At 38.4% G+C, this 71,900-nt stretch overlaps 4 protein-coding genes and 1 long non-coding RNA gene across 7 annotated transcripts; all 5 read left to right on the top strand.

Annotated features, from left to right (window-relative positions):
- The first annotated feature begins 1,407 nt into the window (after nucleotides 1-1,407).
- Nucleotides 1,408-3,680, top strand: LOC126585634 (dimethylnonatriene synthase-like). The gene is made up of 2 exons (XM_050250101.1): nucleotides 1,408-2,507; nucleotides 2,933-3,680. Exons 1-2 carry the CDS (start codon nucleotides 1,518-1,520, stop codon nucleotides 3,563-3,565), a joined length of 1,623 nt encoding a protein of 540 aa, XP_050106058.1. The 5' UTR covers nucleotides 1,408-1,517; the 3' UTR covers nucleotides 3,566-3,680.
- Nucleotides 3,681-24,961: 21,281 nt separating this feature from the next.
- LOC126585654 (uncharacterized) lies at nucleotides 24,962-35,587 on the top strand. The gene is made up of 2 exons (XR_007610615.1): nucleotides 24,962-24,999; nucleotides 35,436-35,587. It is a non-coding gene; the product is annotated as an uncharacterized LOC126585654 (long non-coding RNA).
- On the top strand, nucleotides 31,984-35,587 carry LOC126585648 (probable glucan endo-1,3-beta-glucosidase A6). Its single transcript, XM_050250118.1, has 3 exons — nucleotides 31,984-32,373; nucleotides 32,460-32,769; nucleotides 34,882-35,587. Exons 1-3 carry the CDS (start codon nucleotides 32,319-32,321, stop codon nucleotides 34,919-34,921), a joined length of 405 nt encoding a protein of 134 aa, XP_050106075.1. The 5' UTR covers nucleotides 31,984-32,318; the 3' UTR covers nucleotides 34,922-35,587.
- Nucleotides 35,588-39,032: 3,445 nt separating this feature from the next.
- On the top strand, nucleotides 39,033-59,979 carry LOC126585643 (cyclin-C1-2-like). Of its 3 annotated transcripts, XM_050250112.1 has the most exons (10): nucleotides 48,058-48,225; nucleotides 48,330-48,436; nucleotides 49,094-49,135; nucleotides 49,249-49,288; nucleotides 49,377-49,421; nucleotides 50,029-50,147; nucleotides 50,422-50,536; nucleotides 50,701-50,751; nucleotides 59,057-59,204; nucleotides 59,674-59,979. In XM_050250112.1, the coding sequence occupies exons 1-10, from the start codon at nucleotides 48,194-48,196 to the stop codon at nucleotides 59,776-59,778; spliced, it is 804 nt and encodes a 267-aa protein (XP_050106069.1). In that variant the 5' UTR covers nucleotides 48,058-48,193; the 3' UTR covers nucleotides 59,779-59,979. The 3 variants fall into 3 exon arrangements, with proteins under 3 accessions (XP_050106071.1, XP_050106069.1, XP_050106070.1); XM_050250114.1 differs by lacking the exons at nucleotides 48,058-48,225; nucleotides 49,094-49,135 and adding an exon at nucleotides 39,033-39,105; XM_050250113.1 differs by lacking the exon at nucleotides 49,094-49,135 and having other exon boundaries at nucleotides 48,059-48,225.
- LOC126585632 (dimethylnonatriene synthase-like) lies at nucleotides 40,076-42,436 on the top strand. Its single transcript, XM_050250099.1, has 2 exons — nucleotides 40,076-41,183; nucleotides 41,597-42,436. Exons 1-2 carry the CDS (start codon nucleotides 40,194-40,196, stop codon nucleotides 42,227-42,229), a joined length of 1,623 nt encoding a protein of 540 aa, XP_050106056.1. The 5' UTR covers nucleotides 40,076-40,193; the 3' UTR covers nucleotides 42,230-42,436.
- Nucleotides 59,980-71,900: the final 11,921 nt, after the last annotated feature.

Raw genomic sequence — 71,900 nt, 5'->3', positions numbered from 1 at the left:
TTCTAAAGATCCTAATGGTAGCTAAGCATTAAGACAATTAGATAGTTTAAACCGGTGATTAATAATTCAAATCTGCATGCATAATATCACAAGTAAATTGAAAAGAAACTACATATTCTTGCTAAGGTTTATGGCCTCACCCTGCAAAAGAGATTAGTTACTAACAATCATAAACAAAATATTATTAAAAACAAGGATAAAAAACAGTTTGTAAATAAACTTGAATTGTCAAAAGCTCCAAAGTAGTGTATTCTACTCCTCTTTTTCCCCTCTCTTTCTAATGGCTAAATAACCTTATTTAGACTACTACAAAATAAAACCTTACCTAGAAAAGGTCTTAGAATAAAACTAGGAAACATAATAACTTAAGAGAAACTAGGAAACATAATCCTAATCAAATATGGAAATCTGCCCAACCACAAATCAACCACTTTTTGGACTTCTAGGGCTCCAAAGTAGGCCCAAATGACTAGAATTAAAGGAAAACTAACGAAAAGTAAAAATAAAAAATAAAAAAAAAACTTTAGTTTTAATGAAAAAGAACAAATAAAGGTGTAGTGAATAGTACCATGAAAAAGTAAATATGTGGTTTTTCGTTAAAAGTGAATACTACCCGGAGTGTTTCGTTAAAACTCTCTAGAATTAAAGCTTGAGATGTCCCAAACATAATTGCAGATTGCCTCGAACCCAAAAGACATCATCTTAGACACCAACAAGCCCAAATAAGCCCAAAATGTCAATGTGACAACACTGCACGCTGACCTTTTATTCCATCGCCATAAATAAACTGTTCGGTAGAAAATTATGAAACTTTCACACAAACAACTTCAAAGACACATGAATGTCCTCCAATTTGAATCACTCTAAAATTCGTCCGTTTCATCATATTTTGCTCCAGAAGAAGTTGAATGTCCTACATTAAGAATATAAATCAAAGTATCAAAAATCTCGCAAAAAAACCCACTAAATTATAACTAAAAATAAGATAAAATATATAGTATAATATCCACTCATCATTAGGCATGCAAAACATGGTACCGAAAGAAAGAGTAACAAAAAAATGTGGCTTTTGAGGAGAAAAGGCCGCTACTTGTGAGCCATGGCCATCAAGTTTCTGTCTCTTGCCTCTTTTCCACATGTAGTGTGACACTTCAAAAAATGCATGTGTTTTCCACATGTAGTGTGACACTTCAAACGTATGGACGGCAATAGAGTCCCTAAAAAATGGGTCCACCCTGTACTTTTTTCTTTCGAATTTTACTAAAAACACATGTATAATGAATATTTTATGCGCATATAAACTAGACCCGCCTGGTTTTAAAGGCTCAACAAGAGTACAATGAATATTCGTCCTTCATGGAACACGTGCGTGGATTTTAAATGCTATTTAAGTGAAACTCAGTTCCTTTGTGGAACTGCACACGCCTCTTTTCCTACAACACATCCCAATATCTACTAGTCTATACATCCTCCACACAATCTTACTATCACTTAACTCTCTCTCACCAGTCACCACCATGGATTCAACAATTTCTCCATTCCAAATCTTTCATGCAATTTTAGCTTCTCTAATTCTCTATGGTGCCTTGAGAGTCATAATAGCAAACACTAAGAAGAACACAACCCACAAAAAGACCATGATGCCCAAAGTCCCTCAACCCTCCGGAGCGTGGCCCTTCGTAGGTCACCTCCCTCTGCTACGTGCCGAAAACCCAATTGCACTTATCCTCGGAGCCATGGCTGATCAAGTCGGACCCATGTACTCCCTCAAGCTTGGCCAGCACGAACTGCTTGTTCTCAGCGCTTGGGAACAAGTCCAGGAATTGTTCACAAAAAATGACAGAGTTTTCGCCACCCGGCCGAATACAGCCGGCGGCAGATACTTGGGCTATGACAACGCCATCTTCGCCCTTGCTCCGTACGGAGACTACTGGCGGAACGTTCGTAAAATGGCCACCATGGAGCTTCTCTCGAGCCGAAGAGTTAAAACCTTGAGCCACGTCAGAGCCTCAGAAGTTGACTCCTTCATCAAAACTTTGCACTCACTAGTTTGCAAAAAAGATAATGTGGATCCAAGTTCCGCGTCATCGTCGTCATCAGTGCATATGAGTGAGTTATTAGAGCACTTGACGTTTAATATAAACATGAAGTTGATCGCTGGGAAGAGATTGACGGCTGGCCAGTATAATGAGAAACACGGGGACGTTTGGCGTTTTGAAAAGGCAATAAAAGAAACTTTGTATCTCTTTGGTGTTTTTGTCTGGTCAGATGCTATGCCATGTTTTGAGTGGTTGGACGGTTTGTTTGGTCATGTGAGTTCCATGAAGAAATGTTTTAAGGAACTAGACTACGTACTTGGGAAATGGCTCGAAGAACATCGACGAAGGAGATTGGAAAGCAAGAATAATAGGGTTGAGAGTGACTTGATGGATGTTATGATATCCAACTTTGAGGAGGATGAAATTTATGGCCATAGCCGTGATAATGTCATCAAAGCAACAGCACTGGTAAGTTTGTTTGGTGTAATATATAATTATGTATATGGCACAAACCATATGTTTTACGTAGCATTATTGAGTCCACTAGAATATAACACATGTTCATATTTTAATACCTAACTGTATATACAAAATGGTGCACCCAAGACAATATAAACTTTGTTATTACTACGGTTGTATGAACTTGTAGAATTATACTTAATTAGTATGCACTCTGAGGTTACACTTGACAGTGATCATAAACAATGTAATACTAAGTGACATGTGCTAAGTATAGTACTACATAAACGAATTGTTATGTAATTTGTTTTACCAATTGACGTGACACATAACATGCCAATTTTTGTTACAAATAAATAAGCATCAGTTATATCATATAAGTTGGGATTGGAAAACTTGGATTAATTTGTTTTCTATTTTCCTTCCTTTCTCAGATGCTAATGATAACTGGCACGGAAAGCACATCTGTGACACTAACATGGGCAATCTCCTTACTCCTCAACAACCAAAAAGTCCTCAAATCTGCCCAGGAAGAGTTGGACATCCACGTAGGAAGAGACCGATGGGTTCAAGAATCAGACCTCACAAACCTCAAATACCTCCAAGCCATTCTTAAAGAGACCATACGCCTATACCCACCTGGCCCAATCACAGGCCTCCGTGAGGCCACGGAGGACTGTCATCTCGGTGGCTACTTCGTCCCCAAAGGAACTCGTTTATTAGTCAACATTTGGAAGTTGCAGCGGGACCCACGCATGTGGGCCAACCCTTGTGAGTTTCAACCTGAGAGGTTCATGACCACTCATGCTGACGTGGATTTCAAAGGTCAAAGTAATTTCGAGTATATTCCATTTAGTGCAGGTAGAAGGTCGTGCCCTGGTATGACACTAGGGTTGCATGTTGTGCAATTGGTTCTGGCTCGTTTGATTCAGGGATTTAATATGAGCAGAGTTGGTGATGGGGCGGTGGATATGAAGGAAGCATTGGGGCTTGCGCTGCCTAAAGCAAATCCACTGGAGGTTTTGCTTGCTCCACGCCTTCCTCTTCAGCTTTACCAATGCCTTTGACTTTGAAGTACTTCGGTTTGATGTCATGATGTGCATGGGATGTATTAATTATTAAGCTGTAGAAATAATGTGATTTGATGATTTGCAGTAGCAAGATTGAAGTTTATATTGTGAAGGATTGATGGATGTATGAATCCCTTTTTTTTTTTTTTTTTTTTTTGTATTTCCAGGTTTTTTTTCAACTCTTGCTGATAGGTAATTTAAATATTATTCAAAGTAAAATGTTTTGTATTGCCCTTATGATCTACTTAATATCATGATAATGTGAAGAAATATCTCACACATCAGACGAATTATCAAACTTATTCAAAGATATTTTAAGTTACTTTGAAGGAAATGGAACCCTTACCATAAATCATTTCTTCACTAACCGTTGGCTAACCCAAAGATAAGGAGAATAACATAAATATTAAATGAATTTACTGTCACATAATATCTCATTTTAATAATTTATTATCACTATGTTTATCTATCACATGTCAATACATATGTAATACTATCATAATGATAAACTTGTTTTATATAAATTGTTTCAAAGACTTGAAAGTAATTATGGAAAGTGTGGAAATAAAAAGAAAGACTGATGCTATATGTTGTAAATTACCGACTGCATTTTATGCATGATTCGTCGTAAGATGGAGACATTTCTCATGCTAATGCACGCAAATAATTTATCTTTAAGAAACGCAAAAATAAAAGCTGACAATGACAACACTCATATGAAGGTTGTTGATGCAACATACTTACCGCATAATTTAAGGAAGACTTGTCAACTTTGTCAACGTCACCAATGAAAGAAAACTTTTTGACCATGAATTTGATCACCGTTCGATGGAGGACCGAGGATTCGTTGATTGACTGCTCTATCACTGTTGGATGAAGAGTTCATTGATCAAGATATTGTATAATCGTTTGGTGGCTTAGAGGAAGCCACCTCACCATGACAACCTTCTGGTGGAAGGTTTGGAAAAGGAACTAATCACCAAAGTTACAAAAAAAAAAAAAAAAAAAAAAAAAAAAAAAAAAAAAAAGATGATGATGGCCACATGTTGAACTTCTGTAATCAAGATATTATATAATTGTTTGGTGGCTCACAGGAAGCCACCTCACAATGAAAACCTTCTAGTGGTAGGTTTGGAAAGGGGTAAGAGATCCCCTTTGGATATCTTCTACCAAAACTCACCAATTAATTAATTTGGGCTCTTGAAATTTGATCCAACGGCCATAAATAAAGGACTTCTTAAAAAGTTATAATAATTTTTACTGTTGGATCAAATTCCAAGGGTCCAGATTAATTGACTGATGGGAGAGATCCGGAGGGAATCTCTTCCCTTGGAAAGGGAACCAATCCTTAGAGCAAGTTCACTTCACTAAGGTAAATGGATGCGTTTGTTGCGTCTGACTATTTTAGATTGAACTAATTTAGAAATTAAGCCAAATTAATTTAATGAAGCATTTGATACAATGACGGACTAAGAAGCATGATAATTATAAAAAGGAAAAAAAAAACCCTATGATAGGTAACAAATTTTTTTGCAGAATCTAACTACATCTAGAAACCAAAGTAAAATTAAAAATAAAAAAATAAAAATTGAAAATAAAAATAAAAAAATAAAAATTGAATGATCAACCGCCCCTCATTGCTTAATGATCAAAACCCAGATGCAAATTTCACCAAATTAAAAATCTCAAACAAGAAAATTAGTTCTTGCACACAAAAACAAAATTTGCGAGCTCTAACGAAAAGGGCAAAAGCTTTTACCTTGGAAACTGGAAAAAAAGAAAATCAAATCCTTCGAACTCATAAAAAATCGATTCAAAATTTTTTAATAATTCCTTCAAATCCTTTAATTAAGCTTAGAACTCTCAACCCAAAAGTGAAATTTTCCAATAAATCATTAGAACCCAAAAACCCAGCTGAAAATCGCATTGATTTTTCAATTGGGGACTCAAAGGGGGGCATTCGCCATGCTGCCGCCTTTTAAGCTCTCTGTCTTTGTCTGCCAGCGAGGGTCTAAGAGAGATCGAAGGTGAATCAGACGATTGCCTAGTGTAGATTTAGATTTTGGCTCAACTCCAAAGACTTTCCCAGATATGAAGAAGATGCACATTGCTTGGGCATCCCCGCTGAGCATCATGAATGGTGTTGGTTGCTTAACCCTCTTCGTTGGGAGAAAGGTGGGCTGCCTTCGAAAGAAGAGATTAACAGATCAAGGAAGAGGCGATTGCTCTTTTAATCAACGTGGTAAAGCCTACTGCCAGTGGAGGTGGAAATAAGAAATCTTTGTCAACTGCTTGATAATCATCAGTTAAGAAAAAGCCAAAGACTTCTTCTGCTGCTCTTAGGGGATGGCCTACTGCCAAGAGGCTTGTCATTGATTTGACTTCTTCCAAAGGAAAAAATGAGACTGCTGACTTTGAGCCTAGCCTGCTGTTCCAAAAGTGGCTAGAATCATTGCTGAGAGGATTGCCCAGTGCTAGATCAAATTCCCCATAACTCCGTGAGTGGTGGTCGAGTGTAAATTCGAGCAACCTGCAAAATAGTGAAACAACCTTAAGCAAGCCTAAGACTAGGGGAGGGGGTTTACCAGCCAAAGGCTTTCCGAAGATCAAGTTGTGAATGATTTTAGACTCAAACAATGGACAAGAAAACTCAAATGTTTAGATTGTGTTACCATAGATGAACCCTAGATGAGTGTATTTATATCGTGGGAGAGATAACTTTTTAGGATAAAATCCTAGTTGTAAGTTGGGAGAATCCTAGAAGATATCTAGAAGTAGATATTGCATCCTCGTATGAGTTATGATTACTTGCGGCGCACACAAATTCCTAGATTGTAAGAACTTCAAGACTTATAGGATATGATGGTGTCCATATCTGGATTAGATCTCATGTCTTGTGGAACAAACATGGTTATCCAATAGAGTAGCTAGGATTCCACGTAGTGAACCAAAGCAGAGTGATGGTGGCACCGTTATTCAGTCTGATACAGCTCCGCTCAGAATTGGTGAGTCTATGACTAGACCTCTGAGGTAACAATATTCAGATCAGATTTACTTCAGCTTTAGAAAATCATGGTCAACTTTAAAGAATGGCGTTTTGGGGAGTCGGGCAATCCATTACGTGGAAAGTGACCAAGTGATTATAGGGTTTTGTTTGGACCGTTAACTTCACCGTTCCCAAGTATTGGACCGGTTCCTCGTTAAAGGTGTGAAAAGTTATTTTCGTTTTGTTGATGTTGTCGAGAATTCCCATCTTTTTTAACGGCGTCCTTGAATGAAATGCTGACTCATAAGCTGTTGTCAACTAGAACGCGGCTTACTAAAGCATTGGAAATTTGGACTTTGACGACGAGGGCGTCTTCATGAAGTGAACATACGTCTTTCAAATCACTAGCTGAAAACATCAGGATTTTGGAATCGATTACCAGTGGTTTATTGATGTAGGCCACCATTCTTGGTTTCTTGCAAGCTGCCTTTCTTTCTTTCCGGGTGCTTTCTCGATATTTTTACTCCCTGTATATATAGTTTACCTTAGAGGATGTTTCATTGCTTCTTCCCCTGAGCACTGGATAGGGTGGAGACCTCAAAGCCTTTGGGATTTTCTAGGACGCCCTTTTAGGAGATGGCATTGAGATGATTATTCTAACGTTAAATCAATTACCTTCATCTTCTGGGTGACCAATTCTTCAAAGCGAGTAACAGCTTCCTTGAGGTTTTTTATGTGTGCCTTTATATCGGCGAGTCGAGCAAGTTCTCTAGCCAAAGAGCTTCGTCAAATGCCTTTTAGAGACAAACAAATTTCCATGACTTTTTCCCACGTCTCGTCAATGGCAGCGACATTGTCATACCCCTGATGGATACTACTCTGAAAGGTGGCGAAGTTGATGTGACTAATTGAGTTTTCTGACATGTTAACTGGTATAGTGATCTGGCCGAGAGAAATATGAGTTCACTCTCGACGAAAACACCAATTGTTGGAACCAAATTCGCGCACCTCCATCAATGGTAGTCGAGCACAAATCTAAGCAACCTGCAAAACAGTGAAACACTCTAAGCAAGCCTAAAACCAAGGGGGAGGTGTGCTAGCCAAAGGTTCTCTGATAATTAAGTTTGTGAATGATTTTATACTTAAGCAGTGGGCAAGAGAATTCAAGTTTTTAGATTACGTTACCTTAGATGAACCCTAGATGGGTGTATTTATAACAGGGGAAAGAGATACCTATTTAGGATAGAATCCTCGTTCTAAGTTGGAAGAATCCTAGAGGATATCTAGAAATCAATATTGCATCATTTTAGGAGTTGTGATTACTTATGATGCACGTAAATTCCTAGATTGTAAGAACTCTAAGACTTATACGATCTGATTGTGTTTATATCTAGATCAGATCACGTGTCTTGTGGAACAAATATGGTCATCCAGCAGAGATGCTATGACTCCGCCAAGTGCCCTAAAGTAAAGTGATAGTGGCACCGCTACTCCGTCTAATACAGCTCGGCTAGGATCTAGTGAGTCTATGACCAGACTTCTAAGGTAATTGTATCCAGATCAGACTTACTCCGGCCCTAGAAAATCATGGTCCCACACCTAATATATGAGTTATGTTGTGCCTCATGTGCTTGAGTCTACATTGAGATATTGGTCTGGAGCTTTGTTTGGTTTAACTTCTGAAAGGCTTGCCACTATGAAGAGTATGAAGGTGGATTATGTTGCCAATGTGGCGCTTAGGCCTACTTTTCCTCCACTGCCACGACTGATTCACCTGCTGAGAAGAATGAGGCTGTATTCGTAAGCAGTTATATGAAATCCACTGAGTTTACTTCTGGAGAGTTCTATGAGATTTCTGCGCTGCTGAAAGTTGACTTGCTCGATGACCTTGATGTTTGCGCCAAGTTTGTTGAAAATGTTGAGAAAGTGATTCGTTCGGGTTCCTTTGCAAAGCATTCTGCCAACTTAAGAATGACTTTTTCATTTGTTATGATGCATAAGACTTTGATGTTGGCTGCCGAGTCTATGTGTGTCAATTAGGATGCCATTAAGGGTGCTAAAGGGGTCGAGGCAGAGATAACAACTTAAGCTCGTTTGGCTGCTACAAAGATTGGAATATTAGAATCTAAACTCTTCAATTTAAAGGTGTTTAATGTCTCTGCCTCTATTTTTGTGCAGCTAGAAGTCGTTCGCCAAATTGTTGATAGCTTGATGGCTAGGCTTTGTGTAACTCATGGGATGTTAAAAGCTACAGAAAATGAAGTCGACCATTATGCATCGAAGATTTAAGACTTTGAGCACGTCAATTTGAAACTTTGGTCTACCTGCTATGCGATGGATGAGGAGCTTATCTCCACCTATAATGAACTGATTTGTCTCTAAAAGGTTGCTAGTAAACTTGAATCCAAGGAAGTGAAGCTGCAAGTTGTGTTATCTGCTAGCGAGAACCTGAAAAATGAGTTGGATGGACTGTAGAGTGCTCATACTAGTCTGGTTCAAGGAAATGAATAGTTGAGAAGTGAGAAAATTGGCCTCAAAGTCATGTTGGCTCAGGGTCAAGCCAATGTATACATGTTATATTATGTAGATCATCTCTAAGATAGGTCGTCTGATTATGAGTTTTATGAAAATGACTTCAAAACGTTATCCATTTCTCCAGATGACCAGCTGTTATTGGTGGAGCAATTGATGATGGTGCCACTCAGGTTGCTGAAGATGAAGTAATGGAATGTGTCGCTATTGAAAATAGTGTGGTTACTGAAGGCCTAGTGACTGAGTAGCCAAAAGATGTACAAGCTGCTGATGAATATTCTTCTTAGGTAGACTTTAGGAATTTTCTTATCTTTTTTTTTCTTTGCTTTACTTGAACTTGTTGGCCTTCAAGCCAGTTTATCAATTTGATAGAAATTTAATAAACTATTTTTTTTTCACTTTACTTCATCTTAGTTTATTTGCCTTGTTTTTTTAAGCACCAACTTTGGTTGGTGTTCTGGGAACTTTCCTTGCTTAAGGCGTTTTTCAAAACTTTTAACTTATAAAGCCAACGGTCGAAAACGTTGCTTTTATAAGAGAAGAATAGCAACGTACCAAGTTTTGACCACAGGACCAACAGCTAGGCACATTGTTTTTTGATAAGTTGATGGTCCTGCATGGTCTATGTGGCCGCAGTTTTGGTGTATAACCTTTGCAAAGATGTTAGCCACAGGTTCGATAACTGGATATCTTGCTTATAAAAGCAGAGGAGTTCGAGTGACCACTTGAATGTGAGCTTTGGCTTTTTGGGGCAATGAACTGCTGAACTTCGTCGAGCATTGTTACTCCTTAACCATGTGCTGGTTATCCAATCGTCAATTCTTCAATCTTTTAAGCTGTGCGGCCTAGATCACAACATACTAAAAATTTTTGGGATATGAATTTAGCTAACTTATCACATCAAAAGTGTGGAGTTGTATGAAATTTTGTGGGTAGTGGTTCGAAAGAACACTTTGCACTTTATGTAATCGATTTCGTAGGTTGCATAGCAAGTAGTACAACACTTTAGGAATTAGTGTGAACACAAACGTTGCTAACTTGTCCCAGCAGAAGTGTGTAGTTGTTTGGATATTCATGTCCTTTAACCTAAATGGCTATTTTTTGCTTGGAAGTGCGTAAAACCGTAAGTTGCGTAGCATGTCGGCAACGGATAGAGTTTTGTATGGACACACGAACTACTTAACCTTTCACAAAAATGTGCGGCTATATGAGTATTCATGGCTAACTAATCTAAAGGCAAGCCCTAAGCAGTTGTCTGGAATCCATAGGCTATTCAACGAGCCAGCAGTGGCTTTAGGGTTCCATGATACCATAAAGATTGCTAGTTGGTCACACATAAAACGCTCAGCCGCGAATGCTAGTTGGTTGTGTAAAAGATGCTCAATTGCATTGAACCCCCATGTGTAGTGGAGTTAAAATTTCATATCCACATAAAGATCACATGTTGGTCACATCAAAAATGCTCAGCTACGAATGCTTGCTGGTCACACTAAAGATGCTCAACTGGGATGTTCTTTCTTAGGTAAAGAGAATAATATTCCATAACACGAAGATTGATAATTAGTCACACCCAGGACGCTTAACAATGATGCTAGTTGATCACATCAAGGATACTTAACTGCATTGAACCTTCACAAGCAGCCGTTTAGTGGACAAGTTGTGTTCTTTGCCTACTCAGTTTCTAAGGCCCAAATCCTCATAAATTAAGCTGAATGACAAAATTCCTTCAGTTAGATAAGTCTTGAAAAAACCTATTGTGGCTAATTCAAGGGATTGTCGGTGCAGGTCATCGTGCACCCAGTTATACCAAAGCAGGCTGACCCATCCACATCTGGATATTCAGAGTGCTAATATGTCCCAAACGGTCGCAATTCATGTGATATGTCCTAAGAGGGCGTAATTTTTTATAGAGAGCAAGAGCGAGCAGCTGTTATAAACATGCAATTGAGTCAAGCTTGTGAATGACTTCTTGAATCTTCATTGAGAATAAAAAAAATGTATCAACTTTGCTGGAAGGTAAAAACTCCATAACTGTTAGGGAATAGAGTGTATGGATGTTGTGGATTGATACACTTGTCACTTGATAAGCATAAGAGTTAGTATTGTTAGAATATGTTAAGTGATAGGGTTATAGAGGTTAGTTGTACAAATCATCTTTATATTGGTGAATCGTTGTTGTATCTTTCCAATCAAGAAATATAGAATTCTCTTATTCTTTCTATGCTCTATTTCTAAACCTTCAATTATGTTTCAATGGTTGCTGTGTTTCTTTATCTTAACATGGTACCATCGCCCAATAAGCTTTGTTGCAAGCTTTTTCGATCCTTAGTGCTTTCACTATCTATTTCTTTCTTCTATGATCTCTCTGTGATTTTTTTTTTGAATTTCTGGGTTGTGATTCTTACCCATTTCTGTATTCTACTTTCTGCAAGTTAATCTCAGAGAAACTGGTTAACATGATTACTGCGAGTCAATTGCAAATCTTGCAATCTCCAATTATTAGCTTGATTTCTTTAGTCTCTACATTCGTTTATGTCAAGTTAGACGAGACCAACTACCTTCAATGGCACTTTTAGATACAGTTGATGCTTAGAGGCTATGGATTTTGGGATTTGTTTATGGAACGAATTTATGTCTTACTCAGTTTTCTTTTACTTCTTCAGGAGATTCAAAGGTAAAATCTGGCACTTCATCTTCAAGAATTGAAATTGATGATACAAAGTTAGGAAAATGCATGATCATGCTTTGATATTACTTACTGCAACATTTTCTTCATCCATTATTTCTTGTATGATTAGTAGCAAGATTTCTTGAGAGATGTGGGTTCGTCTTCAAAACCAGTTTTTCTTACCAATCACAAAAACTGGTATCATCAAGTTAAAGACTGATCTTTACAACATTAAGAAATGATTTGATTCAATTTTCTAGTATATTTGAAGAATTAAAGAGGTCAGGGATGGACTTTTTATTCTTGGTGTCATGTTTCTTATGAAAACTTTGTGAGCATTGCCTTGAATGGACTCTCTGTAGAACACAACACATTTAAATATGTAATCAAAAGGCGTGAGAGTGTCATTGCACTCATGGACTTTTGTGCACAATTGTTAGCCAAGAAAGCCATTGTGGATTATGCTCATATGATACCTATGGTAGCTAAATCTGGAGAATATGAGCCAAAAAGTTATTCCTTTTCTCTATCTTACTAGTAAGTCGAGTAATAGCAGTGGTAAAAATGTTGCTAGTTACAATGATGGTTATCATGCTTAATCTAGTTTTAATCCAGCCTAACCTAGCTATGATAATGGGGGATACAATAGTTATATTTGTGGTCAATCAAGCCATGGTAAAAATGTCGGTGGTTATAATGGTGCTTATAGGAATTTTCAGTCAAAGAATAGTGGTAAAGGTCAGCCCGTTACAATAATGGTGAAAGATTTAATGCCTACAAGTCTTTTCCTCAATTTTCACCAGGTGTTTTTGGCTCACCGCCATCTCCATATCTTAATTCTCTACCACCTCATTTTCCTACACATCAAATTTGTTCACAAATGGATCATTTTAATGCTGATTGTTATCCTATACATACTGCTCAGTGTTCAGTTTCAACCCCTGAATCATGTCAAAACACATTGGATCACCAATTCAAACTAGTTTGTCTAGTCATCGTACACAAACATGAAACACCTTTACAAAGCAATTCTGGTGTTGAAATTCATATGGATTATGATTGCAAGTTTGGTTCTCTCTTTGACTTCATTGTTTAAAAAGATGAAATGTTTTTAGATGATGCCAAAAACCAAGGTTTGGTATGTATTGACAAGGAAGGTGTAGAATCTCAGTTGATTTTAGTGGGTTTACAACTGTGTATTCAAGTGACATTTTCGATTCTTAACTCTAACAACAAAAAGGAAATTAGTGTTCCTACTCATAATGGTGCATATGAGTTCAGAGGATTTTATGTATTTCAATTATGCAATGGTGGAAGTATATTTGATATTCAGTTAGACTACCATATGAGAGTTTGTGATAAGAGTGTGGGCACCAGGTCTACGTTGATTTGGGTACTATGGTACACATGGTATAGTTGTAAAGTACAAGCTCCAGGTGCTAGGAAGATTTTCTTATTCCAGAGTCTTTTGTGCAACGGTGACTTAATACTCCACTCTCCAATTGCAATGACTACTTCCCAAAAAGATTTTAGAATTCAGATTTTGGCATAACTAACAAGAAACTGTTACTTAAGCTTGTTTCCTCTTCTAAGTAGTTTGCAGACATCCTTACAAAGGGACTCAGATCTTCACTCTTTCGTACTCATTATTGCAGTCTCATACTTGGACCTTCCAATCATAAGTTTGAAGGGGAATGTTAGGGAATAGAGTGTATAGATAGTGTGGATTGATACACTTGTCACTTGATATGCATAAGAGTGAATTAGTATTGTTAGAATCTATTAAGTGATAAGGTTGTAGAGATTAGCCGTACAAATCACCTTTATATTGGTGAATCGTTGTTGTATCTTTCCAATCACGAAATATAGAATTTTCTTCTTCTCTCCATGCTCTCTTTCTCTAAACCTTCAATTATGTTTCAATGGTTGCTGTGTTTCTTTATCTTAACAATAACAACTAGATAATCCTCGGCTTGCGAAATGTTCATCGAGTTGCTTGAGTTTTCGAGCTTTATTCAATCAGAGCGGAGCTAAGGGTGCAATAAGAGGTCACACGTGGTACTTTCTCAAGTTAGAGGCATTCCATTGCTTTTGGATCTCTTTGTCGTTCATGGTGGCAAGAGTGTAACTAACATTTCTATCTACTCTGCTGATCTTGTACTGACTTTCCCAGATAGGATCCATCTTTTTGGAGCCTTCTTTGCAGGTAATGATGAAGGCTTTTCTCAGGACTAGATCTCCAGGATGGAATTGTTAGCTCTTCGCTCTTTTTTTGTAACTGCAGAGGGGTTGATGTTGGTAGGTTGCAATGCAGGTGATAACCTTCTTGCTTTCCTCCTTTATAAGATTTAAGTTTATGTCCATCTCATTTCTATTCTGCATGGGGCTTTGGCAATATAGTGTTGATACATGGCACGATGACGTTGGGACGAATGGTTGCCTTTAAACCGAACGCCAAGGAGAAAGAAGTTTCACCGGTTGCTTGTCATTTGGTTATGCGATACCCTTATAGAAAGTTCGTCTGGCCACTTTCCCTTCTTGTTTTAGAGGGATTTTTTTAGATAGCCTAGGATCGTCTTATTGGATGTCTAGGTATGCCCGCCAGGGGCGGATCTATTAAGGGACACACCAGGAAGTCCGAATAAGTGGCTGGGAGGACCTCCGAGGACTATCCAAGTCTGGAAAAATGGTGGTGCGGTGGTGGGCAAAGAAAGAACCAGGAAGCAACCTAAGGAAGAAGAAGAAGAAAACTGCTTTTTTATGTTTTTAACCCTCGACTGGACAATGTCATTTCACCCAATCATTTAACAAGTATTTGCGACATGTTGCCAAGGGCTTTTAGAAAATTAGGCCTTTGTTTTGGGCCAAGATATTTCTCTAAGTTTTAGAAAATTAGGCCACGTCACTTTACTTTTATGTCATTGCATTTTTGTTTTTTGTTGAAATTATTTCCTGTTTGTTCTCTACTGCTACATTCATCCTTCCTTCCTTTGGAAAATGATCCTTGCCAGATCTTTTTCTTAGGGACCCTGTGATCGTGACTGTTCATCTACATTGTGAGATCTGAAATCATTTAAAATTTAAAATTTAAAATTAAATATAAATAGTACCTAACAAAAACTGACCGCACGATGTACAATGAATGGTCACGATTCCTTTTTCTAGTCTATTTTTTCATTGCTATCAATTTCATCTTGGTTATGTGTATGTTCTTCTCTTTGGTTTTTTTTTTTTTTTGTGTTTTTATTTTCATTTGTTTGCATTGTTGTCTAATTAAAGACAATATTCTACTTTTAATTTACAATAAGAAGACTAAGAAAGTTTGAGCTCAGACACAGTGAGTTAAAGAGGAAAGCCTTAACCATCAGTGCAATCCACCACATGCATTGTTTGCTTCGTTTTAAACAAGTCATAAAAACTAAAATAAAAACATTTAGGTATAAAATGCTGAAATTAAAACCTTGTGGTTCATTTTGAAAAATGTTCCAAATTGTAGTATGTAGCGCGTAAACTGCATTTCGCGTTTGTATGTAACGTTGTTTGTACAAAGATTATGAATGAAAATTTTGTAATTTATCGTTTAACTTTTCAATATTATTTTCGCCTACGTTTTTTAGAGCTTTTATATGGGGACCACCCTGATGTTAAAATTCTAGATCCGCCACTGCTGCCCATTGCTGTGAAATCCCGTCCTCGGAATTTCACTATTCATTATGTATCTCGTAATTTAAGTTCGTATTTCACATTTACGTCATTTTTATTACTTAATTTTAATTCCATAAATTTTAGGAATTAAATCGAATAGTTATCGGGTTTGAATTTTCGTAATCAATCTTTATCTTTCGTTGACTTTTCGAAGTTTCAACTAGTGTTTTTAAATAGATTTCGAACCCACGAACGTGTAGGCGAAAGCCGTTTGCGAGTTCGAGTTATAACGGTATAGTTACGGACGTTTGAAGTTATGAAGTATAGATTGTGGGAATTATTTAATTCCCACATGTGGGTTAAAGGTTAAGTTAGATTAAAAAGGGGAAGGTTTCTGAAAAAAAGAAAAAAAAAAGGGAGAAAGGGAGAGGGTCTGATTCTAACCCGTTTTAGCGGTGAATTGGACCCATTAACCCACAAACTCGACCCGTTTGTATCTCCTCCGTCCGAGCTCCATTTTTTGTGATCTTGGTGTCCATGGAAAGCTCTTGACGAGCCCTAAAACTTTATAGTGATAGATTTCCCATTTTATTTTCCATATTTGCAATTCAAAGCCACAAAACCCACGACTTTTCCGACGATTTTATCATTTTTCTGGTGATTCCGGCAACCATTTCCTTCGAATGAGGTATGAAACTTCATATACTCTTCATAATCTTCAAGTTGGTATGCTTGGTTCGTGCTTTCATATTCATTTTAGAGTTGGGTGTTTAGAACCCTAGAAATCCAATTTTTTCCGGTGAATTTGGACTGTTTTTTGTTAGAATTTATCGTCGGCCTAGTTGTGAAAAGTGTTTCCCTTGTTGAGCTCTAGCTACCACGTAAATTTGAGCTCATTTAGTTAATGTTGAAAATGTGATGATCATTACATCATACTATATGTGGCTCTTACTATTGGGAGATAGTCTCTTTGGTTTTGTTTGATGAATACCTATAACTCTGCTGCTGTGATGTGGCTTTGCTCAGTTGTTACCTAACATCCCAGGCTAGTAGACAACCATGATGATGGTTGACACTATGTATGTATTGTCTTATTTGAAAATTACCCATTTATCATGTTGCAAATGTTGCTTTAAAGTTAGTGAATGCATTAATGTAATGTTGATGATGGGGAATCAACATGGCTATTGCCTCATAATATGAAATTGTTTCTCTTTATATTTAGTACAATGTTGCTAGAGTTATTTGTATACATTTAGTCATACGGGGTCCAGATGTTGTCTTTGTGATGATAGTGAATAGCCATGGCTTTTATATGAATGACAGTGAATAGCCATTGTTGATGAACATATTAATTCCATCTCATTGGTTTAACATTATTAGACCTTTTTGCATATGTCTAAAGTAGAACGAATCCTCATATGTATGTGTAAAATAATGAAGGGATGAAATGGTTTCTTATTTACCTTATACATATGTCTATGTATGCATATTCAAAGGAACTTACTTATATCCCTGGAAATATATATGCACCAACTGCCAAGGCTTATATATACAGGCACATCTATATTTGTAAATAGCATCTTCACTTATTTTCTATAAGTGTTTCATTCAAATGTTACATTTATTTTGATCATGCTAATGCAAGTTAACCAAAATAGTACTTGGATCTCATAGTGTTGTTAGTAGTCCCAAGTAATCTAATGAAGACTAGAGTCGAAAGTGATGCATTTAGTAATTGCATATACTTGAGAATAAGAGTTGATCGAGGTGGTGGATGCTTGTAGTAATAATTCAAAACAATGCTTTGGAATCTATATGGGAAATACAGAAATGGATGGTGTATGTGCTCATGTTGTAAATCATAAGTGTGGAGGTAGGAGGTAGGTTGTGTGTTGGTTTGATTGCACCATGTAATATTGGTACATGGATGGTCCTGCTTGGTATATCCGTGATGGGGAACCATATGTATTCAGGGGTGATCATGCTTGGTATATCTGCAATAAATGATCACTGCATGCACGATGAGATTATGCCTATGGTTCTGCTTGGTATATCGGCGATGGGGGACCTTACGCATTTTAGAGAAGATGATGATTAGTTGTACTTGGCACATTTCGATAGGTGATCATAAATTAGTTTAGATTCTGTTGAGTGATGGTCCAGAATCCCTTTTACTCCGCGATTCCGTTGAGTGATGGTCCGAAATCGTATCTTGGTTTGGATTCCGTTGAGTGAATGGGATTTACCCACAATAGATCTTGTGAATATAAATTAGAATTATCAAGTTATTACTTGAAATCCAGGCAGGGAATTATGTAGAAGTCCTTTATTAATTTTGTGCATTGAGGTGTGATCTGATTGACTGATTAACATAATTAAATGTTAATATCGTGCCTCCTTGATATCATGGAATGGGTTACTTGAGATGATTGTGGAAAGATGTTGAATATGATTGTTATTAATATGATTAGATCAGTGATCAATGCGACTAGAGCATACTATTGTGATGTGTTGATTCTTTGATATATTACATGATATGAATAACGATTTTATGTTGAAACATAGTGATTTATATGATGGATGAAATAGAAACCTTGATTGTCATGCGGGTTGTTATGTAGTTTGAATCGAATAATTCATGCTTGTCAAGTCCAAATGTTTGATTGAGGAATGTTATGCATTTTGGATTAAACAGACTATGTTATATGTCGAGTTATAGCGAAGTTGAACTATGAATGGCTTGATCCCTATTGAGGGTATGTAGGCAGTCTAACGAAAAGATTAGATGCAGCCATAAAGTGTACGAAAAACTATTATGCATTTGGATCTTGAATTATACTTTCTACATATTCTGGAGGCGGGGTATGTTGAGTTACGGGTATTTGTTGACGTCACGTGTCGATCCTAAACGTATGTCGGGATCGAGGCGTGATAGTTGCCCTAAGGATACCTTTGCATGGATATGTGATGCTTGATGCCATATTTTTTAAAGAACTTCACTAAGTCTTTGCCTATAAATTGCAAGCCATTGTCTGTGTCGATAGATTGTGGGATGTGGTCATAATGATGATGCTCCTCCATATGAAACGCTCCGTGTATGTCTAAGTTGTGGTTGTCACGGGCTATACTTCTACCCATTTAATGAAGTAGTCTGCCACCATGATCGTCATGCCTCTGCCTTCAGTAGCAGGCAACATTGGTTCTACTAGGTTGATTGCCCATTGCATAAATAACCATGGACTCGTCTACGGGTGAAGCTTATTAACAAATAGGTGTGGGCATGGGCTTGAAGTGTCACGTCTTAATCTCAACATACGTCCAAGATCGACATATAACATCGCAGCATCCCTGTTTATCTATCATGTATCGCCTCCAAGATAAGACCAGCCATTCTCGACATGGCAGGCGCCACATGCTCAGATCTAGCAGCCTTATTTTTCTTCCTATTGGAAGAAGTCATGTCAATCACAGAACTCTCGATAGCAGGGGGACCCTCACAAGTAGCGGATGAAGTCTTCAATTTTCTCAACCAACATTTCTTTAGAAGGCGAAGAAGATCTCTTATTTCCACCTTCATTCATAATAGGCTCCACGACAGCGTTCAAACGAGCCAATGCATCCGCCTTAATCCTCTTTACCTTCTCTCTTGGGAACAGCCCGCATTTCTCCCGTCGAAGAGAACTAAGCAACCAACGCCATTCACAGTACTCAACAGTTGAGCTCAACCCATACTGGCTTTTCCTTCATTTTTTTCTCTCAGACCAGCAGGCAGGAGGCTTGCATGCCCAGCATTCTAGCAGCCCATGAAGCCCGCGACCTTTTCATTTCTCTCAAACTTTGGCCTGGCCCGCGTCAGGACCAAAAGCCCAAAAGACAAGAACCATGCGACTCGCCTAGCACTATGCCCCAATGCCTCAATCCTTGGCCCTAGCCGTGCAAGCTGCCCTTGGCACTAGCCAAGCCAAGCAGCCCAAGCAGTGGTCCTTGCCACAACATCTCCTTGGCCCATGCCGAGCCGACTCCTGGCCCCTACCAGTCGACATGCCGCACCACCCCGACGGCTGCCCCATGACAACACTATCCAAGAAGAAGACAAGGAAAATTAAATTTTTCTTACTTCGGTGCGGCGTGGAGAAAACGAAGAAAGTAACGAAAGACGGTCCTTTGCACGGGCAAGATGTAGAAGATTGCTAAAGGAGGGGGAACAAATATCCTCTAAGCTCTCTTTCTCTTGTAGGGTAGAATAAATCGCTCTCTAAAGTTGATTTAATAACCTACTTAAGGTGGACTTAAATAGGCTTTGAGAGAAATTTATTTCCCTTTCCTAGAATGATCTAATTTCCTATTAAAGAGGGAATCAACATCTAAATAAGAAACAATCTTATGTTTCCTCAAGCAAGAAGATCTCTACATCAGTTGCCCTCTCCTGCGAGCAGCCCAACAAGTGTGGGGGCATTTGTGGAGCCAAAAATAATCACAAGGCGACATGCGAGCAGCCCAACAATTCAAAACCTATTTCATCCTTCCTCATCCAATCCTCTCCACAAGGTAACTCCCCAAATATTCCTTTTTTTATTGTATTGATTAGCTAATCAATTAGGTAATTATTCTATTAATTAGCTAATTGATTAGATAATTATTCCATAACTCCCAAATTATTTCTTTCAAATTATGTTAATTAGCCAATTAATGGATTTATTACCTAATTAATCTATTAATGGCTAATTAACCACAAATTACACCTAAAAAATACCCCAAATGGCCGGTCCCAATTCTCCTAATAGGGTCAGCCATATCCCTATAAATAGCTCTCCATTCTCTCCAAAAACTACTTCCAACTCTCTTGCTAAAATTCTCTAAAATTCTCTAAAATTCTCAAAAACTTTCTCTCTAAATTCTAACTTTGGCATCGGAGGTTCTTCGGCCAAAACCCCCTCATTCATCGTGGGCGCATGAGACTTTTGGCCTTAACCAAAGGTGTTAATTATTTTGTAGGTGCAATTTTGTCCAAGATCAAGGAGGAAGAAATTTGCATCCACAACACCTGTGTTAAAAATTTCTCTACATGTTGAACTTATGTGATGGTATATAATTGTTTGGGTGGCTCTTAGGAATTCACCTCACTATGATAACCTTCTAGTGGAAGGTTTGGAATGGGAACCAAGGTAATTATTGTGTAGGTAAGTGGGCAAGTTTATTACTATCTTAATAAATAGTAATTGTTGCATCTTCACTCCGTAAATAAATTGCCTAGGCAATTGGTATTAAAAAACTATTTTTTTTTTAAATAATAAAAGATAAGTTTATTTTTAATTTCAGATGAAATTTTTAACCAAACTCGTCGTGACACATGTCATTATCTAAAATTATAATTTTGTGTAGATAGATTTTTAACCAATCTCGTAACACCAAATATTGTATTGAAATGTCATGTAGATTTTTTTTTTAAATAATAATGCGACTTAATGATTTGCAGGAGCAAGATTCAAGAATTTGAATCATTTGATCTTTTTTTATTTTTAAATCATTTCATCATTCAAAGTGGTAAGTGTTTTCCAGTGCCTCAACTGGACCAACCTGACAACGTTTTTCTACATTCCAAGAACCCTAATAATATTATGTTTTACTTTTAGTTTCCTAAGATAATCATCCAATAATTTTTAGATATACAGATTTAACATTAATAGTAAGTTTATTTTAATAAAAAAAATCATGCTATAATTTTATTTAATAAAAAAACTTAATTTTTTATAAATAAATAAAAAAACTCTTAAATTTTTATAAAATGACAAAAAAAACTTAAATTTCAATAAAAAAAGACATAATTTTAATATTTAAAAAAAAAAAAAAAAAAAACTAATGTGCAAATCCAAGCGCTTCTCACACAAACTGATTATGAAACTTACTACATTGTTTATGAAATTTACTATACTATTTATGAAACTTACTACACTGTTTATTAAACTTAACGGTACTACACTATTTATGAAACGTAATGATACTACATTGTTTATAAAACTTAACTGTAGATGCTCGTCCCAAATTTACAAGTTCTTTCACTAGAATGCAATAAAAGACTAAAAAAAAACATGATAGGGATCAACGTCCCCGCCGTTAAAGTCATGCATGGTTAATAGCTCAATACCATTACTACAAAAATGAGTGATGAGTCCAACAATGTTGTCAATGATGTTGCCCCACCCCTACCCCTAACCATCCCAATCCACACCTGACGCCCCAGATGTGATTCTAAATCAAACGGAACCCACTTCAATTTGAAATTTTAATTTTAGAGGAATACAATATGCTTGGATTATGTCAAAGGGTTATGCAACTGAAGGATTGGTTGGGTGCTCTTTGCACACGCCTTTAGTTAGGTTTTTTTTTTTTTTTTTTTTGTTTTCTTTCTCTTGTCCTTATCATTAAATAAAGTTATAGGATGATTTTTTTGTTAAAACTCAAAGTTTTGAAGCCCTTTTCATTAGTTTTCCTTTTTAACTTACTTTAGATATCAATTGAACTCTTACATAACTTGTTTCCCTATTTACCCTCACCGGTTAGGCTAGACTAAAGACGTACGAATATACAAAGTGCATTTTACTGCAGTGATAAAAAGTAATAATGCATATGCACCCTAGTGTGAACATGTACGATGAATGTGGGCGAAAACGTGGGTCGATGTCATATGTCCTAGATTACTAACCACATTTTTATGCACGATTTGTTAGGTGGAAGATACCTTTCTCACCCTACATTAATTCATACAAATAATTGTATGTAAAAAAACGAAAAACAGAGGAGCTGACAATGAGAATGCTTACAATAGTCAAATGAAGATGTGAGTGCCGGAGTGGGGCAACATTTATGTCACATCTATGTACGAGTAAGTAGAATAAAAAAGTAAAATTGAATTCCGACAACGGCATCTACTCCGGTGCCACTAAATATTGAGAAATCAAAATTTTGGTGAAATTCATGCAAATTATATTCTCTCAAAAGAAAAAAAAAATCAATAGTTAAAAGAATTACAACTTTTCTCACAAAATTAAAATAAAATAAAATTTCACCGAAAGATAAATAAATAATCAAGAATTAGCATATAAAATAAATTACTAGAATATAGGCATTTTAGTAATCATATTAATTTTTATTCCGATTCATGTGAATAAGTAAATAGCTTATATGTGTTGTAAATAATCTAGTATCACGTTTAAGTTTTTCTTCACATGCTAATACATATCGTAACATTATCATAACAATGAAATTGTTCCATATAAATTTATTCAAAGACGTGAAAGTAATTATGAAAAGTGTGGGGGTAAAAAGAGGACTAATGCTACCAATTTTGGCACTACTTAAATGGAGAAAATGACCCAAATTTTGAATCAACTAATAAATCATCAAAACAGGGTTCCAATTCATTCGGGGCTCACGAAGTCACCGAATGAATTGTTTGGGCATATGTGTTGTAAATTACCAACCACATATTATGCATGATTCGTCGTAAGGTGGAGACATTTCTCATGCTAATCCATGCAAATATTTCTCGTAAAGAAACGAAAAACAAAAGTTGACAACGACATCACTCATATATTAGGTTGTTGATGCAACATACCATCCACATAAATTAAGGAAGACTCGTCAACTCTGTCCACGTCACCAATGAAGGAAAATTTGTTGACCATGTGTTTGATCACCGTTGGATGGAGGACTGAGGATTCCTTGACTAACTGCTCTATCACTATTAGATGACGAGTTAATTGATTTGGTTATTGTTTAGTCGTTTGTGGCTTAGAGGAAGTCACCTCACTTTGAAAACCTCCTGGTGGAAGGTTTGGAAAGGGAACCAATCGCTACAGTCAAGGGACTTGGGCTTGGCCATGTTTTAGGCCCCAAAACGACGATGGCCACATGTTGCAGATATTTTTCAATGTAATCGAAACACGGATGGTATATCACGTGTCATTATACAAAGAGTATGATATGTATGTTAAAAAATTAATAACTTAAAAAATAAAAAAAATTACCATTTTTATAAAAACACGTGGTGTAACATCCGTATTAAAAATTTCTCCACATGTTGAACTTCCATGATACTAATTATACAATTGTTTTGGTGGCTCTTAGGAAGTCACCTCACTATGACAACCTTCTAGTGGAAGGTTTGGAATGGGAACTAAGGTAATTACTGTACAGGTAATTGGGCAAGGTAATTACTGTCTTAGTAAATAGTAATTGTTCAACTGCATCTTTACTTCGTAAATAAATTGCTTAGGCAATTGGTATTAAAAAACTATTTTTAAAAAAAGAATAAAATATCATTTTATGTTTAATTTCAGATGAAATTTTTAACCAAACTCGTCATGACACGTGTCATTATTCGAAATTACAATTTGTGTGGATAGATTTTTAACCAATCCCCAAACACCAAATATTGTATTGAAATGTCGTGTAGATTTTTTTTTAAAATAATAATTCGACTTAAAGATTTGCAGATGCAAGATTCAAGAATTTGAATCATTTGATCTTTCTATTTTTAAATCATTTCATCATTCAAAGTGGTAAATGTTTTCCAGTGCCTCAACCGGACCAACCCGACAACGTTTTTCTACATTCCAAGAACCCTAATAATATTATGTTTTACTTTTAGTTTCCTAAGGTAATCATCCAATAATTTTTGGATATACGGATTTAACATTAATAGTAAAAGCAAATTAAACTCATTCACCAGTGGTCCGGTGAGAGTCTCTCTTTTTTAACTTGGGAATTTTCATGAAAATTGCTTGAACTAAGTTTATTTTAATAAAAAAAAAAACATGATATAATTTTCTTTAATAAAAAAACTTAAATTTTTATGAAAAACTCTTAAATTTTAATAAACATGACAAAAAAAACTTCAATTTTAATAAAAAAAATATAATTGTAATATTAAAAAAAAAAAACTGATACGCGGATCCCTGTGCCCCTTACACAAATTTTTTATGAAACTTAGTAGTATTGATGAGTGAATTTTATATTATATATTTAACCCTATTTGGTTAATATTTTGGAAAAATTTTGATACTTTGAATTGTATTTTCAATATAGAACTTTCGACTTCCTCTGGAGCAAAACATGGTCAAATTGATGAATTTTGGAGTAATTCCAATTGGAGGACGTTCGTGAGTCATTAGCTTGATCGTGTCAATATATCAGACTTTTCCACTAGGCGGTTATTTTCTGGCAATAGAATAAAGGTGCTGGAATAGTGATGTTTCGGGCTTGAATTGTGTTTTTGGAGCCCAAGATGACCTCAGATGGGTTTGTGACCTTATGGAGATGTGTTCAAAACGTCCCGATCTTCAAATTAAGCTATTATGGGACAGATTTAGAGGAGATTTGAGGCTAAAACGTGGCTGGACAGTTTCTGTACAGATTGTCCTAGTTTAATTAAAACTCTATTTTCTAAGTTATATTATTATTATTAGTTAGCTTCCTAGTGGAAATAAGAGACTTGGTTCTCAGGGATTGTGCCGCTGGTTTTAGGGATATATTTTAGTCAACCCTAGTTTGTGTTACGCTGGGGTTTTCAAAGGCTTTTAGATTTTCTACTTCAAGGTGTTTTCATTCTAAGAATATTTTCTTTGATTTTTATTATGAGTATGTGTAACTAATTTCTTTTGCTAGGGCGATGCCATGAGCCTTAGCATGAATATGTAATTTTATTAACTTGCTTATGAATGGATGCATTGACACACCCCGACCCAGAGGATCAAGGCGTGCTGGCCGTCAGAGCGTGACGTAACCAAAAGTGCGACACGGAAGCAAGATATAACAGAATATGAAGGAATTCAAACCATCTCTAGTAGAACCACCTACTAGAATAAAAGGATGAGTTATAAGGTAAACACATAAATTCAGAGCATAGGTTTAAGTGCAGTCAAGTAGGACCAAAATAAAATACATCACCCGCAGGTGAGCCCTACATGCAGAACGTCTGTCAGAATGCCGAAAAAGACCCCGAGAGCCACCAACCGCTAACTAGAACCTGGAGGGGCGCAAAACAAAGATAAGTGGGTCAGTAAAATCAAAGATTTTCCAAAACATTTCATTTAAAACATTTCTAACCCCTCACCGTAAAACCTGTATACTTTCCCAGAAAAATAGTATATAAACATATATATACACATATCATCAAAACTCAGCTCATATCCATCAACATAACATCTCAGAAATAATATGCCACGCCATGTCAAATATAATCAGAAATGCATCAATATCAATCAGGTGAAATAATATATCAACCGGAGACCCTACAATGGTCCTGTATGGCTGATTCTAAAGCTCAACATCCCACTCAGCCGGAGTCACCACAGTGACCTATACGGCCCTGCCGGAGTCACCAACTGTGACCTGTACGACACTACACTGCACATCACTCGGAACTACGTATAGTAGTCTGTACGATGAAAGGTGTATAAATACGCTTTAGTGCTTCTCTCATCAATCATCAGCGCGCATAACTAAGGTCACCCACTAGTCGGAATCACATCTAGTGATCTATACAACTAGCATGTCGGAACCTTCACATGGTCTGTACGACATCTACCTACTTGGATCCAAGACGAGCATGCGGTGTGGTGAATAATAATATAAGCACTAACACCTAGGGTGCAGGTTATGAGCTTTCAATGCAATTCTCATAAAATAACTCATATGAATAATATAAAAACTCACCTGTGCGTCCATCGCGTCAATTAACATATATATGCATCCATTATCAAACTAAATATCTCAACATTTGCATGCATGGCAATTTAAATCATAATTTTCATATAAACGCATTTTCTGGGAAAAACAGTTGTATATAGGTAATACAAAAACAAAACTGCCCACTCACTGATAAGTTGATGGGTCGTAACCCCCGTGACATCCCTGGATGCGCTCGTCCTTGGGATAGGTGTCACCTATATGCGAAACAACTATAAAAACGTTAATTTAAACACATAATCAACAATTCGAAATAACTTCTCATACGATGCTCAATTTGGGTATATGAATATACCACATCGACCTACTCGACGTCACGAACGTCGAGAAATTTTTAGATTAATTTTTTGGTGTCGCACGCGCCCCCACGCGCGTCACCCCCAACCTTGGTTCGCCGGACTGGTTTTTCCGGCGGCCGGTTTCCGGCCAAACTTTAAACGCCTTGTTCTCCTTCGTTTCTCAACCATTTTCTTCGTATTTTATACCAAAATGAAGCCCCAAACATGTAGAGTCACGATACACTATTTTTAAGCTCCAAAAACAACTAAACCTCACAGGAAAAATCCAAGCAAAACCGGCCAAACTCAACCCTCGTGATCCCGACGTCCAAATCCTTCAAACGAAGCACTCCGAGCTTCCTTGGGACCTCACTAAGCTCACTATAAGCTTAGAATTCCCTGAAACACAACATTTCACGTGTGCATGAACAGTGACAAAAAATGGGGGGTTCGGGTTCACGTGAAATCGAAGGTTCCACGTCCTAAAACTAGCACCAATCAACTCAAAACATCACGAGGATGAAGATTCTTAACTTGTTTACTTCGATCCGCTGAGTTTTGGGGGGTTTTGGGTGTGGCCGTACAATATGGGTGTGAGAGAGAGAGTGTCGAGATGGAGGAGAGAGAGAGAGCTACGGGATAGAAAGAGGGTAAGGGTTTAGATGGTCCATTTCAATCCACACCATCCATCATCTAAATCCCTAACCAAAATTAACAAAAACCAAATTTAATAATCGAACTCATCTTATTTATTTTCTTCCCAAACATATCTAAAGTTAAACCAAATAATGTCACACACATACCTTAATACCCGCTAAGGGTAAATCCATCATTTCACGTCCTTAATAAGAAAATCCCGGGACGGGCTGTGACATGCATGCTTGCTTTGAATTATTAATCATCGAGATTAAAAATATCTATATATTTTAATGATTGATCACCATTAGGATATTTAGACAAGTAATTTGATTTGTAATTGTAAGTTCACTTTAGGCGAACATCACGCTCTTAAGGGTTGCATGGTTTTTCAAAGGGTTTTCATGAAACTTAATGAATCTTGCATGTTTATATTTGATCTGAACATCACAGACGGATTGCATGTTAGATATACGTTTTCGCTTGAACATTACAAGGAAAATATGCATTAGGAAAACCTAACATTTAAGGCATGTATGTGGAAATTCATAAGTAATTGATAGAATTGCATAGGATTGTGACGGTGACGGCTAAACCCTAGATTTCCCTTAATTGATTTTAATTTAAAAGCGTTTTTCTTCTTTGCTGCCATTATTTCCAAACTTTAAGATTTCTTTTATTGTTTATCTAATCTTTTTAAATTCATAAATCTCAAATCTTTGATAAAATCTGTTTTAATAATTAATTAAGAGTTAGTTTAATTACAAATTAGTCAAATAATCTTTGGGGACAACGACGTTGCATGAGCATCTATACTACAATTACCTTGTATTCTTACAAGTATTTTTAGTGATTTTAACCCTATTTGCGCAGGTACTAAAAATCCTATCAAGAAATTGGCGCCGACGTCGGGGATTTTTTTAATTAATTTGTTTTTATCATATTCTTAGTTAATTATTTTCATTTTTTTTTTAAATTAAAAAAAATATTTCGTTTTTTTTTATTGCTGAAATCTGTGCATGGTCAGCACCATATCACAACCTACACAATTTGTTCCATTTAACCCAGAACTTGAACGGTTATTACGAAAACAGCATAGAGAACAGTTTTAGCATTTGATCCTTCACTGCATAACACATTTCTGAAGGATTTGTTTGCTGTATTTGTGGACAACGAGGTTAAAATGATGTTAGCAATACCTGCAACAGGCAAACCACTCAGATAGTCATTGGCTGCCCGTGCAAATGATGTTCCTAATTGTATAGTCTATCCTGCCCAAGAAGAGGGAGACACATTCGAAATCAAGCACCACATGCTTGAAATTTTACCAACGTTTCGTGGGCTGCCTAACAAGGATATGAACATACATATTGCAAAATTTCTTGTGGGTTGCAAAAATATTTTGATTAGGGGTTTTTCTACGAAGCTATTAAGTTACGTCTTTACCCTTTCACTTTGAAGGATAAGGCGGAAATTTGGTTGTTCACTCTACCGGCTAATAGCATTACTTCTTGGCAACAATTACATACAAAATTTCTGAATAAACATTATCCAACATCCAAGACAATGAATTATAAGAGGGAAATTATGACATTCACTCAAAAGCCTAATGAAGAGTTCTATGAAGCTTAGGAGAGATATACAAAGATGTACATAAAGTGTCCACATGTAAATATTGATTCAAATACACAAATGAATATTTTCTTTGATGGGCTTAATCCTACATCTAAAAGCCATGTTAATGCCTCAACTGGAGGATCGTTGTCAAATAAATCTGCAAGGGAGGTATTTGAATTATTTGACATGATGGCTATAGAATCTCAATAGTGGGCAGCAGAACATTCACAGAAAAGGGGTATTTTTGAGTTATCAGCAGGTTCTCCTAACATGTCTGCACAAATAGAAAAAATGGAGAAGAAAATGGATGCAAAGTTTGATATTATTCTACAACAAATAGCAAATTCTACACAACAACCACCTACACCAACAGTTTACAGTATTTGCAGCATGGCTAAGCACGATATAATGGGATGCTTGCATAAAGAATCCTACCCGGAGCTTGTTAAGCAACATGTTAATATGATGCATAGCTATCAAAGGCCTAGGAATGATGCATATACAACTCATTACAATATAAGATGGAGGGATCACCCTAATTTCAAATCGGGTGACAATCAGAATAATGCAAAACCATTCCAGAATACACAAAAACCATTTATTCCATCCAAACCATCTTTGGAAGATCAACTTGCTAAATTGGCAGCCACAACTCAATCATTCATAGATGGCAGCAATAAAGAATTCAAAATGTTGAAGCATCAATTAAAAGTTTGGAGAACAATTTGGGCAGTTAGCAAGTTATATCACAGAAAGAGAAAAAGGGAAATTTCCCAGCCAAACAGTTCCAAATCCAAGAGGTACAGAAGATTGTTGTGCAATAAGGACTTTGAGATCCGGAAATAGTTATAACAACTGAACAAATGAAGAAATTAGCGTTGTGCAACCAACATAAAAAACAATTACTAAAATTGCAGCAAAACACAACCTGACAGAATCTAACATTCCCTCAGTGCAAACTCCTGAACATGTTTATGAGCCTCCAACACTATACCCAGAAAGATTGATTTTGAAGGCTAATGATCAGCTATTAAAAGATTTTATGCAAACTTTAGCTAAAGTTCATATTAATTTGCCATTGTTGGAAGCCATTAGAAAGATTCATTCCTATGCCAAAATTTTTAAGGATGTTTGCAGTAAGAAAAGAAAGCTTGTTGAGTCAGAAAAATTATGCTAACAGAACAATGCAGCGCTGTCTTATTGCATGAATTGGCTCCAAAGAAAAAAGATCCAGGGAGTTTTACTATCTCTTGCACCATTGGAAATTGTGATTGTAATAGTGCTTTAATTGATTTAGGAGCTAGTGTAAACTTAATGCCTTATTCTATTTTTAAACGTCTAGGTGAAGGTGAGTTGAAGCCAACCTCCAACATTATTCAATTGGCAAATCGTTCAATTACCTATCCTAGAGGGGTCATTGAAGATGTTATTGTAAAGGTGGACAACTTATTTTCTGTTTAAACGTCTAGGTGAAGGTGAGCTGAAGCCAACCTCTAGCATTATTCAATTGGCAGATCGTTCAATTACCTATTCTAGAGGGGTCACTGAAGATGTTATTGTAAAGGTGGACAACTTATTTTTGCCAGCTGATTTTATGGTTCTAGACATGGATGAGGATTTGAAAACACCCATCATTTGGGCTACCATTTCATGGTAACAGCTGGTATTCTCATTGACGTTGAAGCTGGAACACTAACATTTCGGGTTGAAGATCAAACGGTTGTTTTTAGGTTGTTTGAAGCTACCACACATCCAGGTGAAAAGCAAGAATGCATGCATGTTGATGCATTAGATGGTTTACCTAGTGCCGAGTTTATAACCAGATCATCAACTGATCATCTGTCCATAAAGCCTCCAAATTTGATTTCTGATTGCATAAGTCCTAAAATGCAGCAACAAAGTGTGCAACATGATGTCCAACCGATTAACATTAAGAAAAAACATAAAAAGTTGCAAGGCAACCCAAATTTTAAGAAATTACAGACTGGTAAAAAGGTGTGGTTGTTGAATTCCAGTTTTAAATTAATTCCAGGGTGACAAGAGTCTCAGTGGAAAAGCCCTTATATGGTTATGCAGGTTTTTCAAAATGGTAACGTGGATATTGAAATAAAGGGAAAGGGTTGTATGCTCAAGGTCAAGAAGTATTAACTAAAGCCATTTATAAGGAAGTTTAGTGCAAGCGAGTCATCAACTCTGAAGGAACAAATAACTTGATCACTAGCCTTCGGCAACATCTAGCTATGGACGTTAACTAAAACACTTGTTGGGAGGCAACCCAATTTTCTATCCCTACTCTTTTTAGTTTCTTTTAAATTTGGTCAAGTATTTTATGGTTGTTAATTTCGTTATTATTTGTTTCACTTACTATGCAATTAAAAATTAAAAATTAAAAAAAATTTGAAAACTACAAAAATATTTTGTTTTTAATTTATCTTTTTCTAGCAATATCTATGTGAATCTGATACAAAAGTCTACGAATATGCATGTTGCTTTCAAAACATTCCAGGCACAAACAAGATACGGAAATGCAAGTACTAGATGCACCCAACAGCAAGTCTACTATCAACCACAACAGTTACTTAAAGCTTAAATCAATGAAGAAAATATGGAGCAAGTTCGGGATTATACCTATGCAAATGTGCATTTAGGATTTTCTCTTAGCTTCCCAGTAGGTCCAGTTAATTTTGTGATTCGAATTTACAAACACACAAACTTTGACCATTAGATATAAACTTAGCAAATCACTATTGCAGCATTCAAGTTTGGGGGTAGTCAAGATTAAACTTGCAATAAATTGAAAGAGGATGAGTTATAACCAAGGTATTAAATATCGATGATATCGGAAATATCGGTAGTCCAAAAACACGGAAATATCGATGGAAATATCGGGATATTATCGATATCAATAAAAATAATATGGAAACCACGGAAATTGTAAGAAAAACTTGGAAATTTTTATTGAAACTTTGCAGGATGTTTATTTAGTCAATTATCTATTAGTTTATCACAAAAAATTAGAAGGAAATTCATTGCATGATGGATTTAACTGATTTAAGTTGATTATATAACGAGCTGGCAAACATTGTGAGTGTAGAAAATATGTAGTAATTAATGAAAAAAGTTTAAACACACAATTTTTCAAGTATTTTTGGGTTTGATGGAAACCAAGCAAAATAGTAAGCCTCATTAACTTAATAATAATTTAATAAACCCCAAAAACAGTATAACCTTTTATTCTTTCCTTCCATCCTTCCATCCGCTCACTCTCTCTCTTTCTCTCTCTCTCTCTCTCTCTCTCTCTCTCTCTCTCGTCCTTTTCTTCTTTTCTTTATCTTTTCTATAAAGTCATCTGCTCACTCTCTCTCTCTCTCTCTCATCCCTTTCTTCTTTTCTTTATCTTTTCTATTCCCAATCTTCTTTCACTCCTCAAACACCTGCAACATCTCACTCCTTCCTTTTTTATACAAGGGTCCAGTAGCAGCAGCTCAGTGCGCCCTAGTTCCTTCATTTTATCTCTTATTTTTTTCCTCAAAGATCCAATCTTTGAGCTCCAGATCACTTCTTTCTGCTCTAAAACTCACGCAATTAGGAAAAGCTCATCTTTTAGTTACTCTGGCAGCTCAAAATCCACAAAAAATGGAGTTGGGTTTTCTCCCCCTGCTCATCCTCTGCCTCTCAGTTTCCATTTCCAGTAAGTTTCTTCCCCAAAATCTCAAAAATTGCGACATGGGTTTTGTTCATTTGGTATTTTTCTCTCACCCCTTTTGATTTTTTCAGGTGCGGAGCTCGCCTCCAAGGTGGGTGTGAACTATGGCCAGCTGGGCAACAACCTCCCTCCACCGTCGCAGTCGGTGAAGCTCATCCAGTCTCTCAAGGCCAAGCGAGTCAAGCTCTACGACGCCAACCCCAAAATCCTCACTGCCTCCAATCAGACGCTCGCCGACCATTGGGTCCACACCAACGTCGTCCCCTTTTACCCGGAGACTCTGATTCGGTACCTCTTCGTTGGAAACGAAATCCTCAGCCAACCCAATAAACAGATCTGGTATAATCTCGATATTCTCGGCGAAACATCTCGATATTATAGGTAATATCGCGATATTATCGATATTATCGATAATATCGTGATATTTTGACGAAACTAATTGGATACCTATTAAAATATCGGTAACGCGAAAAACCGATAATATCAGCGATATTTCGCCGATATTATCGGCATTTAAGACCTTGGTTATACCGAATCTATGTTCGTAGATCTGTGTGTTTCGAGTTCATAGATCCGTGAATTGGGGGGACTCTTCGGGTATATATCTTCATTTTCCTTACGGATCTCCAGCCCCTACCACATAAGACCTTCAGTGTGAGCTCATACAAGGACGAATCACAGGGAAAACAAAATTAGTAAATATATATATTGCATAGAGTGGGAGGTGATTACTGTTGCATGTTCGAAATGGTCTCAATCTGCATGATTGGACTTTGAATCTTTGGGTCTAAGCATCTCAGACACTGCCGGTGATGATGATCTGAGCTTGAATCCATGATGGCTTGAGGCATGGGAGACGGAAGGTTTGGTTGAGAAGAACGGCTAAGGCTGATTCTTAGGGTGTTATTTCCGAAATGAAGCAAGAGAGAGAATGCTCTTGAGTTTTTCTTTCAGAGAAATGAAGAAGTGGAAGAGAATGGGCTGTTTTGAAAGGGAGGTTTGAAATGATGGCTGGGTTTGAGAGTTTTGAAAATGGGAAGAGCTTAGAGAGAATCTTTTCAGATTTTCTAAAGATAGAGGAGGAGAGTTCTTTTCATTTTAGAGAGAACTGGTTTCTAAGAGAAATGGAACCTGATGGAGCTTTTCAGTTGGAATCCTAAGGAACTCACCATCGGGATGCACGACACTTGTACAAATCTAGAGCCTTCCATGTCTGTCTGAGAAGGATGTTTTGAATAGTTTAGTTTCTTTATTTTTCTTTATTTTTCTCTCTGTTATTTTGTTTTTTTTTGTTACTTCTTTTCCTTTTAGTTTTTTTCATTTTCGTTTTCTTTTCATGATTTTGAATAGTTTAGTTTCTTCATCTTAGTTCCAATTGTTTTTATCTTATCGTTTTTTTTTTATTTATTTTCCACATCTTGAGGACAATGTGTGATTTAAGTTTGGGGGTGGGAAAGTAAATTTTAGATTTTTAATTTTTGAGTCTTGTCTAAAATTTTCGTTTTTAAGTTAGTATCCATAGTTTGTTTTAAACATTAAAACAAATGGACATGATAAGGGTTAATCCCACAGTAGGGTCTTTTCTATTTATCGTTGCTTAGACACTAATTCATGAATTATACTTTGAAATTTGCACATCACACCAACATGGTTTGTGGGGAGTGAGATTGAAACACTTACTTTTTGTCTAAGTGTATTTTAATTTTTGTTCTATATAAAATAAAGTTAGTATGTGTTACAAAGTAATAATTGTTTCACCCGAGGCTTTGCCTAGTAACCAGGTTAGTTCTGCCTAATCAGCAGTGATTCTCGAATCAAACGGTAGAGTTTTGACATGGGCAGGGTGGTTAGTTGGTTTCATAGCCTTTTCAACTCAAGTTAATAAGTCCTTAGGAGTGTTCTACACCTAGTGCCCTAAAGCCCTAGTGGTTTGGGAGTCATTGACCTAAAGCTCGCTACATGGGTTGGATCGAAAGTTTAAGGGAACCGATATTGCCTGACCACTACTGTTACTGGAAAAAAATATTATATAACAACAAAATCGAAAACAAAACAAAAAAAGAATGATTATATAAGTATGTGAAGTATGAATAATAGGGATGAGAGGTAAGGGTTTTCGTCGAGTCTCTTTAACTTTGATGATTCACTTTACACAAACGGAAGTTTGTGAATTCTTTTCTAATTGATTCTAAATAGCTTAGACACTATGGTGGGATTGGGTGGATCGTTTGAAAAATGTTCTAGTTTTTAAAATTTGCTATGGATTGCAACTTGAAGGTGGAAGTTTTGTCTTGGTTAAGTTTTAGCTAGGTGTCTAGTTTGTTAAGTTTTTATTTTTGTTTGAGTCTTGTTTTGCTTGAGGACAAGCAAAAAGCTAAGTTTGGAGGTATTTTGATGAGTGAATTTTATATTATATATTTAACCCTATTCTTAGTATATTTTGGTTAATATTTTGGAAGAATTTTGATACGTTGAATTGTATTTCCATTATAGGACTTTCGACTTCCTCTGGAGCAAAACATGGTCAAATTGATGAATTTTGGAGTAATTCCAATTGGAGGACGTTCGTGAGTCACTTAGCTTGATCGTGTCAAAATATCAGACTTTTCCACCAGGCGGTTATTTTCTGGCAATAGAATAAAGATGTTGGAATAATAACATTTTGGGCTTGAATTGCATTTTTGGAGCCCAAGATGACCTCGGATGGGTTCATGGCCTTCTAGAGATGTGTTCAGAATGTCCCGATCTTCAAAACAAGCTATTAGGGGCTGAATTTAGGGGAGATTTGAGGCTAAAACGTGGCTGGACAGTTTATGTGCAGATTGTCCTAGTTTAATTAAAACTCTATTTTCTAAGTTATATTATTATTATTAGTTAGCTTCCTAGTGGAAATAAGAGACTTGGTTCTCAGGGATTGTGCCGCTGGTTTTAGGGATATATTTAAGGTTTTAGTCAGCCTTAGTTTGGGTTACGCTTTCTTTTATTCAACTTTGGAGACAGAGAACTTTGCTAGGGTTTTCAAAGGCTTTTAGATCTTCTACTTCAAGGTGTTTTCATTCTAAAAATATTTTCTTTGATTTTTATTATGAGTATATGTAACAAATTTCTTTTGCTAGGGCGAAGCCATGAGCCTTTAGCATGAATATGTAATTTTATTAACTTGCTTATGAAGGGATGCAGGCTTGCTTTGAATTATTAATCACCGCGATTAAAACTATCTATATATTTAATGATTGATCACCATTAGGATATTTAGACAATTAATTTGATGCAATTTCTGTTGGAACATCACCCTGAAATTGAGGAAGGCTTCTTGTGATTAGTAATTGTAAGTTCACTTAAGGCGAACATCACGCTCTTAAGGGTTGCTTGGTTTTTCAAAGGGTTTTCATGAAACTTAATGAGTCTTGCATGTTTATATTTGATCTGAACATCACAGACGGATTGCATGTTAGATATACATATTCGCTTGAACATCACAAGGAAAATATGCATTAGGAAAACCTAACCTTCAAAGCATGTATGTGGAAATTCATAAGTAATTGATAGAATTGCATAGGACTGTCACAGTGACGGCTAAACCCTAGATTTCCCTTAATTGATTTTAATTTAAAAACGTTTTTCTTCTTTGCTGCCATTATTTCCAAACTTTCAGATTTATTTTATGGGTAAATTATATAATACCCCTTCAGGTTTGAGGTCTATTATAATCTCATACAACATCTTTAAAACATTTCATTCTCATACATTAACTATGATTTTCATTTCATTTTAATACAACCGTTAGTCAATCAGTTAAATTGACTGTTAAATAATGATGTGGCAAATATAAAATCTATATTTTTAATGACATGGACACCACGTGTTCGCCATGTGTACAAAAAAAATTAAAAAAATTCATTTAATCAGTACCAATTTAAATATAAAGCTAATATAAGACAAAACTTAAAAAACACAAGGGGGCCCACATCTTTTAAACTTCTTCTTAGCCTATCATCCCTATCTTCTCCAGCTACTTGCTCTGACGAAAAAAATTATGCAGAATCTTCAGATCCGCCCCAAAATTGCAGTACTTAATCGAGCAAAAACCAAATAGCAATCCAAATGGATTTGTGGAGGCGCTGGGTTTGGGGAATTTAGATTTGAACAAATCCCACTCCCAAATTCACTGAATCCCACCCCCAAATTTACCTCCAGATCTAGGAGTTGCAGACAGCGGGCGAGGGAAATGTCGTTAAGGTTGCTGTAGTAGCATGAGGAGGGAGGCGGAGGGACGCCGACTTCGGCCTTGCAACCTAGACCTAGGTTTGGGTAAATTTCGAATTTGGACGAATATAACTTGGACCTAGTTGTCAAACATGGTGACTCCTACGCTAATGTTGTAGGTGACGAGGTTGTGGGTCTCGAGGGAATCAGAAGAGGAGGATGAGATACAACGAAGGTGGGAGACATCTTTGGAAGAGCAACGAAGGATTCGGCGTCTTGGGGCTACTTCGACAACATGCTGTGAGGAGATGAGGTGTTGTAGACGGGAGGAGAAGATAAGATGTTGCTGACGGAGGAGAGGAGAATGGGTGGCTTAGATGGGCAAAGGGGTGGTGGTGGGAGAAGGGCTAGGGAAGATGAAGAATTTGTACTTTTTTTATTTTTTAATTAATTATTTTAATATGTTAAGATTTTTTTTTTAATTTTATGCCACGTGGCACATGTTTGTCAGCCATGTCAACATTTTGTACACATGGCAAACACGTGGCGTCCACATCATTAAAAAATAGATTTTATATTTTCCATGTCATTATTTAACAATCAATTTAACGGATTGACTAACGATTGTATTAAAATGAAATGAAAATCATAGTTAATGTATGAGAGTGAAATGTTTTAAAGATGTTGTATGGGGTTGTAATAGACCTCAAATCGGAGGGGGTATTATGTAATTTACCCTTATTTTATTGTTTACCTAATCTTTTTAAATTCATAAATCTCAAATCTTTGATAAAATATGTTTTAATAATTAATTAAGAGTTAGTTTAATTACAAATTAGTCAAACAATCTTTGGGGACAACGACCTTGCATGAGTATCTATACTACAATTACCTTGTATTCTTGTAAGTATTTTAAGTGATTTTAACCGTATTTGCACAAGTACTAAAAATCCTATCAAGTACTACACTATTTATGAAATTTAACGATACTATATTGTTTATAAAAATAAAAAATAAAAAAGATGATAGAGATGAACGTCCAGGCCGTTAAAGTCATGCATGGCTAATAGCGCAATACCTATGCTAGAAAAATTGGTGATGAGTCCAACGATGTTGTCAATGATGTTGTCCCACCCCTACCCCCAACCATCCCAACTCACACCTGACCGATTCCCTCTCAACCATACCACCCCAAATGTGATTTTGAATTGAACGAAACCCACTTCAATTTGAAATTTTAATTTTAGAGGAATAAAATATGCTTGGATTATGTCAAAGGGCTATGCAACTGAAGGATTGGTTGGGTGCTCTTTGCACGCCTTTAGTTAGGTTTTTTTTTTTTTTTTTTTTTTGTTTTTTTTTTCTTTCTCTTGTCCTTATCTTTAAATAAAGTTATCGGATAGTTTTTTGTTAAAACTCAAAGTTTTGAAGCCCTTTTCATTAGTTTTTCTTTTTAACTTACTTCATATCACAATTGAACTCTTACATAACTTGTTTCCCTATTTACCCTCATCGGTTAGGCTAGACGAAAGACGTTCGAATATACAAAGTGCATTTTACTGTATTGATATAAAGTAATAATATATATGCACCCAAGTGTGAACATGTACGATGAATGTGGGCGAAAACGTGAGTCTCATGTTATATGTCCTAGATTACTAACCACAATTTTATGCACTATTTGTTAGGCGGAAGATACCTTTCTCACCCATTCATACAAATAATTGTACGTAAAGAAATAAAAAACAAAGGAGCTGACAATGACAATGCTCACAATAGTCAAATGAAGGTGGGAGTGCTAGAGTGGGGCAACATTTATGTCATGTCCATGTACGGGTAAGTGGAATAAAAAGGTGAAATTGAATTATGACAACGACATCTACTCCGATGCTATTAAATATTGAGAAATAAAAAATTTGGTGGGACTCATGCAAATTATATTCTCTCAAAAGAGAAAAAAAAATAAAAAATAAAAAGAATTACAACTTTTCTCACAAAATTAAAATAAAATAAAATTTCACCAAAAGATAAATAAACAAACAAGAATTAGCATATAAAATAGATTACTAGAATATGGACATTTTAGTAATCACATTGATTTTTATTCTCATTCATATGAATAAGTAAACAACTTATATGATTTAGTTCTTCAAAAATCTGATGTGTATGATGAAAAAAAAGATATACATATTATAACGTTAGTGAATTCAAATTTCCAAGCACCACATAACAATACTAAGCACGGAAAAATTAGTCAGGCTAGTCAAGCTTTGAAGTGAAAATTTAAACCCAAATTAAAGGGTTGGGTATATAATTATTTGTCTACGAGATGGGTGGCAAGGCCCATGATCAACGAAATGGGCTCAATCCAAAGTCCAACTTGTACTTTCCCGGAAAACAGAATCTGAAGGTCTCAATGATGAAGTAATTGACGATTGGGGGGAACTCAGACACTTGGAAATCTCCCAGGAAAGAAAACATGGCTGCCAATTTCTGGACTTCGTCCCACTAGTATGCTCTTTTCGAACCCGAAATTGTTTTATATAAATTGCTCTCAAAGACATATATGAAAATATTTATGGAAAGCGTGGAAGTATAAAGAGAAGTGATGTTATATGTAGTAAATTACCGACCACCTTTTATGAATGATTTGTGGTAGGGTGGAGACATTTCTCATGCTAATTAATGCATGCAAATAATTTCTCGAAAAGAAACGAAAAATGAAAGTTGACAATGACAGTACTCATATGAATGTCGTTGGTGCTACATGCTGAATCCAAATCTTCTCCAAATCCTTTTTATGAGAATTCCAGAGATATGTAAATCGTGTTTATTCATCGTACATTGTACAATAAGTTTTCTTTAGATACTATTTATGTTCAATTTTAAATAATAAAATTTAAAATGGTTTTTGACCACACGATGTACAATGAAAGAAAAAAATACACGGATATCCGAAATCCTCACAAAAGAATCCGAAGATGATCCTTATTCCTACATGCTTTGCACATGTATTAAAGAAGATTGGTCAACTTTGTCCACGTCAACGATGAAAGAAAACTTATCGACCATAAATTTGATCACCCTTAAATGGGTTTTTTTTTTTTTTTTTAAATCGATATAATTGGATTTTGAGATTGTTCACCGTCAATTAGTTTGTAGAAAAATCTCCGTTAAATTGAAGAAATCATCAGTTTAGGTGGACGAATTGATTTGATAAATATACCCTCAATTTAATGAAGATTTTTCATATAATGACCCAAATGATTAATGTGGACAATTTCTGAAGCTACTTCTATTGATGGTTGTGCTTGTGATTTACAGATTCAATTTCATTATCTTCTTGATTTTTTATTCTGTTACAAATACAATCAAAAGCCTCCTATTCCCATTCTCTTTCTTCCCCTCCTCTTTATAAAAAAATCAATATAAGATGTTGATGTGGTTTAACCATGATCGTTCAAATAGGAGATGAGGAAATGGGAGAGAAATTAGGAGGGAGAGAATCCTTCTCCTCCTATAAATGCACATCCCAAAATCTACTACATATCCTCCGCACAATCTTACCACCACTTAACTCTCTCCCACCAGTCACCACCATGGAGTCAACAATTTCTCCATTCCAAATCATTCACACAGTTTTAGCTTCTCTAATTCTCTATGGTGCCTTAAGAATCATAGCAATAGCAAACACTAAGAAGAACACAACCAACAAAAAGATCATGATGCCTAAAGTCCCTCAACCCTCGGGAGCATGGCCCTTAATAGGTCACCTTCCTCTGCTGCGTTCTGAAATCCCAGTTGCACTTATACTCGGAGCCATGGCTGATCAACACGGACCAATCTACTCCCTGAAGCTTGGACAACATGAATTGCTTGTTCTCAGCGCCTGGGAACAAGTCCAAGAATTGTTCACAAAAAAGGACAGAGTTTTCGCCACCCGGCCGACTACAGCCGGCGGAAAGTACTTGGGCTATGACAATGCAACCTTCGCCCTTTCCCCGTACGGAGACTACTGGCGCGAGGTCCGTAAATTGACCACCATGGAGCTTCTCTCGAGCAAAAGAGTTAAAACCCTAAGCCACGTCAGAGCCTCAGAAGTTGACTCCTTCATCAAAAATTTGCACTCACTAGTTTGCACAAAAGATAATGTGGATCCAAGTTCAACGTCATCGTCGCCAGTGCATATGAGTGAGTTATTAGAGCACTTGACGTTTAACATAAACGTGAAGTTGATCGCTGGGAAGAGATTTACAGTTGGCCAGTATAACGAGAAAAACGGTGAAGTTTGGCGTTTTGAAAAGGCAGTAAAAGAGGCTTTGCATCTCTTTGGTGTTTTTGTCTGGTCGGATGCTATGCCATGTTTTGAGTGGCTAGACGGTTGGTTTGGTCACGTGAGTTCCATGAAGAAATGTTTTAAGGAACTGGACTACGTACTTGGGAAATGGCTCGAAGAACATCGACAAAGAAGATTGGAAAGCAAGAATAATAAGGTTGAGAGTGACTTGATGGATGTTATGATATCCAACTTTGAGGAGGATGAAATTTATGGCCATAACCGTGATACTGTCATCAAAGCAACAGCACTGGTAAGTTTATTTGGTGTAATTATGTATGGCACAAACCAAACGTTTGACGTGGTGTTATGAGTTATTTAAAATACAATAGTTGTTCATATTTTAATACCTAACCATGTATATATACAAAATGGTGCACCCACGACACTATAACTTTGTTACAAGTTTATGTGAACTTGTAGAACTATACTTAATTAGCATGCGCTATGAGATTACACTTGACATTAATCATAAGCCAATGTAATACTAAGTAATATGCTAAGTATGGTACTACATAAATGAACTTTTATTTAATTTTTCTTACCAATTGACGTGATACATAACTTGTCAATTTTTTGTTGCAAATAAATAAGTTTCAATTATATCATATCAGTTGGATTGGAAAAATTGGATTAATTTGTTTTCTATTTTCCTTCCTTTTGCAGGTGCTAATGGCAACTGGCACAGAAAGCACATCTGTGACACTAACATGGGCAATGTCCTTACTCCTCAACAACCAGAAAGTCCTCAAATCTGCCCAGGAAGAGTTGGACATCCACGTAGGAAAAGACCGATGGGTTCAAGAATCAGACCTCACAAACCTCAAATACCTCCAAGCCATTCTCAAAGAAACCCTACGCTTATACCCACCTGGCCCAATCACAGGCCTCCGTGAGGCCATGGAGGACTGTCATCTCGGTGGCTACTTTGTCCCCAAAGGCACTCGTTTACTAGTCAACATTTGGAAGTTGCAGCGGGACCCACGCATGTGGGCCAACCCTTGTGAGTTTCAACCTGAGAGGTTCATGACCACTCATGCTGACGTGGATTTTAAAGGTCAGAGTAATTTCGAGTATATTCCATTTAGTGCAGGGAGAAGGTCGTGTCCTGGTATGACACTAGGGTCGCATGTTGTGCAATTGGTTCTGGCTCGTTTGATTCAGGGATTTAATATGAGCAGAGTTGGTGATGGGGCGGTGGATATGAAGGAAGGGTTGGGGCTTGCCCTGCCCAAAGCAAATCCACTGGAGGTTTTTCTTGCTCCACGCCTTCCTCTTCAGCTTTACCAATGCCTTTGAAGTACTTTGGTTTGATATCATGATGTGCATGGGCATGAATTAGTTAAGCTGTAGAAATAATGTGATTTGATGATTTGTAGCAGCAATATTGAAGTGTATATTGTAAAGGATTGATGGATGTATGAATCCTGAATTTTTTTCTATTTCCAATTTGTATTTTTCAAATCTTATTGATAGGTAATTTAAATATATTATTCAAAGTAAAAATGTTTTGTATTGCCCCCATGATCTACTTAATACTGTGATAATGTGAAGAAATATCACACACATATAAGTTTATCAAATTTTTGCATGTCCTCATAATAAGTTGGTTGATTCCTAATGTTACCAATTTGTTTTTAAGTAGAACATTAACTTCTGTCTAATACTACTTAATTGGCCACCCATTACTATGGTCTGATGATATTTCTCTTCACTTAAAAGTGAGAGGTCTTAGGTTCGAATCTCGTGAATCGTGAATCCGATACCAAATTAGGTTACCCATTGTATGGCTTAGCTAAATTCCTTCTCTCCTAGTGTAAATATCGATGTACTAAAAAAATACTACTTAATGAAGAGCAACAATATTCTTATTTTACATTCCAATAACTCTAAATCGTGTTTGTTTGCCCTCATTAGCCCTCACTGGATTGGACTAGACTAACATCTAGTCTAATTATGTGTTTGTTAGTAGCAGGGATTAGCATTAGTGGGACTAGGAGAGACTCGCGTTCTCTAAAGCCTTCACTAAAGGGTCTTAGCGAGACCCTCCAAAAACAGCCGTATAGCTAAGACGAACTTCGTTCGCTCTTCTAATCCTCTGCAAGCTTCGTCGATCTCACCCTTTCTGCTTTCAGACCCATGGATCTCGTCACTCGCACATCAACAGCAACAACAGTCTTACACTGCACAATGGTCTCAACTACATGCTCTGACTGTAGACCAAACATCTCAACCTTTCAAAGAATTTACAAACGCAAAAAAAAAATGAAAAGAGAAATTGACGAAGAAAATCAAATCAAGGGTAGATATAGGCTTTCCTAAAGCTCATATATGTTGAAAATGGAGATAAAATGCTACTAAAGCAAATGATTGAATAAAGGAAACATCTCAACATTTCAACAGCAACGATTGAAGGAACAAAGCCAAGCAATAATAACTTGATCAGAGGGAGAAATAACCCATTAGCTTGTTTCTAGGGAATGTGAAATTTTGCAAAATTTTTTTTGCGGAAAATAGTTTTGAAGGATCTGAAATTTTGCAGAAAAAAGATGGAGAAACGAAGAGAATGTGACAGGGTCGAAGAGAATGTGACAGGGTCAAAGAGAGAAAAAGCATAGAAGTTTCTAGGGAGAGGGAATGTCACATCCCGGCCTGAACCCCACCACATCCCGGGCTCGACTCCACCGTAGCACGATATTGTTCGCTTTGGGCCCCAACCACGCCCTCAAGGTTTTGTTTCTGGGAACTCACACGAGAACTTCCCAGTAAGTCACCCTCATGGGATTACTCTCGCGCGAACTCACTTAACTTCGGAGTTTCAATGGAAACCAAAGCCAGTAAACTCCTAAAAAGCCTCGTGCTAGGTAGAGATAGGAATATACATATAAGGCTTAGAGGATCCACTCCCCTGGGTGATGTGAGATGTAACAATCCAGCCCCCTTAGGGGCCCGACTTCCTCGTCGGCACACATTCGGCTAGAGATTGGCTATGATACCAAATTGTCACATCCCGGCCCGAGCCTCCACCACATCTCGTCACATCCCGGCCCGAGCCTCCACCACATCTCGGATTCGACTCCACCGTAGCATGATATTGTCCGCTTTGAGCCCCGACCACACCGCACGGTTTTGTTTTTGGGAACTCACATGAGAACTTCCTTATGGGTCACCCATCATGGGATTGCTCCTGTTCTTGGGAACTCACACGAGAACTTCTTTATGAGTCACCCATCATGGGATTGCTCTTGCACGAACTCGCTTAACTTCAGAGTTCCGATGAAACTCAAAGCCAATGAACTCTCAAAAGACCTCATGCTAGGTAGAGATGAGAATATACATATAAGGCTTAGAGGATCCACTCCCCTTGGCGATGTGGAATGTAACAAGGAGAGTTCTAAAAAAATGAAAAATGTTGCATAATAATAAAATATTAATAAGTATGTATTAAAATATTAATAGATATGTATTAAATAATGTAATATTAAAGTTTGTTATTATTTTGATTTTTAGTTCGACACTGCACCAAACGCTTCATTAAGTTAGTCCAGCTTAGTTTAGTCTAAGACAGTCCAACTTAGTTCCTGAAGCTAGTCCAGTCCGAGACAGTCCGGTGCAACAAACGCACCCCTAGTATTTTCACTAGGGTACTCATCCAATAATTGTAGGAAATAAAGATATTTAATGTTCACAATAAAAGCAAATCCACCGTTGGTGGGAGGCTTCCTTTTTAAGTTACTTTGAAGGAAATGGAACCCTTACCATAAATCGTTTCCTACTCACCGTAGGCTAACCTAAAGATAAGGAGAATGGCATATATATCAAACGAATTTATTGTCACATAATATTTCACTTAAATAATCTATTATCACGTTTAAGTTTTTCTTCACATGCCAATGCATATCGTAACATTATCATAACAATGAACTTGTTCTATATAAATTTATTCAAACACGTAACAGTAATTATGAAAAGCATGGGGGTAAAAAAAGGACTGATACTACTGATTTTGGCACTAGTTAAATGAAGAAAATGACCCAAATTTTGAATCAACTAGTAGATCATCAACACGGGATCTCAATTCATTCGGCGCCCGCGAAGTCACCAAATGAATTGCCGAGCTGAGGCATATGTGTTGTAAATTACCAACCACATTTTATACATGATTCTTCGTAAGGTGGAGACATTTCCCATGTTAATCCACGCAAATAATTTCTCGTAAAGAACCGAAAAACAAAAGTTGACAACGACAACACCCATATTTAGGTTGTTGATGCAACATACTATCCACACAAATTAAGGAAGACTCGTCAACTCTATCCACATCACCAATGAAAGAAAAACTGTTGACCATGTGTTTGATCAACATTGGATGGACTGAGGATCCATGCGCCCCCTCACGCAAATTATTTATGAAACTTACTACACTGTTTATGAAACTTAATAGTATTACACTGTTTATGAAACTTAGGGGTGTAGTCAAATTTGGATTTGAGAGGATTTTAATAGATTTTGATACCTGATGGATTTCATAGGATTACATAGACTTCTACAAAATCCATATAGATTTTGGAAGATTTGAGAAGATTCGTATAACAGATTTCTATGGATTTTGAAAGATTTTATAGCGTTGAATCTTAACCATCAAATGGTGATAATGTATCTAGGTCATAAATCTAAGAAATGGATTGTGGATGCAAATTTCTTTCTCCTTGATCTTGGACAAAATTGCACCTACAAAATAATTAACACTTTTGGTCAAGGCCAAGAGTCTCACGCGCCCACGATGAATTGGGAAGGGGCTTTGGCTGAAGAACCTCCGATGCCAAAGTTAGAATTTAGAGAGAAAGTGTTTGAGAATTTTTAGAGAATTTTAGCAAGAGAGTTAGAAGTGAACTTTGAGGAGAATGAAGGGGTTTAAATAGGAGAGTGGCCGGCCTCTTTGGGTGAGAGAGAACCGGCCCCCTAGCTTCCTTTGTGGGCTAGGTTCTTGATATGTGTTTAATTTGGGAGTTATGAAATAATTAGCTAATCAGTTAGTTAATTAATAGAATATTTGCCTAATTGATTAGCTAATAAAATGGGAAAATGAGGTAGAAATTATAAGGCATGGCTGGCCCGAGAGAGAAGGTGACCGGCCTTATGTGTGTTTTTTGGGAGTAATTGGTGGTTTAATTGACTATTAATAGATTAATTAGGTAATAAATCTATTAATTACCAATTAACATAATTTAAAAGGAATGTTTTGGGAATTACCATGTAGACAGGAGGTGATGAGGATGGATGAAATAGGCTTTGAATTGTTACCTATTTTGAGCACTTTTGACTTGGTTGAAAGATGATTGCCCGTTGCTCGCACGTAGGAACTCCGATGTGCCTCAAGGGTATTCTTGTCCTTTTTTATCCAAAGATCCACATCTCGCCTTGTGATTATTTTTAGCTCCACATGGATCCTCTCCGGATCCCTCCCACCTAATTCTCCTCATCAAACAATCTGAACCCTTAAAATTTGATCCAACGGCTAAAATTATTATAATTTTTAACGTGGACCCGTATTTTTAGCCATTGGATCAAATTTCAAGGGTCTGGATTGTTTGATGAGGATAATTAGGTGGAATGGATCGGCGAGGATCCCTTTCCATAAAATCTAATCAAATGAAGTTGTTCATACTCTGGAGCTGCATCCTTTGATGCCCAAAAAAAAAGTTAAAATTATCACATAAACCCAACTCCTCAAAGATCCCCCGTGCACCCATTTCCATTCCAACTTCCTCCCTCACTTTATTCTTATCATTTTCGTTGTCACCTTATGTATTCATGTATATAAGGGCTTGATTTAGTTATCCAAGAGTACTTTTAATATTTATTAATGAAACGAATTCATTCATGGTAAAAAAAAAAAAACAAGCATAAAGAAGAAGACATGCTCTCAACACATGAACCCATGCTACACAAACAGTAGCAATTAGCAGGAGGGCCTAGCAACAACAAAAAAATTGCAAACATGAAGAAAAAATTGCGACCCGGCAACAAAAAATTGAAGAAAAAATCGCATATTTTAATTTTAGAGGACTAAAATATAATTGGATTATGTCAAAGGGTTATGCAACTGAAGGATTGGTTGAGTGCTCTTTGCACGCGCCTTTAGTTAGGTTTTTTTTTACTTCATTAAATAAAGTTATAGAATGATTTTTGGTTAAAACTCAAAGTTTTGAAACAATTTTCATTAGTTTTCCTTTTTAACTTACTTTGGATTGCAATTGAACTCTTACATAACTTGTTTCCCTATTTACCCTCACCGGTTAGGCTAGACTAAAGATGTGTGAATATACGTGCATTTTACTGTAGTGATAAAAAGTAATATTGCATATGCACCCTAGTGTGAACATGTACGATGAATATGGGCGAATACATGGATCTCATGTTATATGTCCTAGATTATTGACCATATTTTTATGCACCATTTGTTAGGTGGAAGATACCTTTCTCACCCTACGTTAATACATACAAATAATTGTATGTAAAGAAACGAAAAACAGAGGAGCTGACAATGAAAATGCTCATAATAGTCAAATGAAGATGGGAGTGCCGGAGTGGGGCAACATTTATGTCATGTCCATATACGAGTAAGTGGAATAAGAAAGTGAAATTGAATTCCGACAACGATGTCTACTCTGATGCTATTAAATATTGAGAAATAAAAAATTTGGTGGGACTCATGCAAATTCTATTCTCTCAAAAGAGAAAAAAAAATCGAAAATTAAAAGAATTACAACTTTTCTAACAAAATTAAAATAAAATAAAATTTCACCAAAAGATAAATAAACAAACAAGAATTAGCATATAAAATAGATTACTAGAATATGGACATTTTAGTAATCAGATTGATTTTTATTCTGATTTATTTGAATAAGTAAACAACTTATATGGTTTAGTTCTTCAAAAATCTGATGTGTATGATGAAAAAAAAGATATACATTTTATAACATTAGTGAATTCAAATTTCCAAACACCACAACAATACGAAGCACGGAAAAATTAGTCAGGCTAGTCAAGCTTTGAAGTGAAAATTTAAACCCAAATTAAAGGGTTGGGTATATAATTATTTGTCTACGAGATGGGTGGCAAGGCCCATGATCAACGAAATGGGCTCAATCCAAAGTCCAACTTGTACTTTCCCGGAAAACAGAATCTGAAGGTCTGAACGACGAAGTAATTGACGATTGGGGGAACTCAGACATTTGGAAATCTCCCAGGAAAGAAAACATGGCTGCCAATTTCTGGACTTCGTCCCACTAGTATGCTCTTTTCGAACCCGGAATTGTTTCCCATGTTTCTGTTTTTTGTTTGCTTTGATTTTCGTAGGTTTTGATCATGTGGTTCTGTTTTTTGTTTCACGCAGCAAACAGCTTTTGGATCAGGAAGACGTGGATGTCGTATCCCCGCTTGATAGAGAGAAGGGCATCACTCTTGAAGATTTCAAGCTCATAAAGATGCAAATGGCTAGCTGTATTTCCTCTCTCTCTCTCTCTCTCTCTCTCTCTCTCTCTCCCCATGTTGTGTTTTTTATTTGTATGAACTGGGTTTTTGTTGTCCTTTTTTGTGTGGATTTTGAATGTGTTTTCCAGCTTGGGTTTTTGTTATTTGTTGAATTGGTACGTTTCTGTTGAACTTTCTTGGTTTCGTTTGAGCTTCTTATGCCCTTCCATTTATGAACTTCATTAGATATGACTCGGCGGCTGCATTTGAATTTCGCATACTAATCGATACAAAAGATTTAAAATTTAATATTTCAGCTATAGTTAATCAGAGCGTTGGGATGAACAGAACTACTTAAATCCTCCGACCGGTTAAATTTACAGATTCTAGTTTCATCATGATAGAAGGAATTCGGAATAGTACTATGGATTTCCAGACGTGCTTAATTGGGAATTATGGTCTGGTTAATGTTTGGAAAGACTGTAACTTTTAACAGGATTCGTCGAGAATTCTTAAATGATGAAATGCAATCTACCTTTGGACTTTTTCACCTCAATTGAAACAATAGAAGAAAAAAATTGTTCTTCTGTCACGTGGTGGTGTGTGTGTTGCTCCACTAGAGTAATTTCCCTTAGAAGTTGTCATATTGTGCGTTGGTGTTCTTGGCTTGTGTTTTCTTTCTTGAAGCGATGGGACTCTCCGCCATAGAGCTTCTGCTGCAAGATTACTGTATGTTGCTCACATACACATGCATAATACTGCTGATCGCTCACTATGTTTTTCATATCTGCTGTACTATAAATTATTCATTTTTTGCTCTTTTTCCATTTCCTTTCTTTCAGATATATCAAAATTGGCCCAACATGTAAAAGTGAGACAAAGGTCGGGCTAATTTCCTCATCTACTTTATGTTAGGAAAATTCTTAATTCACCTCTGCCTATCTATCTGATTTCTTATTACTGTTTTCAGGGTAGTAGCTACCGCAGTTACATATATGAGACGAGTGTACACCAAGTACGTTAACTAATTATCTTATTGTAGGAGAAATGCTCAGTCACTAGCTTGGTTTATTCCTTATTTTTGGTTGTTCTCTTCTGATAGTCGGAGTCCTGAGATTGTTAAACTTAACCCCCAAATCCTTCCTTTCATAATTGAGTTCATATCTGTTAAGTTTCTCATTTCTTTAGCTAAGCTACGTTTTTTTGCCTCTGAACTGATTATCACAATAACTACTAACCAAGGCATATCCTCGACTTATTGATTGTCAATCATGATTATACCTGCCTGTTGTTTGCTTGTTTTCATCTGCATATAGTTCACCCTGCTTATAGATCACATGTTTAGATGGGTGTTTGAACTTATCAAATTTCTAGTACTTATTCCCCCAAAAGGTTCAGTGCAATATATGCATACATATGGATGTTCAATCTTTATTCTATTATGGTTGCTTGTTCCGATGTGTTGTATTCTGGGTTCACAACGCAATTATGTCTCAATTCACTATACAGTTATTGTTGACATTCCCTTCTTTGGGCTTGCCGTTTAGTAGTCTATCGTTGCAGGACTTTGAATTTTAGATGTGATTTTTCTTTCCAAGCATAACGTCTCGTTATTGCTTCAGGAAGAGTATGTCTGAGTATGATCCACGTCTTGTAGCTCCAACCTGCCTGTACCTGGCATCAAAAGCAGAAGAAAGCACAGTGCAAGCTAAACTTCTAGTATTTTACATAAAAAGGATTTGTAAGTATTGGTTGCTGAAAACAATAGATTCCTTTCTCCAATTTTTGTTATGATTTACTTGTTGTCGTTCTATTTATTATGGGTGGTGCTATCTGCACACCTCTTTTACCTCCCACACACCCTCTTAATTTCCGGCCGTCAGATCGAATGAATTGAAGAGGATCAAAGGGCAAAAATTAACAAAGGGTATGTGGTAAGTAAAAATGGGTGTGTGGATAGCACCACCCCTTATTATTGAAGCACTGACGGACAATCTGAAACATTTCTTTTACAGATACCGATGATAAGTATAGATATGAGATCAAAGACATACTTGAAATGGAAATGAAGATTTTAGAAGCTCTCAACTATTATCTGGTTGTATACCATCCTTATCGCTCATTGTCTCAGTAAGTACTTTTTCTGTCAGTGTTGATGAACGGATGATTGCGGAGATGAAAATCTCTTTATCTGATTAGTTCCCCCTTGATAACGCTTTCTTTCTAAGTACAGTAATTTTCTCTTTTGTCCCTCCATTATTACTTTAAAACAATTTCACTCCATTTCTTTCCAGGTTGCTTCAGGATGCAGGCTTAAACAATATAAGTATGACTGAGTTAACTTGGTAAGTGCCCAATCTACCAAGTGGTTTATTTTCGAACATTGTTATACGTATCTGACTGTTTACCTAGCGGCTATTTATTTATTTATACATCATCTTCAGAAACCCGCAACTCGTAACCTTGTTATTAGGACTTTGTGTCTCTAGGGCACTGCTTGTTGTCAAGGAGTTTTAATACAGAAATGCCTCTTTGGTGTTTCTGATAAATGAATATTTGTATTTATACATTCTCGCGAACTCCGCCTATGTCTTACATGGCCGGTCCCAAGCCCGGATAAAGGAGGAGGGGGAGGGCGTCAGGTAGTCGACAGCCGGCACTCCATGATCACGTCGAATCCTTATGAAAATGAATCCAGAACAAAATCGCGCTAAAGCTAGGGCGTCACCCGTAAGTGGCGCGCTGTGTGGCCTGAGCACAGTGATAAGTGAGCAAGGGTCGCTGTATCTCCATCGGCACCCGGATGCAGTGTTAAATGAGCAAGGGGGCCATAGAAACTTCTTTTCGAACGACTCCACTCAAAGTTGTTTGGGAGCATATGCTCCTATCAACTTTACCCGGGACACACAAAAGAAGTACTTTGATCCTATTAGACGGGGGAGGGTGAAGAAGCTAGGACAGAAGGGTAGAGTTCAAGAGAGCAAAATGCGTTTAGGAACGTGGAATATAGGAACCTTAACGGGAAAATCTATGGAAGTAGTGGAAGTTATGGTGAGGAGAAGGATAAATATTATGTGCCTACAAGAAACTAAGTGGGTTGGTAGTAAGGCAAAGGATCTAGAAAACTCAGGGTTTAAACTTTGGTATTCGGGCACAAATAGAACGAGAAACGGTGTTGGCATCATCGTGGACAAGACCTTGGTACAAGATGTTGTAGATGTCAAGAGGGTAGGAGATAGAATCATGGCAATCAAGATTGTAATAGGACAAGAACTTATCAATGTGATTAGTGCGTACGCACCTCAAGTAGGGTTGGATACGAGTTCGAAGGAGAAATTTTGGGAAGATCTTGGAGACTTGGTGCAAGGAATTGCTCAGACGGAGAAGTTATTTATAGGAGGAGATTTAAATGGACACGTGGGCAGGGAGACAGGCAACTATGGAGGTTTTCATGGTGGCCATGGTTTTGGGGAGAGAAACGAGGATGGGGAAGCTATCTTGGATTTTGCAATGGCATATGATCTCTTCTTAGCCAACACCTTCTTTAAGAAGAGAGAAGAACATGTGATCACCTACAAGAGTGGGTCGTCAAAAACACAAATAGATTTTCTTCTAATGAGGAAAGGGGATCGTATAACTTGTAAGGATTGCAAAGTTATACCAGGAGAGAGCGTGGCTAATCAACATCGCTTGTTGGTGATGGATGTACATATCAAAAGAGTAAGACAAAAGAACAAGACTTGGAAGTGCCCAAGGACTAGATGGTGGAATCTAAAAGAAGAAAAACAAGTCATTTTCAAAGAGAAGGTAATCACCCAATGTGTGTGGGATAGAGAGGGGGAAGCTAGCCAAATGTGGGATTCCATGGCTAGTTGTATCCGAAAAGTAGCAAAAGAGGTATTAGGAGAGTCCAAGGGCTTTGCCCCACACCAAAAGGAATCTTGGTGGTGGAATGAGGAGGTACAAACAAAGGTGAAGGCTAAGAAGGAATGTTGTAAAGCCTTATACAAGGAGAGGACCGATGAAAATGGTGAAAAGTATAGAAAAGCGAAGCAAGAGGCGAAAAAAGCTGTCAGAGAAGCTAAGTTAGCGGCTTACGACGATATGTATAAACGACTAGATACCAAAGAAGGAGAGTTGGATATCTATAAACTATCTAGAGCAAGGGAAAAGAAGACAAGGGACCTAAACCAAGTGAGGTGCATCAAGGATGAGGATGGAAAGGTTCTTGCTACAGAGAACGCGGTTAAAGACAGATGGAGAGGTTATTTTCATAACCTTTTCAATGAAGGACATGAAATGAGTGATTCTTTAGGGGAGTTGAGTAACTCAGAAGAGTGTAGAAACTACTCTTTTTATCGTCGAATCCGGAAGGAAGAAGTGGTTGTAGCTTTGAAGAAGATGAAGCATAAAAAAGCAATAGGCCCAGACAATATACCAATCGAAGTGTGGAAACTTTTGGGAGAGACAGGTATAACATGGCTCACTGACCTTTTCAATAGGATTTTGAAAACGAAGAAGATGCCAAATGAGTGGCGAACGAGCACTTTGGTGCCTATCTACAAGAACAAGGGCGACGTACAAAATTGCATGAACTATAGGGGTATTAAGCTAATGAGTCATACAATGAAGCTCTGGGAGAGAGTCATTGAGCATAGATTGAGGCAAGAGACACGGGTTTCGGACAACCAATTCGGGTTCATGCCAGGGCGCTCAACCATGGAGGCAATCTATCTCTTACGAAGATTGATGGAAAGATATAGAGATGGGAAAAAGGATTTACACATGGTCTTTATAGATTTGGAAAAAGCGTATGATAGGGTCCCAAGAGACATTCTTTGGAGGATTTTAGAGAAGAAAGGAGTACGAGTAGCATATATCCAAGCTATAAAGGATATGTATGAAGGAGCAAAGACTGCCGTAAGAACTCATGAAGGACAAACCGAAAGCTTTCCCATAACTGTAGGATTACATCAAGGCTCATCCTTAAGTCCTTACCTTTTTGCGTTGGTAATGGATGAGTTAACAGGACATATTCAAGATGATATTCCTTGGTGTATGCTTTTCGCAGACGATATAGTGTTGATAGATGAAACTCAGGAAGGGGTAAATGCAAAGCTTAACCTTTGGAGAGAAGTGTTGGAATCTAAAGGTCTTCGCCTAAGCCGATCAAAGACAGAATATATGGAGTGCAAGTTCAGTGCAAATGGAGGCCAAAACGAGTTAGGGGTGAGGATCGGAGATCAAGAAATACCAAAAAGCGACCGTTTTCGTTACCTAGGATCTATCTTGCAAAAGAACGGAGAATTAGATGGAGATCTCAACCATAGAATACAAGCTGGATGGATGAAGTGGAAGAGTGCATCCGGCGTGTTGTGTGACCGCCGTATGCCATTGAAGCTCAAGGGAAAATTTTATAGGACGGCAATAAGGCCGGCGATGCTGTATGGCACAGAATGTTGGGCGGTGAAACATCAACACGTACACAAAATGGGTGTAGCGGAGATGAGGATGCTTCGTTGGATGTGTGGGCACACGAGAAAGGATAAGATTAGGAATGAGGATATCCGGGGTAAAGTAGGAGTAGCCGAAATTGAAGGAAAGATGAGAGAAAATCGGTTACGGTGGTTTGGACATGTGCAAAGAAGGCCTACTGACGCTCCGATTAGAAGATGCGACTATGGGACAGAGGTTCAGGGCCGAAGGGGTAGAGGAAGACCTAGGAAAACTTTGGAAGAGACTCTAAGAAATGACTTAGAGTACTTGGATCTAACGAAGGACATGACACAGGATCGAACACAATGGCGTTCTAAGATTCATATAGCCGATCCCACTCAGTGACTTGGATTTTCCAAGTCTCCAACCGAGAAGTTTTCCTCACTCGGGAAATTAAGGGAACACTACCCCAACCTACATGCTCCACTCAGAAAGCTTCAACATACAAGCTTCAACAAAAGAAAATTCAAAGAACTTAGCGAAGAAGGCTTTGGTGTATTTAACACAATACGTTGAAATGAAGGAAAGCTTATTTATTGATATCCCCGATCAGCTACAAATATGTACATATACATGAGTCAAAATAAACACACAAGACGGAGCCTTCACAAAGGTTGCTTAGGAGAAGTCTCAGCAGTCGGTAGAGCCCCAGAAAGAGAAGGCACCGGAGGGGGATCATTTGGAGCCTCAGTACTGGACAAAACCCTAGAAGGAGGAGGCATCAGAGGTTGATCATTCGGAGCTTCATTACGCGGTACAGCCCCAGAAGACGAAGGCAATAAATGCCTTTGGAACAAACCCACAAATCTCTGATGATCAAGTAAAACCTGACCATCAGTTTCCTTCATCTGGTCAAGCTTCCTCTTCATGTTTGTAGCATAGTCATGTGCGAGCCGGTGCAACTGTTTATTCTCATGCTTGAGCCCTCTAATCTCCTGTTTGAGACTCATCACTTCAGCCGCCAGGGATTCAACTTGGCGGGTTCGAGCAAATAGGCGTTGGGCCATATTAGACACAGAACCTGCACACTGAACACTGAGAGCCAGCGAATCCTTAACAGCTAACTCATCAGACCGTTTGGAAAGTAGTCTGTTATCTTTGGGAGTGAGAAGGTTCCTGGCCACCACCGCAGCGGTCATATCATTCTTCATCACGGAATCCCCAACGGTAAGAGGACCAGTAGGGGAGACGAAGGATGGGCGCCATATGTTGTCTGGAGAAGGCGGGGCTGCCTCTTCAACAAGGTTCAAGTCAAAACGACGGTCGGAGGGGCCAGACATTTTCAAAGGTGTTGAAGAGAGAAGAGGTCGGACAAATCAAGATCTTAGAAGTGCAAGAATGAAGCTTCTACTGGTGGAGATTCAAGTGTGCTTTGGAACTTAATGTCAGCCTCTATAAAAATTTGCACTCGACGGAGCTTCAGACATCGAAGAGGCGCCTGCTCAGAAATCGAAGAGGCGTTTGCTTTCTCAAAAGCTGGGCTGCTTAGAGATCACGAGGGTTGATCTCAGAAATCGAAGAGGCATTTGCTTTCTCAAAAGTTGGGCTGCTCAAAGACCACGAAGGCCGATCTCAGAAATCGAAGAGGCGCTCGCTTTCTCAAAAGCTGGGCTCCCTAGAGACCACGAGGGCCGATCTCAGAAATCGAAGAGGCACCTACTTTTCCAGCCTTGTCAGCACCCGTCACACGCACACTCAGCTTTGCAGAAATTATGGGCATTCTGTCGAAGACTTCTGGGGAAGTAGAAAACACATGAATCTTACTGTTCAATCACCCACTTCCCACACGCAACAATAGCTCATGGGTACCACAGATAACTTTGCCAAAGTTCTCTGCCAAAGTTGAGCACGTGAAGCTTGCAGCTCCTACTACATCGCTCTGACCAAGAAGGGTAAAAGAATAGCAAAGAAACAGCACTAACAAAGTTTAGACCCATAAATTTTGAAGGTCTAGCTACCATATTATTACCCACAAGGGTAAAGGAACAGTACCACTGCTGGATAATTGGAAAGTCCCTTTGTGTCAACCTCTGTGCTTCGTGGCAAGGTAGACTAGCAAACATGCCCAACCTTTACTCACATTCGAGAAAACACTCCCAATAAGATTGCTTGCTCCAAAATCGAAGAGGCACCGTCCTCCGAATCTCGAGAGCCAGACTCCCAACATGACTACTTTCTTAAAAATCGAAGAGAGGGTAAAGGAACAGTACCATTGCTGGATAATTGGAAAGTCTCTGTGTGTCAACCTTTGTGCTTCGTGGCAAGGTAGACTAGCAAACATGCCCAACCTTTACTCACATTCGAGAAAACACTCCCAACAAGATTGCTTGCTCCAAAATCGAAGAGGCACCGCCCTTCGAATCTCGAGAGCCAGACTCCCAACGTGATTACTTTCTCAAAAATCGAAGAGACACTGCTCCCCGAATCTTCGAGAGCCAGACCCCCAGCATGATTGCTTTCTCAAAAATTGATGAGGCATCGTTCTCCGAATCAATCGAAGAGGCGCTCGCTTTCTCAAAAGCTGGGCTGCTCAGAGACCACGAGGGCCGATCTCAGAAATCGAAGAGGCACCTACTTTTCTAGCCTTGTCAGCACCTGTCACACGCACACTCAGCTTTGCAGAAATTATGGGCATTCTGTCGAAGACTTCTGGTGAAGTAGAAAGCACATGAATCTTACTGTTCAATCACCCACTTCCCACACGCAACAATAGCTCATGGGTACCACAGATAACTTTGCCAAAGTTCTCTGCCAAAGTTGAGCACGTGAAGCTTGCAGCTCCCACTACATCGCTCTGACCAAGAAAGGTAAAAGAATAGCAAAGAAACAGCACTAACAAAGTTTAGACACATAAATGTTGAAGGTCTAGCTACCATATTATTACCCACAAGGGTAAAGGAACAGTACCACTGCTGGATAATTGGAAAGTCCTTGTGTGTCAACCTCTGTGCTTCGTGGCAAGGTAGACTAGCAAACATGCCCAACCTTTACTCACTTTCGAGAAAACACTCCCAACAAGATTGCTTGCTCCAAAATCGAAGAGGCACCGTCCTCCGAATCTCGAGAGCCAGACTCCCAACATGACTACTTTCTCAAAAGCGAAGAGAGGGTAAAGGAACAGTACCATTGCAACTGGCAGCTCCCACTACCGTGCTATGACCAAGCAGGGTAAAGGAATAGCATTACTACTTGTTGTTAGGGAGACTCCTATATATGTCGACCTCCATCCCCAACGGACAGGCAGACCTGCAAAAATGCTCAACCCTTCATCATATCTGAGAGGGCACTCCCAACGAAGCCTTTCGAAATATTCAGCTTTCTTTCCCCCCGATAATACCTCTGCAAACAAGCTATACTAGAGCAAGAATATCTCATATCATCAGGGTTAAAAGCAAGAGTATCTCATATCATGCTTTTTCCCTGTCTTTTCCTTTGGCCTTGTTTTTACCTGCAAGACAAGGAGAAAGAGAGCAATCAGTCAGCACTTGGAATCAAGCTTCCAGCCAGGAACTGACTGCCTGGAACCCCTTACCTGATTACTTACCTGGCATTGCTCTCGAGTACTCATCTTCAACATCTTATGTTTCCAGGGAAGATTCTGCATCTGCTTGAGGAACAGATAGGGCAAGTGCGAAGGATACAAGGAAGCATGTGGAGACAAGCGTAACAGCACACATGCCGATACACCCATTACTCTATCAAAAGCAAAAGTATCCCATATCAGTAGGGTGGAACGTACTCTAGATTTGATGGACTTGTTTTGACCCTCAAATTCTTCAGTCGGCCTTATACTCTGGAGGAAACCAGAAAACCCTCCAGCTCAGTTCAAGAATAAGCCTGTGGAAAGTTACTTCTTCAAAAGCAAAAGTATCTCATATCATCTCTTCTCATTTTTCTTCTCTTTATCCTTCATGCTGCTGCAAGATGGGGAGAAGGTGAACAATCAGTCGGAGCTCTGATTGCTTACCTTGTCTGTCACCTCTTTCAGCAGACCCCCTAGCTCGGCGACTTGGGGGACTCCTACTACATGGTTTGTATCGCGCTTGACCAAGCCTGAGACTACAAGTAAGCTTCAAGTGAAATTGATACATTACCTTGTGCATCTCCACCAGTTAAAGATACCACCCCTGGATGGAGGAAGAGTACTTTCAGAGAAGATGCCACATCTACCTATGAGACAGATAAGGCAAGTCAAGACGACACCACACTCCGATACTTAGAAGTTTCGTGATTACGAGATCATTCTCCCACAATATTTCCTAATGTCATTTGTACAAAATCATTCACTTGTACTCACTAAAGGAGAGCTTGAACCTATGTACTTGTGTAAACCCTTCACAATTAATGAGAACTCTTCTATTCTGTGGACGTAGTCAATCTGGGTGAACCACGTACATCTTGTGTTTGCTTTCCTATCTCTATCCATTTATATACTTATCCACACTAATGACCGGAGCAATCTAGCGAAGATCACAAAAAGCGACCGTTTTCGCTACCTAGGATCTATCTTGCAAGAGAACGGAGAATTAGATGGAGATCTCAACCATAGAATACGAGCTGGATGGATGAAGTGTAAGAGTGCATCCGGCGTGTTGTGTGACCGTCGTAGGCCACTGAAGCTCAAGGGAAAATTTTATAGGACGGCAATAAGGCCAGCGATGTTGTATGGCACAGAATGTTGGGCGGTGAAGCATCAACACGTACACAAAATGGGTGTAGCGGAGATGAGGATGCTTCGTGGGATGTGTGGGCACACGAGAAAGGATAAGATTGGGAATGAGGATATCCGAGGTAAAGTAGGAGTAGCCGAAATTGTAGGAAAGATGAGAGAAAATCGGCTCCGATGATTTGGACATGTGCAAAGAAGGCCGACTGACGCTCCGGTTCGAAGATGTGACTACGGGACAGAGGTTCAGGGCCAAAGGGGTAGAGGAAGACCTAGGAAAACTTTGGAAGAGACTCTAAGAAAAGACTTAGAGTACTTGGATCTAACGGAGGACATGACACAAAACCGAGCGCAATGGCGTTCTAGGATTCATATAGCCGACCCCACTTAGTGGGAAAAGGCTTTGTTGTTGTTGTTGTTGTTGTATACATTCTCGCGCTCTCTAGAACTTAAACGTGAGGTAACCTTGACATTTTTGATATACACAGGGGAGTTGTAAATGACACTTACAAGATGGACCTTGCACTTGTACATCCTCCACACCTGATTGCTTTAGCTTGCATATACATTGCTAGCGTGCTTAGAGATAAAGATACCACAGCATGGTTTGAAGAGCTTCGTGTGGACATGAATGTGGTGAGTCTTCCTGATGTTTCTGCATCATTTCCTTATGATTATCTATAAAAACATAAAAAGACCTTTTGTCTGTTTAAGGCGCAACCCTACTTGGGTTCGTCATTTGATTGCAAATGCTGATTTCGTTTACAACGTCTGGCTATGCATTTGTTAAAGTAAAACCCTCCTGGCCTTTGTTACTTGATATTTGGAGCATTGATCGGGAAGTTCTGTACAAATGGCTTGAAACTGGGGAAAAAATATAGTTGCGTTTGGTCCGGCATGCGCACCGGCAATGCCACTTGTACATTATTGTATAACGTGGTAAAAGATTATTTGTTTCTGCATTTAGCATATCATCTTACTCTTGAGGGATCTGTTTATAAATCAAGTTTCTCTGACCATACTCTAGAGTTGGTAATAACAAGTAAGTGTAGCGCTTTCTTTCTGTTCGTACCCTGGGAATTAATTATAACGCATACTTTGACAGGTGAAAAACATATCAATGGAGATACTAGATTTCTACGAAAACCAACGAACGATCCCAGATGAGAGGTTTAATTCTGCTCTCAATAAGCTTCCCCACAAATCATAGATGGCCGGAGAAGGCTAACGCTACTGAGAAACCATCGCCGGTCAATGTATGAAGAACTCTATCAATGGATCTTTCACCCTCCCGGAAGTGCAATAATGTTGTATAAATCAGAAAGATTCCGTTGTAAGTAACCTATCATGTAAGATTCTTATTAGGGAACTTTAATGAAAAGCACCTGGTACTGTTCACTTTAACGAAAAACCACATTTTTACACTAAAAAGTCAATCCTGTTACTATTCATTTTACCCTTTATTTTGTCCTTATCATTAAAACTCAAAGTTTTCAAGCCCTTTTCATTAGTTTTCCTTTCTTATTATGGGTTTTCAAGAAGTTGGGTGGATCAATCGGTCTATCATTTCCAACATTTCGATGAACATTTTGAGCTGCATTAGGGTTTTCTCTGGCGTGATTGATACATTTTTCTACAGACATTACTTCCAACATTTCATCACTGCCAATATTACACAAAAAAAAAAAAAAAAAGAAGCCACTCACAAAGGCAACGTATGATTTCGTTGCTAAAGGGGAGGACTAAGATGGGAAATTCCCGATACAGCATGATCGGTGGAGATCTAGCATGTGCCATGGTGCATAAAAATAATTGTTTTCCGCCACTATGGTACCATAAGACACTTCTGTAAACCTTCAAAGTGTGAATAAAAACATGAAACTGCAACAAGACTTGAAGTTCAATTGGCTCCGTATCCTACATTCCAATTCGCAAATGACTCTTTCATACACAATATCGCTTGCATAAAAAAAAAACATGATCCCGTTTGAAATTGGACTAAGATGGGGAGATTTGGGAGGTAAGGCCATCTCCAACTGAATAAGGGTCAAATGACTTATTTTAGCCCTATAACCCTCCAAGGAATTAATATTTTAATGAACAGTGTCAAGTCATATTTCTTACCATCTCCAACCGAGAGGCCATAGGGCCTATGCCAAACATAGCCCTGTGACAAAAAACCATCTTCAACCGACGAGACCAAAGGATCATATGACCAAACATAATTTATTATTTTAATTTAAAAACTACAACAACTTAAATTTAAAGTCTATAATCATCATCAACATCATCATCTGCCATTGTAGGATTATAATCGAAGGTAAACAATTGCCGTCGGGCCATAATTCCCCTTTTTTTCTTATCAAAATAAGCCTTACTCATTGGAGTGTAATCCGAAGTTTTCCTTTGCATATTCCTGTCATCCATCTCTTCTTATATTTGTATGGCCCGTTCTTCATGCCTACGGTTCATTTCTTCTGCGGCAATGCCATTTTGCTCGGCCATTAATCACAAAGAGGCCGCAATTTCATGTTGAAAGGCGTAATCATCCTTTGCCTTGCCCTTTTCCTTCAATTTTCGGGCTTTGTTTCATCCCATAACCCTAGATATGAAACCTTCACCCTGAGACGAATTTTCTACCCTTGTTTCCATCTTCATCGCCATCTGCAATTGAGAATGCATTTCCAAACACCAGTGTAGGACCTACTCTATGTTGAGGTGGATCTTCAAATAACACCCACCCTTTGCAAATTTCCCAACAACCATGATGCTGAAAGGTTTTAAGTTGTCTTCCATATACAATTCCTCCACTTGGTGTACCTAGAAAATATAATTACAAAAATTAAAGAAAATTAATTTATGAAATTAAATGTAATATAATTTGTTTGTACCATACTTAGGGCCTCCGTATTTAGATCTCGTATAAATACTCGGGGGACTCAAATGTAATTATGTAATAAATGAAGGGGCAAATATGTAATAAGTGAGAAGCCCTTATTCTATGTGAGAACTCCTCACTCTCCTCATTTGAAGAGGCCAATTCTTAGGCCTGAGATCCTCATAGCCTCACTCTCACATTCAGAGAGGCTCATCCTCACATACAGAGGCTCTCTCCCTCACAATCCTCTCAGAGAAATACAATATCATTGTGGACGTAGCCCAAACATTGGGGTGAATCATGATACATCTTGTGTTATTTACTTTCTTGCAGATTCACGGTCGAATTTACGTTGTTCCAATACCCCTCCGATTTTGTGCATCAACATTTGACGCCGTCTGTGGGAATCGACACGAAAAGTTATGTCGGTTATTTCATTTTTTTTCACCTCCACCGTGAATCTGCAGAAACCCAAGAACCAAACACCTACACAATCACTGCAAAACCCATGTCTTCCGCTTCAGCTCTCACGGCGGCATCGATGGAAACACAATCACATTCTTTCCCTCTCTCTCTTTACTTTTTGGCAGAAATTCAGAGAATTGAAGTGTGAGAAACAAACCCACTAAATCTCTCAAGACACCCTCTTTCTTGATCTCCACCAAAAACCCAAAACCGAACCAACCTCCCCCAGCTCACTCTCTCTCTAGATTCAGTTCTCATTCTTCATAGCTCTCTGCAAGTGCAATGCAAAGCCGATTCAAGCTCAAGCTCTTGAACATTTTCCGATCCTTATTCGGCTCCTGCAGGACCCGAAACTTATCAGACGAGATCGAAAAAGCCCTGTGCTTGCCTGAGAACCAACAAGACTTGCATGCTGCCGAGCCACGGCCTAAGCAGTTGCCGCATCGATAGTTTCCTTCCATTTGCAGACCCAAATGCTCCAATTTAAATTAGTCCACTATCTCTACCAAAGACGCCATGCTTCCAAGATGCCATGCCGCCTCATGGTCACCAGCCCGGGTTCGTGTACCCATCTTATGGCTCTGCTTCTCGGGGAGAAATCTGGGAAAATTGGATTCGACCGCGAAGAAGAAAGATGCAGATCAGGAAGAAGGTCTGACCTCTCCCCTTCTGTTCACCTCGTATGCTCCAGTTGCTGGGGACCTCCATCCGCACGTGTGCCAGCTCAACTGGAACCTGGGGAAATTGGGGCCGGAGTGAAAGACGCAGCTGGCACAAAAGCTAGGACTGCAGCTGAGACAGGTGACTGTGTGGTTCCAGAACCGTCGCGCTTGGTGGAAAACCAAGCAGCTCGAGCTGGATTACGACCTTCTCAAGTCATTTTCTTCTAGCTGGAATTCTTCTAGCGTCCATCATTCCAGCAGTAAAGGAGCCACGTGCTCCACCGAGGCCATGATAACCCCTACCACGTTATTCTCTATTTTTGTCACGATTACCCCTGCTGTTCTTAATCATGTCATCAAGCGACATATCCAAAGCAGTCGCTCATGGAGAAAAGCCAAGACAGGAAGCAGAAAGCAAAAGCAAGGAACAAATGGAAGTCTCAAGACGTAAAGCTTGTTTTTGATGATGAGCAGCACATGGGTGATACTGCAAAAGCAAGGAATAAATGGAAGTCTCAAGACGTAAAGCTTGTTTTCGATGATGAGCAGCACATGGGTGATACTGCAAAAGCAAGGAATAAATGGAAGTCTCAAGACGTAAAGCTTGTTTTCGATGATGAGTAGCGCATGGGTGACACTGCAAAAGCAAGGAATAAATAGAGCCGTGGATAATTTCGTCAAAAAGAGAAAAAGAAAGAAGGTTTTCTGAAAAAGAAAATCTGACTCCTATTAGTTAAAGTGGCGGTGAGTCCCTCATAGTAACGTGGGTTGGGCCATTGGCACGAGTTTTGGTTCTTTTGATGCATTAGTGCAAAAGATCAGCACAGAAGGTGTGTTAGCAAAGATGGTGATGCGTGCATATGTGATTTATTTTTCTTATCTTTTAGAGACATCTGTATAACCTCATCAGAGGGTAATAAAAAATTTAAAAAAAAAAACATTTGGCGCTGTTTGTGGAAATCGACACGAAAAGCTATGTCGGTTCTCTCTCATTTTTTCACCTCTGCCGTGAATCTGCAAAATCTGCAAAAACCCAACAACCTAAAGCTTTCCCGGAAAAACACCAAACCAAAATCCTAGTCCCATCTCTCTCTCTAGAAACCCAGAAATGGGTAAGCAGAACAGACACGTACTCTAGAAATTCTCTCTCTACAACTCTCTGAAATTCTCTGCAACTCTCTAAAATTCTCTTTGGAATTTCTTCTTCCATGGCGTCCTATTCGATGTCAGTAAGCGGAGTGCTCACGTCCCCATCGTCGGTGTTGCCAAACTCGAAGCAGAACCATAACATCGGCCACTTCTCGTTCAACGACTCTCATCTCTCTAGGACCAAAATCTCCACGCCCAGCACCTGTTTGAGGAGATCGCCCACTAACAAAGTCCCACCGCTGGTTATGTCTCCCAAAGCTGTTTCCGATTCCAAGAACTCTCAGACGTGTGGTGGTGGTAGTTCTTCAGATCCAATAGCTCCAACGGTCGACTCGGATCAGCCACCAGCACTTACCGCGCCTCTGCTCTTCAAGTTTTCGGCTCCATCCGGCCACCGTCCAGTTCGCCGCCGACTTGGTTCTCCACCTCGTCGTCTGATCTTCAAAAGGTGGGCCACTCGCCACCCAGTTGGACGGATCAAAGTCGGAAAGTCTCATACCACCACCTGTTTCAAGCGCTTTTTCAAGTAGGATCAATTGCTAATAGAAAAAGTAGAAAGAATAAGGATGAATGAAGTGACAAGAGTTTATACGAAGAAGTGCATTGAGCTAGCGGAGGAAATGGGTCTATGCTCCATCAATCTTTGGTCCCAATGCAGGAAACGGAGGGTTGGTAGAAGAAATTTCTAAGGTTTGCCATCTTATAAAGCTTCAACTTGTTTAGTTTATGGAATAATTAAGCATTAAGTGGTTGCAACCAGATCTTCCCATGCAAAAGAAGCAGTATTTACTGATTAATGCCTTAGATTCGGCCATGATAGTTAGATCAAGATCATCTAATAATTTTGTGATCGTTAAATGGGGATCAAAGTTATATGAAGATAGATATGGGTGTTGGGTGTATCCCAGTTAGATGCAGAAAGCTGAGATTAATTATGTTGATGCACAAAATCAGTGAGAACTTTGGTACAACAGAAAGTGTTAAGTTTGTGACCTTCGTTAGATTGCTCCGGTCACTAGTGTGGATAAGTATGTAAATGGATAGAGACAGGGAAGTGAACACAAGATGTACGTGGTTCACCCAGATTGGCTACGTCCACGGAGTAGAAGAGTTCTCATTAATTGTGAAGGGTTTACACAAGTACATAGGTTCAAGCTCTCATTTTGTGAGTACTAGTGAATGATTTAGTACAAATGACATTAGAAATATTGTGAGAGAATGATCTCTATTTATAGAAGAGAGTTTCTAGTTTCATTCTGACATTGACACATGTCGTGTGATGATTGGCTTCTGATGTTGACACGTGTCGCGCTATGATTGGCTTCTGATGTCGACACGTGTCACGTTGTGATTGGCCTCCTGGTTGGAAGAAAACTCTTATGGGTCATTGAAGGTATAACGTTGACCGGTGCTCAGTAGTTTCAGGATTGGTCAAGTATGGTACAAATAGTGCTCCCCTAAGTTCCCGAGTAAGGGAAGTTCCTCGGTCGAGGACTTGCAAGATCCAAGCTATTAAGTAATCACGAAACTTCTAAGTACCGAAGTGTGGTATCATTTTCACTTGCCTTATCTGTCTCATATGTAGATGTGGCATCTTCTCTGGAAGTACTTTTCCTCCATCCAGGGATGGTATCTTTAACCGATGAAAATGCACAAGGTAATGTATCAATTTCACTTGAAGCTTACTTGTAGTTTCGGGCTTGGTCAAGTGCAATACAAACCCTATAGTAGGAGTCCCCCAAGTCGCCGAGCTAGGAGATTTGCCGAATGAGTTAACAGACAAGGTAAGCAATCAGACTTCCAAGCAAGTAACTTGGATCGGAGGTTCGACTTCGGCTTCCGGTTGATTGTTCTCATTTTCCTTGTGTTGTAAATAGCACTAAGGATAAGGAGAAGCAAATGGAGAAGAGATGATATGAGATACTTTTGCTTTTGAAGAAGTAACTTTCCACATGTTTATTCTTGAACTAGGCTGTAGGGTTTTCTAGTTTCCTCCAGAGTATAAGGCCGACTCAAGAATTTGAAGGTCAAAACAAGTCCATCAAATCTAGAGTATGTTCAACCCTGATGATATGGGATACTTTTGCTTTTGACAAAGTAGTGGATGCATCGGCACGTGTTCTGTTACACTTGTCTCCACATGCTTCCTTGTATCCTTCTCACTTGCCCTATCTGTTCCCCAGGCAGATGTGGTATCTTTTCTGGAAACATAAGATGTTGAAGATGAGTACTCGAGAGCAATGTCAGGTAAGTAATCAAGCAAGGGGTTTCAAGCAGTCAGTTCCTAACTGGAAGCTTGATTCCAAGTGCTGATTGATTGCTTTCTTTCTTCTTGTCTTGCAAGTAAGAACAAGGCCAAAGGAAAAGACAGGGAAAAAGCATGATATGGGATACTCTTGCTTTTAACCTTGATGATATGAGATACTCTTGCTCTGGTGTGGCTTGTTTGCAGAGGTATTATCGGGAAGAAAATAAGCTGAGTATTTCGAGAGACTTTGCTGAGAGTGCCATCTCAGATGTAAAGAAAACTTGAGCATTTTTTTTTATTTGCAGGTTTGCCTGGCTATGGAGGATGAAGGTCGACATATATAGGAGTCTCCCTAACAACAAGTAGTAGTATTATTCCTTTACCCTTCTTGGTCATAGCAATGTAGTGGGAGTTGCAAGCTTCACGTGTTTTAACTTTGTCAGATCACTTTCAAAAAGTGGTTTGTGGTATCTGGAAAGCCGATGTTGCGTGTGAAGATGCAGACAAGCTTTATCCAAGAAAATCTGGCTCTCGAAGTTCGAAGAACGGTGCCTCTTCAGTTTTCGAACAAGCAATCCTATCGAGGATCTGGCTCTCGAGATTCAGAGAACTGTGCCTCTTCGATTTTTTAGAAAGCAATCTTGTTAGGGATCTGGCTCTCGAGCTTCGGAGGGCGGTGCCTCTTCAATTTTTGAGCACGTAATCCTGTTGGGAGTCTGGCTCTCGAAATTCAGAGAACGGTGCATCTTCGATTTTTGAGAAAGCAATCCTGTTGGGAGTCTGGCTTTTGAGATTCGAAGAGCATTACTCTTCGATTTTCGAGAACGTAATCTTGTTGGGAGTCTGGCTCTCGAGATTCGGAAAACAGTGCCTTTTCAATTTTTGAGCAAGCAATCCTGTTAGGAGTCTGACTCTTGAGATTCAGAGAATAGTGTCTTTTCGATTTTTGAGAAAGTAATCATGTTGGGAGTCTGGCTCTTTAGATTCGGAAAGCGGTGCCTCTTCGATTTTTGAGCAAGCAATCTTGTTGGGAGTGTTTTCTCGAATGTGAGTAAAAGTTGGGGCATTTTTGTCATTCTGCCTTGCCACGAAGCATGGAGGTTGACACATATTGGGACTTTCTAGTTATCAAACAGTGGTGTTATTCCTTTACCATTGTGGGTAATAGTAGGGTAGCTGGACCTTCAAAATTTATGTGTCTAAACTTTGTCAGAAATCTTTGGCAAAGTTATATGTGGTACCCGATGAGCTGATATTGCGTGTGGAAATTGGTTATTCTTCGGAATCCGGAGAATGGTGCCTCTTTGATTTTTGAACCAACGACCATGTTGCCCTTTCTTTTATAAGAGCACCAATTGTGTGCAAGAAGTACATTCAGAGAGTTATTGCTTGTAGGAATTTTCCCTTTACTGCAGAGATTTATTGCACCTCATTTCTCCTTCATCATTTCTGAGAATGTCTGGCCCATCCAACCGTCTTTTTGACTTGAACTTTGGTGAAGAGGCAGCCATGCCTTCTCACGACAACATATGGCGCCCATCCTTCTTATCCCCTACTAGTCATCTTACCATTGAGGACTCTGTGATGAAGAATGATATGACCGCTGCGGTGGTAGCCAGGAACCTTCTCACTCCCAAATATAACAGACTACTTTCCAAATGGTCTGATGAGTTGGCTGTTAAGGATTCTCTGGCTCTCAGTGTTCAGTGTGCAGGTTCTGTGTCTAATATGGCCCAACGCCTATTTGCTCGAACCCGCCAAGTTGAATCATTGGCGGCTGAAGTGATAAGTCTTAAACATGAGATTAGAGGGCTCAAGCATGAGAATAAACAGTTGTATAGGCTTGCACATGACTATGCTACAAACATGAAGAGGAAACTTGACCAGCTGCAGGAATCTGATGGTCAGATTTTGCTTGATCATCAGAGGTTTGTGGGTTTGTTCCAAAGGCATTTATTGCCTTCGTCTTCTGGGGCTATACCGCGTAATGAAACTCCAAATGATCAACCTTCGGTGCCTCTTCCTTCTGGGGTTCTGCACAGTACTGATGCTCCGAATGATCACCCTTTGGTGTCTACTTTTTCTGGGGCTTTGCCGTATGCTGAGACTTCTCATGAGCAACCTTTGTGAAAGCTCCCTCTTATTTGTTTATTTTGATTCATGTATATGTACATATTTGTAACTTATCAGAGATATCAATAAACAAGTTTTGCTTCATTTCAACGTATTATGTTAAATGCACCAAGGCCTTCTTCACTAAGTTCTTTGAATTTTTTCTTTTGTTGAAGCTTGTATGTTGAACCTTTGAGAGTGAAGTATGTATGTTGAGGTAGTGCTCCCTTAATTTCCCGAGTGAGGAATACTTCTTGCTTTGAGACTTGAAAAATCCAAGTCACTGAGTGGTCGTGAGACTTCTGAGTATCAAGGTGCAATAGCATATGGTAGGTGTCCCCCAAGTCTCCGGTTAAGGGAGTTGACGAATGAGGCATTTCCTTTCTAAGTGGTAGCCCAAAACTCCTCCTTCATATATATTTGTTATGAAAGTTGTTAGGCCCAAAGAAGAGGAGGCCTAGGCAAATTTTTTTTTCCGATTTTTTTTTTTTTTTTTTGAATTTTTTGAATTTCCGAAAAAAAAAAAAAAATATATATATATATATATATATATATTTAGCTTTGTAGGTGAAACTTTGGTGTTGAAGCTTTGTAGGTGAAGCTTTGAGGTTGAAGCTTTGTTGGGCACTATGAATTGATTTTGCTTCACACTATCTTGATCAAGATAGTGTGAAGCTTTTGTAGGTGAAGCTTTTGTGTTGAACCTTTGTAGATGAAGCTTTTGTGGGTGAAGCTTTTGTGGGTAAAGCTTTTGTGGGTAAAGCTTTTGTAGGTCAAGCTTTTGTGGGTCAAGCTTTTGTAGGTCAAGCTTTTGTGGGTGAAGGTTTTGTGGGTCAAGCTTTTATGGGTCAAGCTTTTGTAGGTCAAGCTTTTGTAGGTGAAGGTTTTGTGGGTGAAGCTTTTGTGGGTCAAGCTTTTGTGTTGAACTTTTGTAGGTGATGCTTTATGTTGAAGCTTTTGTAGGTGAAGCTTTGGAGTTGAAGCTTTGTAGTTGAAGCTTTTGTTGGGTACCATGAATTGATTTTGCTTCACACTATCTTAATCAAGATAGAGTGAAGCTTTTGAGAATTTGTAGTTGTCCTCCATTGATGAAGCTTTTATTGGTGAAGCTTTTGTGGGTGAAGCTTTTGTGGCACCATAAATTGATTTTGCTTCACACTGTCTTGATCAAGAGTGTGTGAAGTTTTTGAGAATTGTGGTTGAACTCCTTTGATGAAGCTCTTGTTGGCACCATAAATTGGTTTTGCTTCACACTGTCTTGATCAAGAGTGTGTGAAGCTTTCTACGAGTTGTAGTGTTTGCATTGTTACAGAAGGGAAATGTTTGAAGCAGATGCAAGAGGGTTGAATAGCTTGATCTTTGTATGCCATGCATTGAAGTTGTTGTTGGCTTGCAATAAGACTTTGTTGGTGACTATAACTCTTGTTGGGCATAAGTATTCCTCTAATTGAGTTGTTAAGCTTGAGGGTTTTTTATTATTTGTGGATGCTAGGAGTTCATATGTACAAGTTGTACCACTTGTCTTCTGATAGATGGAATGAATGGTGAGTTGCTTTCATCACTTGGTTGGTGGTACGAAGGTGAGTTCCTTCATCACTTTTCATCACATTTCATCACCTGGTTGGTGGCACGAGGATGAGTTCCTTCTTCCTCTAGTTGGTGGCATGAATGAAAATTTTCCAAATGATATTAGAGTACGGGTTGTACATTTCATCACCTGATGGCATGAAGATGAGTTCCTTCTTCACCTGGTTGGTGGCATGAGTGGCAAGTTGCCAAATAATATTAGAGTACGGGTTGTACATTTCATCATCTGGTTGGTGGCATGAATGGCAAGTTGCCAAATGATATTAGAGTACGGGTTGTGCATTTCATTACCTGGATGGTGGCATGAAGGAGAGTACGGGTTGTACATTTCATCACCTGGTTGGTGGCATAAAGATGAGTTCCTTCTTCACCTGGTTGGTGGCATGAGTGGCCAGTTGCCAAATGATATTAGAGTACGGGTTGTACATTTCATCACCTAGTTTGTGGCATGAAGGAGAGTATAGGTTGTACATTTCATCACCTGGTTGGTGGCATGAAGGAGAGTACGGGTTATACATTTCATCACCTGGTTGGTAGTATGAAGATGAGTTCCTTCTTCACATTTCATCACCAGGTTGGTGAGAATAAGGGTAAGGTGTCTAGGCACATTGTAGCAAGTGTCGAATGACACAAATTATGTTGAACCCTTTCAAAGTACAGTTGGCTTATGTATGAATGTGTTGGAATGTATGATTGAAAGAATATACTGTGAAGCTGTTCGTTTATTTGTATAGTCTTGTTGACATATACTTAGACTTTGTTTCATGTTGGAAGCATTCATGTTGAAGCTTTGAATCCGAGTGTTTCATTGCTAGGAATGTAAGAGGATTAGGACCGAGTTGTCTAAGTCACCTCTTTATTGAATTCATGCCAAATAGTCTTCGTTACATAAGATGCCGAACTGCTAAAGCTTAACACTTGTACAATGTGAGTTTACTTGTAATAGTACTTCAAGTGATCAGCGTTCCATGGATGGCCAATGGTCTTGCCATCGGAGCTTCTAAGCTTGTAGAAGCCAGGGCGATTGATGCCAACAACTTCAAACGATCCATCCTAGTTTGGACTAAATGTTCATTCACTCGGGACTCTGTCGCAGAGTAATCTTTTCTTCAATACCCAGTCCTCTACTTTGAAAGAACGAGGTTTAACCTTTGAGTCATAGTAGTTGGAGATGCGCTGCTTGTAGGCAACATTCCTCAAGTGAGCCTGGTTTCTGTGTTCCTCGATCTAAGTTACCGGTTCTTTCATGTCGAGGATTGCTTTGATCTTCTTGGGATTAGCCTCAATGCCTCGTTAGCTTATCATGAAGCCTAAGAATTTGCCAGAGCCTACGCCAAAGGCACATTTGTTGGGGTTCAACCTCATTCGATACCTCTTCAGAATGGTGAAAGTTTCAGATAGGTTGGTGATGTGTTGGTCAGCATGTTTGGTCTTGACTAGCATATCATTAACGTAAACTTCCATGCTCTTCCCAATCTGCTCAGCCAACATTGAATTGACCAGTCTCTGATAAGTCGCTCATGCATTCTTTAAGCCGAAGGGCGTGACTTTATAGTAATATAGTCCCCTGTCAGTAGTGAAGGCTGTGTGTTCTTGGTCTGGAGGGTTTATGAGGATTTGGTTGTATCCTGAGTAAGCATCCATGAAGCTCAGGAGTTCACACCCTGTTGTAAAGTCTATAAGTCTGTCTATAAGAGGAAGAGGAAAGCTATACTTCAGGCATCCTTTGTTTAGGTCAGTGTAATCGACACACATTCTCCACAATACCTTTTGGAGCAAGAGACTTTCCTTGGTCGAATTCTTCTTAACAAGGACAACATTTGCTACCCACGTTGGATAATTGACTTCGCGAACGAAGCCTATGCCTTTGAGTTTTTCAACTTCTGCCTTCATTGCCTCGTACTGTTCAGCGTCATAAGATCTTCGTTTCTATCTCACTAGCTTGGTCTTGGGGTCAATACTTAAGCGATGACAGATGATATCGGCAGAGATATCTATCATGTTCTCATATGACCAGGCGAAGACCTCAATGTTTTCTTGCAAAAAAGAGGTCAATGCCAACCGAATGGGTAGTGACAAGGTGGTGCCAATCTTCACCATGCGATCCAGATAATCTTTTGAGATAGAGACTTTCTCCAACTCTTCAGTGGGTTGTGCTTGCTGGGTGAAAAAGTCATCTTGAGGATCGTTGGGTTAACTGTTGCCACCGTGAAGATCCAAGTTGGCTTTGT

Source organism: Malus sylvestris, chromosome 10 (assembly GCF_916048215.2).
Source record: "Malus sylvestris chromosome 10, drMalSylv7.2, whole genome shotgun sequence".
Lineage (NCBI taxonomy): Eukaryota > Viridiplantae > Streptophyta > Magnoliopsida > Rosales > Rosaceae > Malus > Malus sylvestris.
The sequence above is the reverse complement of the archived record's forward strand: the minus strand, read 5'-3'. Positions and strand labels throughout refer to the sequence as shown.

What these genes read in the sequence shown, in the direction of transcription:
- LOC126585648 (XM_050250118.1), top strand. Translation starts at nt 32,319, where the DNA reads ATGGAGTTGGGTTTTCTCCCCCTGCTCATCCTCTGCCTCTCAGTTTCC. An exon ending in CCTCTCAGTTTCCATTTCCA is followed by an intron (nt 32,374 to 32,459) that starts GTAAGTTTCTTC and finishes TGATTTTTTCAG; the next exon opens with GTGCGGAGCTCGCCTCCAAG. An exon ending in GAAACATCTCGATATTATAG is followed by an intron (nt 32,770 to 34,881) that starts GTAATATCGCGA and finishes TTTCCATTATAG; the next exon opens with GACTTTCGACTTCCTCTGGA.
- LOC126585634 (XM_050250101.1), top strand. Translation starts at nt 1,518, where the DNA reads ATGGATTCAACAATTTCTCCATTCCAAATCTTTCATGCAATTTTAGCT. An exon ending in TCATCAAAGCAACAGCACTG is followed by an intron (nt 2,508 to 2,932) that starts GTAAGTTTGTTT and finishes TTCCTTTCTCAG; the next exon opens with ATGCTAATGATAACTGGCAC.
- LOC126585632 (XM_050250099.1), top strand. Translation starts at nt 40,194, where the DNA reads ATGGAGTCAACAATTTCTCCATTCCAAATCATTCACACAGTTTTAGCT. An exon ending in TCATCAAAGCAACAGCACTG is followed by an intron (nt 41,184 to 41,596) that starts GTAAGTTTATTT and finishes TTCCTTTTGCAG; the next exon opens with GTGCTAATGGCAACTGGCAC.
- LOC126585643 (XM_050250112.1), top strand. Translation starts at nt 48,194, where the DNA reads ATGGCTGCCAATTTCTGGACTTCGTCCCACTA. An exon ending in ATGAGACGAGTGTACACCAA is followed by an intron (nt 49,422 to 50,028) that starts GTACGTTAACTA and finishes TTATTGCTTCAG; the next exon opens with GAAGAGTATGTCTGAGTATG. An exon ending in CCTTATCGCTCATTGTCTCA is followed by an intron (nt 50,537 to 50,700) that starts GTAAGTACTTTT and finishes ATTTCTTTCCAG; the next exon opens with GTTGCTTCAGGATGCAGGCT.